Source organism: Malus domestica, chromosome 04 (genome assembly GCF_042453785.1).
Source record: "Malus domestica chromosome 04, GDT2T_hap1".
Taxonomy (NCBI): domain Eukaryota; kingdom Viridiplantae; phylum Streptophyta; class Magnoliopsida; order Rosales; family Rosaceae; genus Malus; species Malus domestica.
This window is the reverse complement of record NC_091664.1, coordinates 18,333,271-18,405,359: the sequence shown is the minus strand read 5'-3', so window position 1 is coordinate 18,405,359 and position 72,089 is coordinate 18,333,271. Positions and strand designations below refer to the sequence as shown.

Here is a 72,089-nt window from a genome sequence, read left to right as displayed (position 1 = left end):
GCACTGTTTCCTTGCTGCACAGCATCGCCGTCGCACCGTCGCAGCATAGCCTTTGCCATTGCACTGTCCACTGCATCTCCACTGCACCATCCCCATTGCTTCTGCACCGCACACTGTTTTGCATCTTCACTGCGCTGTTTCCTTGCTGCACAGCCTTGTCGTCCTCACTGCACAAAGCATTGCACAAAGCATTGCACAAAACCGCACTGCCCTATCTCGCTTGCTGCTGCACCACTGTACCTTTACTGCACCCCCACTGCCTTCCCCGCACTGCTGCTGCATCACCACTGCAAGGGGAGAGACAGATTGACAGCGCTTCCGAAGCTTCTTCGCCACCGTCAACAGCGCCAATCTTCGCTCTCTTAGTTCGGCAAAAGCTTCAGGATCATTTGCGAGTCCAATGACCGAGTCATGAAGATGGAAAGCATGGATCCTGCAGCACCAACCCAAGTCACAACTTCAAGCCGAGTCAGAGACACCAATCTAAGTTACAACCTTCAAGTCCAGTGACTGAACTTGAAGATGGAAAGCATGGATCCTGCAGCACCAACCCAAGTCACAACCTCAGTCTTGCACTTCTTCCTTCTTTCGACTAGCTGTGGGAGACCAACCGAGAGAAGCAGCAGCAGTGATAACACCAGCTACAACAGCAGAATTCCGGTACTTGTCAGTCGATACCTTGGCAGTTGACGCTCCAGAGGAAGAGGCATTTGGTTTGGCATCAGAGACTGAGCCTCCTGAGCTTCCAGCTGATAGATCTGCTCGTTCAGAAAGCGGCAACTGTTAGTCGTTGATCCTGATCGTTGGGTGCGGTAAAAGCACCACCATTCTGGGGCGTCGTCGAAGTCTCCGGGTTCCGATTCGCCGAGTTCGACCCCACGCTCTTCCCAAGCTCCACCCCTTCATTCTCAACCACTGCCATAGCTCTTTCTCTCTCTCTCTCTTCCCTTTTCCGAAAAAAAGAGTTCCTTTTCGGATTGGATTTGGGATCCAACCTCTCTTCTCTGTTGTGAAGATCGGGGGAGGTGTTGACGGGATCCATGCTGTGGACAATGAGGGGACTTGAAGTAGATGTTGAAGTAGATGGTGAAGATGCTGTTTAGCGGTGGTTTCTGTAGACGGGACTGTACATGCAACTCTCGGCATGCTTCACAAGATTCTCAGGACGAGGGAGACGCGTAGCCACGCCAAGGTCATATGCCTTGGCAGCTACATTAGCAGCTACTTGGGCAGAAATCTTTCTGATGTTCGACAATGATGGATAGATCAGCCCCTGTGCAAAATTCTCCTCGAAAACTTGCCCCGCCAAGGCTTCCGAGGCTGCCAGAAGCATGTCATCGTGAACACGGATTGCTCCGGAGATAACCAAACCCAGACCAAATCCAGGAAAAATGTATGCATTGTTGGACTGGCCAGGAACAAAAACTTTGTCCTTGTACTCAACAGGATCAAATGGGCTTCCGCTGGCAAAAATTGCGCGACCCACACTGTAAGTATAAGCTTCTTCAGCGGTACATTCAGATTGTGATGTTGGGTTGGAAAGAGCCAAAATGAGAGGTTTCTCATTGAAGGACGATACTGCTTCAATCACCTCCTTTGTAAATGTTCTTCCAACACCAGATGATCCAATAAGAACTGTTGGTTTAATTGCCTTGACCGCATCTAAAAGATTATCAACAGGCTCATGCTCATGAGCCCAAAGCTGCGTAAAATGTTGAAGAGAATCTTTACGAGAGATAACAATCAATCCTTTTGAATCAACAAGCCAGATCTTCTTACGGGTTTCTTCCACAGGAACTTTTGTCCTTTTCGAGATCTCAAGAGCTATTAGTTCTGCTATACCGGTACCAGCTTCTCCAGCGCCAAGGAACAAAAACCTATGTTCAGACAGGGAACCACCGATTAACTTCAGTGCTGCCACAACTCCTGCAAGAACTACAGATGCCGTCCCCTGTATGTCATCATTGAAGACGAGATGAGATGCTCTATATTTGGCCAGCAGCTCGAAAGCATTGTGGTTTGCAAAATCTTCGAACTGTACAATAACTTTTTCACCATAGTTCTGCTTGGGACTTCTTCAACCTTTTGCAGTTTTTGGCGAGCGACGTCATCCCAGCATCGGTCAACTCACGGCATGCGCGGATCTTCAGGCGCGTGAGGTTACGGCATCGCAGAAATGAGGACGAGCGCCTCGTCGCCGACGCTGACGGATCTGCGGTCGCATTTGAGGGCGAGCTTGGTGACGGCGCGGTGGAGCGAATTGATGGCGGTGAGCCGAGCGGAGTCATCGTCGTCGAAGTTAGAGGATGGGACGGAGGCGGAGGCGGAGGCGGAATCGTCCTTGGGGATGGCGACGGAGAGAAACGCCGCGAGTTACTGCTGTTGGTGATGGAGTCCTTGCATCGTTATCTTGCTGCTGACGCTGCTTCTGCACTAGAAGCATCTCTCATTCTCTCACTCAACTGAGTCGGCTCTGGAACTCTGACTCGGGTTTTCTGATTGGTTTATCCGCAGCTGCGGTTGCTCTGCGCTGTCTCTGTGTCTCTGGACTCAACCTGATCCGTCTTCTGCAGGTGGTGGGACTGGGCCTGTGAATTGAGCTTTCTGCTGCTGGGCCGAGACACAAGTGAGGATGGGCCTGTCATTTTGGCTGCTCTTTTCTGTGGACTTCAACTTGTGTTTATTTGATTTGGCACGGGTCTTAAGTGTAGGAAGACCCACATTAATATGTATACATTTTTTTATTTTTATTTTTTATTAATACATAAAACATATGTATTTTATTTTTTTTCTCTTTTTTTTTGTAAATACATAAAACATGTATCTTTTTTTTTTTTTTTTTTTTTGCATTTGTAAAAACATAATAACATATGTATTCATTTTTTTTCTTTTTTTTTTTTAAAAATAAAATTGACTTTATTTAATAAAACTTTTTTTTTTTTTTTTTTTTTGATGTGACTGAACTCGAAATTTTGAATATTCAAGCTGCCTACGTACCCCTCCAAAGAAGAGATCAAGTCGTAACGTAGTTCAAATACATATTTTTTTGGATTTTTTTTTTTGTGCCGTTTGCAGTTTTAGCTCATGCAGGCAAGGAGTGTTGGTGTCGTTTGCAGTTTCAACTCATGCAGACAATGAGCATTTGGTGCCGTGTTGCAGTTTTAGCTCATGCAGGCAAGGAGCGTTGGTGTTGCCTTTTATGCTCGTGCAGACCAGGAGCTTTGGTGTTGCCTTTTATGCTCGTGCAGACCATGAGCGTTGTGCCATGCAGTTTAGGCTCATGCAGGCGAGGAGCTTCGTGTCCTACAGTTTAGGCTCGTGCGGACAAGGAGCTTTGGTTCATGCAGTTTAGGCTCGTGCGAACAAGGAGCACTGTGAATTTGTCAAACGATCCGGGATAGTTGTTCCTCGCAATTTTCATAGCAAGGAGTCTTGACCGAGTGATTGAAGAAGTCTTCAGGAAAGAAATCACGCATCGTGATGGGGATGGATGATCTATGTGTTGCAATTTCATCATCTTCAACACGTTCACGTTGCTTTGAAGATTGACAAGAGCTGCTTTGCCCCCTTTCTGATTGGTGGACTTGTGGAGGAGACGTATGCTTCTTGTGCAATTTCTTAGGAGTGACTTGAGTCCATCCTTCAATTTTGCTTGTCTTGGAGGATGCCCCCAGCGGTTGAGGTGAAAACTTTGAGTCGGAAGAGCCAGAAGTGAAAGTGGTATAGTTTGACTTCACCACATCGTCAAGATCTAGCTCGATGATTCCTTTCTGAGCCAGCTTCATGATGAGATCTTTCAGCACGAAGCACTTTTCTGTCGGATGACTGATGAAGCGGTGGAATTTACAGTATCTTGGACTGTCGGTACGATTCATCTCTTCTGGCCGTCTGCACTCAGGCAAGCCGATCACCTTCTTTTCCAGCAAGTCTTCTAACATGGCAACCACATCAGAGTCGGGGAATGGATAAGTTTTCTCCTCAAGCTCCTTCAAAGTGCGTCTACGCATCTCTTGATCACGAAAGCCTTCGGCTTGAATCGCCTTGCCTCGTGTGGAGATTTTGACGGGAGCTGTGTTGACCGTCATCGCTTCCTTGGTGGGTTTCCATGTAACCTTTTCCACCTTTGTCCCAAGAACTTTGTCGTTCTTGTAGTCGGCGATCGGTTCTTTCTTCCCATGATGGGCGATGCTCAACTCCATGTCATGGGCGCGAGTGGCCAATTCCTCGAAGGTCCGCGGTTTAATGCCTTGAAGGATGTATTGCAAACCCCATTGTATGCCTTGGATGCACATCTCGATTGAAGAGGTTTCCGAGAGCCTGTCTTTACAGTCGAGGCTTAGAGTGCGCCATCTGTTGATGTAGTCAATGACTGGCTCGTCCTTCCACTGCTTTGTGCTCGTTAATTCTAGCATGCTCACAGTGCGGCGGGTGCTGTAGAAGCGGTTGAGGAATTCCCGCTCTAATTGCTCCCAGCTGTTGATGGACTCGGGCTCTAGGTCCGTGTACCACTCAAAGGCATTTCCTTTCAGCGAGCGCACAAACTGCTTGGCGAGGTAGCCTCCCTCTGTCCCCGCGTTGTTGCAAGTTTCGACGAAATGTGCAACGTGCTGCTTTGGGTTTCCTTTTCCATCAAACTGCATGAACTTTGGTGGTTGATAACCCCTTGGCATCCTTAGGGCGTCGATCTTCTTTGAATACGGCTTTGAGTACAACCCGGAGGTATTTGAGCTCCCTTCGTACTGTGCCTTGATGGTGTTGGTGATCATCTCTTGCAGCTGCTGGATAGAAAGAGATCCCATGAGTGCCGCTGCTTGGTCTGGCTCGGGCTTCGCATCGTTTTTCTCCACCTGAGGCTCATCTTCTGGGTTAGGGTTCTCGTCGTCCTGTGGCTCCAATCGGCTGACGAGTGCAGCGATTTGCAAGTCTTTTTCTTCCACAGTTCGGGTTAGCCTTGCGATTGCTTCATTCATCTGAGCCAGTTGTTCTTCAACGGAGGTAACGCCGATAGTCATGACTTGTGCGACCAATAGACGTGACTTTCCTTTAGACATCCAGGATGCTGATGAAGAACGTCGTTGGCTGCTTTGGGATGTCATCTTGTGTGCCCCAACATCATGCTTTGGTGCCTCCAGCGAGGTCAGGTTGATGACATACTCACACCTTGGATGCTCCCCTTGCTCTTTTAGCGGCACCAATTTTGAAGTGGCATGTTGAGGAGCGGTTGTGGCGCCAATGGATTGTCCGTTTGCGGCAGAAGTGCTTAGGATCCTTCCCTCAGTGGTTGCAAGAACGGCTTGTCCCTTGCTTGATGCCATTGACTTTGAGGTGTGCTTGGATTCCTTGAACGGAGAAAGAGATGAGAGGTAGAGATGGTCCCACTGGGCGTGCCAATTTGTGAACACGGAAAATTCCTGAAACGAAAGAGACAAGAACGACGTGCACAAACAAATATTAAGTATTTGATGATTTTGGGTTACAATCTCTCTTCTATTCGATCCTCTGATTCGATCTCCGTAAGGTGTTGATTGGTGGGTGTTTCGTTGATCCAAGGGCCGTCGAGGCTTGATCTTGGATGAACTGTTGGAAGTTTCTTCAAAGGGCCGTGGGCTTGATCTTTGAAGGTGGATTTGAGTGGATCTTCAAAGGGGCTTTTGGGCTTGATCTTTGAAGAACAGTGACAAACGGATCTCCAAGGGCTTTTTGGGCTTGATCTTGAAGAACAGTGATGAACAGATCTTCAAGGGCTTTTGGGCTTGATCTTGAAGAACGGTTGGATGTGTGGATTTGTCGACGTTGTTGATCCAAATGGCCGTTGGGGCTTGATCTTGGATGAACGGATGATGAACGATGGTGCTTTCTTCAAGGGCCGTCGGGGCTTGATCTTGAATTGGTGGATGGTTGATCCAAGGGCCGTCGGGGCTTGATCTTGGAAGAACGAAGAACGAAGAACACTTTCTTCAAGGGCCGTCGGGGCTTGATCTTGAAGGTGGACGATTGTTGATCCAAGGGCCGTCGGGCTTGATCTTGGAAGAACGATGAACGAAGAACGCTTTCTTGATTCTTCGGGAACCTGGATGCTTGAGAGCTTCGGAGTTTCAGAGCTTCAGAGCTTCAAGAGTTTTGCCTAATGATTTTTTTTTGGTCCCCCAAAATGAATGAATTAGCCTTCTATTTATAGAATTTTCCAAGGCCTAGTTTTGAATATAATATTCCAGATTAAATAAGTTGTTTCTGCCAGGTGTTGACACGTGTCCTATTTGACGACTTTTCCAACTCATTTCAATTTTCGCTGAGTTGCATGCTACGTGTAAAATTTATGTAATACATGAGCGTTGACACTTTAATTTATCGGTCAACATTTATTTACCGAAATTTCGATGTCTACAGTGATATCTCAAATCCACTTGTAGTTAATTAAGTAGAGTTCAAACCTCGACGAAGAAAAGTATATGCATAGGATTGCTTGGTACACATCACCCTTTTTTGCCTCGCTTTTTTTGTTTCCTTACAATAAAGGAATGATGGTAGATAAGTTAGGGTTGGAACAATCCAAGAAGTCTCCGAAGGAAGACCCAAGACAACACATCTACAATTGTCGGTCTTAGACTTTTATTAGGATCCCGACATCTCACCTAAAAGAAATACAACATCTTGGAATAATATATAGGCTAAATTGTAGCAAAAGTCCATAACTCTGTTAATTCCGTCAACTAATTGGAATTCTATCCTAAAGATGAAAAAATAATTTCTTTTTAAACAATACTTGACTACTCAAAGATGAGTAGGAACTCCGACTCAAAAATTTTCAAAATTGTTTGTTGTCAATTTATAGAACTTCGTGTTTATAATCAGAACCATTCATAATATAAATCACCATATAAAGATCGTTTTTGCAAAAAATCAATTAAAATTAAGGTTGTTTAGTCATCAAACTATTATGAATGGTATTAGTAAAAATATTATGAACCGTCTATATATTTGCTATCGATTGCTACCACAGACCTAATATAAAAGTTATTGAGCACCTTTTTTTTAAGGAAACTTTAACAAAAAGCTCTTTGTACTGTTTATTTTAACAAAAAACCATATTTTTACAATAAAAAGTCAATCATGGTACTATTCACTTTACTTTTTATTTTGTTCTTATCTTTAAAACTCAAAGTTTTCAAACATTTTTCATTAGTTTTTTTTTTAATTTTTTAATTTTTTTAAAGCCGGTTTTGGAAGGACAAGTTCAACTTATCTATATGATATTTCTTTTATCAAACGTTTTCAGTTTTAAAAGTCCATTGAGTACTTCGGGTCTATATATCCTAATGACTCCATCATTTAATATACATGGTGATATTTGGGAAAAAAACAAAGAATCAAACACAAAATTTCTCAAGTTTAAACTAAAAAACTTATAATTTTTAAACTAGCCTAATATATAGTTTCAAGTTTCTAAGTCCGGTTAGTTGCTTCGGTATTGAGGTTTCTTTTGCCTATTATCTTCACATTTTAGGTTAGAAAACCCACAAAATGCGTGGAATTTTGACAATATATGCATCACCTATTGTGTTTTAAGCTTCAACTGATCCTACAGCTATAATTTAATAGGACACTGTACCAGATCGGACATTTAGACCTAGTTTGGGAGTGAGGTGCTTAAAAAAAAAGCACCCATGAAAAAAAGCTGTGAGGGTTTTAGGTGTTTGGTAAACTGAAAAAAAAGGGCTTATTTTGGAAGCTGCTGTGAAAATAAGCTGAAATCAAAGGAAAAAGCTGAAGCTGTTATTTGTAGCTTTGGAAAACTAGCTTTTTTTCAAAGCACAGGGAGCTACAGTGCTTCTTTAATGAAAAGACCCACTATTAGACTGCTTTTTTTTCCAAAAGCACTTTTACAAAAAAGTTTACCAAACACTCTGCTGATTTATTTCACAGCCGCTTATTCTCACAGCACAGCCGCTTATTTTCACAGCAGCTTTTTTTCAAAGCACAGCAATACCAAACCAGCCCTTAGTCTAGTGGTATGATTCTTGCTTAGGATGCGAGAGGTCCTGAGTTCAATTCTCGAAATGCTCCTATTTGGGCTGGGCTGGTTTTTACACAATTACCATAAGAAGCTGGGCCACCAAAATGAGGAATTTTTCTCTAACCCATTTGCTTCCCTCTTCCGGTTGCCAATATTCAACACTTTATTTATATCTAACAACATATTCACACTAAGAAGCGAGTAATAAGTTGGCATCTAATTTTTTTATTTATGAGATTGGAATTTAAATTTTATAAATTACAAATAAAGAAATTATGTGTTATTATATCATAGTATTAAGTAATTCTAATATTCAGGTTTCCCTAGCATTACTCTTGATTCATTTTTGGCCTTTCTGGATATGGGTAGAGTTAGTCACCTAAAATCATTCTTCATTATTTTATTTATTTTTGTTGCTTCTAAGAATTTTTATTTCACTTTTTAATTTGGCTACACAAAACAATCCATCTCATTTCTTCAAGACATATTCTTTCCAACCGACAATATTCTCTTCCATACACAAGAGTTTGAAGATTTGAGTCTATTTGAAAATAATAATAAAATTCATGCAAATATTTTGTTAATAATTAAAAAGAGCCCACCAATCAGTAGGGTGTATAATCATTTCCAGCTAAAACAAATATATTTTAGGACCTGTAATTCCAAAACCAGCTAAAGGCATGCATGCATGCATCTTACCCGGCAACTAATTAAACAAATGGGCTTTCTCCTACTTCAGAGGGGTTTTGAATTGAGGAAATTTCAGATTTTATTCCCTTCCCTATATATTTAGATACCATAATTAAAACACCAGTGCCTATATTAGAATGATTTTTTTTTCAAGTATTATGAAAAGGAAATGGGTTAAGTTTATTTTAACAAAAAACTATGCTATAACTTTATTTAATGAAAAAAAAATTAAATATTAATGAAGAACCTTTAAATTTTAGTAAAAATGACAAAAGAACTTAAATTTTAAAGCAAATGACATAATTTTAATATTAAAAAAATTATAAAAAAAAAACCTCCCCCACATCCATCATAGACACTGTTTATGAAACTGAACACTATTTATGAAAATGGTACTACACTATTTATGTGTCTAGTTTCATAAATAGTATATAGTTCTTGGTCATGTTTCATAAATAGTGTTTAGTTATTAGTCTAGTTTCATAAATAGTATATAGTAATAGTACAGTTCCATAAATAGGGTCTCTTTTTTGTCCGGTTTCATAAATAGTGCCTAGTTATTGGTCAATTTTCATAAATAGTGCCTAGTTCTTGGTCATGTGTCATAAATAATGTTTAGTTTTTTATCTAGTTTCATAAATAGTTTCCACTTATTGGTTTAGTTTTAGAAATTATATATTATATATATATATATATATATATATACACTAAAAGAGAAAATGAACTGAAACACCGTTCATAAGCACAGTGTTCTTCCATTTTTGCCCTTGCTTTGATTCTTTTATTTCATTTCTACCCCCGATTTACACGTGTCGTTCAACAGTGTTCTTCCATTCGATCCACGCGTCGATCATCGATGTGCGTCGATTGCCTCGATTTTCTTCTCGACTTTTTCCTTCCGTTTCCACTATTCTTTCTCACAATTCTCTGCTTTTGTTTCTCTCACTCTCCGACCTTGCGATCTCAATCACGAAAATCTGCTTCTATCACACTCCTATTGCCACTGCAGCAGAGGTTCTTCAAATTCTCCCCCTTTCTCATCCTAAACCCTAATTTCCAAACAATTATTTCTTAATTTCACATTTTTTATTTTGTTCAGGCATGAGTACCGCGCGTATTTCTACGAAGTCTTCAAGCTTTACACAAAGCTATGGATCGCAAGACACTCCTCCCTCTGTTCTCTCACGAATCTTCAGCTTTGTCTCTTTCACTCTTGAGGTACCTGCCGCTGTTACCGATCTGTAGGTAAGACTTCAATTTCCATATTAGGGTTCCATTTTTCTTCATTTCTGGAATTTGGTTTTAAAATCAGTAATTTATTTTTATTAAATTTGGTTGTGTGGTTAATTATTTTTGTTCTTAATTTTACTAATATTTTGAGCTCTTTTTTTCTTTACAAATTTCGATTAACTTGCCTGCAGTTGAATTATTTTAAAATTCCCTATATATTTATTATTTGTTTCGAGTAGCAGGTAACCAGGTAGTATATTTTTTAAAAACTCTGATTAATTTTTACATATTCTTCTTTTCTGGTGAGAAGGTTAGGGATAAGTTCGCAGCCAAACTCAAGAGTGAAACAACCTGTTTGCTCTGTTTTTTTTGTGGGACTACAATTCCAGATTCTTATGGCAACATGTCTAAACTGTTCAAGTTGTAAGTGCTGCTTTTGATTCCATCTTTTAGTAAGTTTAAAGGTAAAAGTGTGTGATCTAAGGACTACAATCTCTATTTATTCATACATCAGATTTAAAGCTCCAACTACGGAGGTGTAAATCCAAAAGATTTGTGATTAATCATAGCAACAATAGAGGGAATCATAGTTTTTGTTGGGAAACACATATTTCCAACCATTGTGCAAGGAACATCTTCTGTTTCTTTCTGATGTTGTATCACATTAGGTGATGGTGCTGGTTGTTTGGAATGACAATCGAGAAGTAGCTATTAATATTTAACACAACGAATCATGTCAAGATTGAAAATCTTTTGTGTTTTTGTTGTTTCTTTCAGGAGTTTGAGAAACTGCAACTTGCAAGGGCCTATTCCTGATTTGAGTACGATTCCAAACCTTGGTTATGCAAAGGTTTAAGTTTAATTGTGTAAAAAAAAGGAGAGATTGATCGCCGTTACTCATAGCTGTGTTTCAAGAAACAAGTTTATTTCTTGCCAATTTTGTGTACCCACTTTTTATTCATGATGGTTAGTGCTCGCTTGCAACCTAATTTGCTGCTATAAAGTTTTGTGTTTTACAATCTGTTCATGCTTAAACCTCTTCCAATTTTGCAATTCTATGTAAATCTTGCAAGTCAAGATAGGACACCTATCTGGGCAATGTTGGGATGTCTAGGCTTTCGTGGAGACGTAGACTTATGGAAGAGGTGAAGTAGCTTAGCTCTATCTCTTTAGCTCTTATCTATTCTGTTTAAGCTCATTGGTACTGGCTCTAAGGTTTTTTGGAACTCTCTGCTTTTGAAATCTGAAGCTTAGAATCCCATTCAACCACAAGGAACAAGAATAATTGAAAAAAAAAAATGTTTTGGCGTCCAAAAAGAAGCATGTGCAATCCTCTAATTTTATTAATATAAAAGAAGTGATGCAAATCCAGTAAAGATGTAAATAAGAGCTATTAGTGGAAAAAATAGTTGTATAATTCTAGGCCTTGAAGAAGGCTACAAAATATATGAGAATAACGTATTTCATAGTGTTTATGTTTGTTCATTTCTCCTTTACGGTTTTTTATGCCTGTTAACGCTTGAACAATGATGCAGGTCAATCAAGCAAATAAGATTCAAAAAGAAAACTCCACATTTGTTGCCAGCAATGCTCATGGGGAGAAGTATAGGAAACCAAAGCCTACAAATCTGAAGCCTTTTAGGTTTAGAACGGATGTATGTGAAACCTGTTGTGACCAATTTCTTTAATAAGTATTAATAGCATTGAAGCTTTATATGATATCTTTTGGGTTTTTTTTTAGGAAAGACGGATGTTTAAGGAAGCAACTTTGGAGAAAAAAGCTCATGCACCACTGAAGTAGATCACATTAGTCAGGAATCCAGGAGCAAAGTCAACAAGCAAACATCAGAATGTGATACAGGTATACTTGAGAGCTACAAATGCTTTGTGTGGTTTGAATCTGAGCAATTACATTGTGTATCACTGTCATATAGACAAATTTGTTATGTGTGATGGTGTATTTACGCATGACTGAAATGGACGATCTAATTTTATTCAATTTATAATTTTGGGTTTCTCTAATTTTCTGCTTTTTTTTGTGATTTATTAGATGAAAGTTTCAATCTTCAGGTACATTTTTCATATATGTACTCATCAAATGTCGCGATTACTGTTCCTTTGGTTTTTTGGGCTACAAATTAAATTTTGGGTTTCGTTTGATTGTTTGTGCTAATTGAGCTAATCTTTTGTTCTGTAGCAACAAGGAGAAATGAGTCGGCCGGAGGACTCTGAAAGATGATTGTTGTTGTTGCTGCTATAGATATGCTGGCGGATCCTGTGGAGGGAGAGTTAAGCTTGGATTGAGAAGTGGGATAATCCTCTGCAATGCTATCAATACAGTTCAAACTGGAGTTGTGCCCAAGGTGACCCTGATCCTTTGCTCCTTTTCCAATTTCTCATATTTGTGGTTATTATTGAATGGTATGCATATGGAAGAAATATGGGAACCATTGAAATGTTGAATACTTTGATTTTGTATATTTTTTCAAGGAATGGGAGAACCTTTGAATAAGTATGGTTCCTTAATTGAAGCAATTCATGTTCTGACTGGATCACTGTTTCACCTCTACGAAAACTGCCATTTCTTATAAAAACTGTTCTGTGTACATAACTATGTTCCAACCACCTACGGTATCTCAATGTGGTAGTCGAGCTATTATATCAATGCCACGGAAATCCTTGACAGTCAAAGAGTATACAATTAAGGAAATGCTAATAAGCTGTATATTTTGATTCTATAATCAAAATTTTGTAGTTTTTAGATATTGTGGATCTTAGTAAATTAGGTAGTACGAAGTACTCTTTTGCTTCTTTCATTGAATGTGGGTGAATCATAGTTGCATAAGTAATCTTCTCAAAAAAAATAGTTGCATAAGTAATGATGTAGTTTGCAATTTCGAAAAACATTTGGCTTACTACTCTGTCAGTTGTGCATCTAATCTTCTGTATGTCGGCATTATTCATGCTATCAAAAAAGCTCCATAGTGATCTTCTAGCTATGGATTAGCGGTTTCACTTTATGCATGTCCACGAAATCTGTTGTCAGATAATGCCTGCAACTCGGGCTTTTCCTTTAGTAAAGCTTATGGATACATTGCTAGACTACTAAGAGAACACGTAAAGTTTTATTACACCTCGTGTTTTTTTAGCTTTCATTTGTTTGCAATGAAACTTTTACTATCGTTTTACACTCCTAGAGAATCTCACTATAGCCCTTTTATCTGATTCTGCAGTCAATAAAAAATCTTCACTGAATACATAATGTTTGATGGAGTGACTCATGAAAAGCAACATGCACACCTGCAAGGGAAAAACTAGGGAAATTGCTAGAGACATTTCAAGTGGTGAGTTCTAATCTTTATGTACGTACTTGCAGAATAGGAGGAACTCCAATCCCATTTGTGTGTTTCGTATAATATATATACAAAATAACCTTTGCATTTGTTGTCTCCTTTCCTACAATTCATGAATTAATACCTTTTCATCCAATTGGTATTCTGAGTAAATTCACAACCAGTAATGAAAGCAAAATAATGAGCATTTTTCGTTTCTTAATTATTATTATTTTTTTTTTCAGATCATGGAATGCTTTTCTCTTGCTGAGATTGTAACCCAATCAATAAGCAACTGAAACACAGAAGTTCTTCATCGCATGTTAGTTTTGATCCATTTCTAAAAATCACATGCGTGCACAAGAAAAACATCTCTTTAGCAGCAAAGAAGAAAGAAGAGTGAAATACTGAACAACAATGTGAAAAGTTGGGACATAGAAAACAAGATTTTTTTTTTTTTTTTTGTATTATAACTATATGGATGTAAATAAGATAATTTTTAGGTATGATTTGTTCTTTATAGAACATAGGATGTCAATAGATTTTGATATAGATGTAAATAAATTTTTACGAGTCCCACACATTTAACAAAGTTTCAAAACCCGCGGCATTGCGCGGGCTCTTTAGCTTGTAGTACCTAATTATTGGTTTCGTTTTATAAATAATGTCTACTTAGTGGTCTAGTTTCATAAATAGTGTCTACTATTAATCTAGTTTCATAAATAGTGTCTACTTATTGGTCAAGTTTTATAAATAATGTCTAATTCTTGGTTCAGTTTCATAAGGTTTGAAACATAGACCATGTTTGGTCTTGTAAAAGCACACATTGTGCCGAAAATGATGAATCCATAAGTGATCTTTTAAATCAAAACCTTGAGAAGATTATGTTCTTAGTAATTATATCTTTTGTTTTTGTCGGAACTCAGTAATTATATCTAAAATGTTGTTTTCAATTACCAAATTAAAATACTGGTTATTATGTAAGTGATGGGAAAATTGTCCTTATAGCCGTAACATAAGCGATACACCACGTGTTATTATGTAAGTGGTAGGAAATTTTATTTTTTTATGTTATTTATTGGTGACACAAGAATCTCACCACTTGTATAGAGACATATGGTGTACTATCCCGTGTTCCGAGCACATTGAAAAATCTTTCATCATCTTGATTACTATTGGAAAACAGCACCACAAAAATAAAACTGGGGAATGTCATTCAAGTTGAAGAAAAAAAAATCTAGCTAACAGCGGGAGAAAAAAGAGGAGTGTGGAAGGGGGTGGGTGTACATGTGCCCATAATGCAAATCAAAATGGCAGATATGAAGGTAGTGGCTTGATAAATAAAGTTGCACACGTATTCTTCAGTGTTTCATATGTCCATAATATAGGGATACTTTTAATGCGGTCCTTAATCCTTAACATTCTTTGACTAAAACCTTCATGGTATTCAAAATTTATTCAAAGTCCCTTGACTTTGTACACCTCATTATATTACAATTAATATTTATAATTTTATAATTTTGACATTAATTGTTTGATATTTTATGAGATTTATAATCCTATAAATTTAAAATCCCTCATTATAATACTATTAGAAACGGTTACAATAAAAAAATTCAAACATTTTGATTGAATAAATGGATAAAAACTATGTAAAATAAGAAATAATAAATGGCAAAAGAATGCATCCATAGTGTTAAAAAAAATTGGTACATTTTACAAAATAATTGATACATTTCATATATAACAAAGTGGTACATTAATAAAGAAGAATGGGTACATTATAAATAAATTAGGGTACATATAAAAGATTAAAAAATTATGAGTACAAATGAATTTTTAAAAAATATAGGCGCTAAAAGAAACTAATACATGGGTACAAAATGAAACTAAAAAGAAAATACTACAAATTTTAAAAAAATGTTGCAAATTAAAAGTGGGTACAAACTCAAAATATAAATATATGATACAAAGTTTAGGCATAAAACATAAATATACCATATGTAATTTTTCTATCATTGATAAATATACAATGTCACGTGACGGTATACACATAGGTACAAACACAAACAAAACTTTAAAAAATATGGGCACAAAAAGAAACTAATATATGGGTGCAAATTACAAATGATAAGAAAATTGGTACAAATTAAAAATAGGTACAAACTAAAAATAAAAATATATGATAAAAAATTTAGCCATAAATATAACTATACTAATTTTAACATTTTTAACACTAAGGGAAAATATTTAAAAATAAAAATATTTTATTTTTCAAATAATTAATGATGTTATTAATACCCAAGAAAAATGAATAGGATTTTAATCAATGGAGTAGCAAAAAGAAGGATGTGAACCTAATTTCTCCTAATATATAATACATAATAGGGTATGTATGTGTGTATGTGTGTGAGTGTGTGTGCGCGTGTGTGTATATATATAGAAGCAGCATGCATTTGATAATGATGAACAAAGCAGCGACACCTGGTGTGCGTGTGATAATTTTTTTTCTTCTTTCTCTTGTCCTTATCGTTAAATAAAGTTATTAGATGTCTTTTAATTAAAATTTAAAGTTTTGAAGTCATTTTCATTAATTTTCCTTTTTTTTCCTTTTTTTTTTGGATAAAAACGATAGATTTTCATTTCATAGATAAAAGAGATACAAAAAAGGAGCAAATGCTCAGCCCATTACAAAGATGACATCCTCGAGGAGGACGTCGACTAAAAAACCCGGAGAGGAATCTAACCAAACAAAGGGACTAGCATTTCTAAGTGCATAGCGGGCTAGGCGATGGTAAGCACTGTTGGCTTAACGACGAACGTGGGAGAAGAAGCCTCAGTGATCGATCTCAACACGATTTTAGAGTCCTCAATAACATGACCAATATACGATATGTTAATGACAGGATCCCGCAAAGCTGAGATAATCTGAAGCGAGTCGTTTTCGAAAATAACTCTGTAAGAACCCTTTGTTGACGCCAAAACCAAACCATCTCTAAAGGCTAACGCCTCAGCATGAATGGGGGAGTGAATAAAATCATCTCTCCTAGCAACCCCATTTACAAAAATCCCATTAGAGTCTCGGACAATAACAATACCCCCAAGAAAGAGTTCCTTGTTCCAAGCTTCATCGATATTCACCTTGTAAAACCCCCACATCTGGGTCTTCCATTTGTGATCATCCAAAGAAGAAGACCTGGGTGGGTTGCGAAGTGGTTGTATTGATACGGACAAAGTCGTACCATAAAAGGATGAATCCCACCAGATTATGCACATACTTCAGGTATATGAAAAGGGTTCGGGTCAATCGGTTAACCTAACCAAAAATGAGGTGTGCCTCGGCAGAAATATTAAATCCCCCATCCCCCCGGGTTAAATTTGCTCAGATCATAGGTGTCAATTGTGTTGATCGCCATGAGAAATATCTCGGGGTTCCTACTATCGTGGGCAGAAACTGCAGCCTTCGTTTTGGTTACATTAAAGATCGTCTTAGGAAACGGCTCCATTCATGGAAGAGAAAGCTCATGAGCGCTGCGGGAAAAGACTTATTGGTTCAAACTATCGCCCAGGCAATTCCAATCTATACCATGAGCACTTTCCTTCTACTGAAATTCTTCTACGATGACCTTAACGATATGATTGTCTTTTTCTAATGGAACGGTAATGAAGGAGAAAAGAAATTACACTGGTGCTCGTGGGAAAGATTGTGCAACCCTAAATTGGAGGGTGGCCTTGGGTTTCGCAACTTCTACACTTTCAACCTAGCTTTACTTGCCAAACTAGGATGAAGATTAATCACTGAACCCTCATCCCTTCTGGCAATGACTCTGAAGGCTAAATATTTTCCTAATCAATCTTTCCTCGATGTGCCCGTCAAGCCGAAGGCGTCCTACTACTGGAAAAGCGTCTGTGCAGCGCGAAAGATCATTAAGTTGGGGTGCTTGTGGCAGGTTGTCAACGGTCAATCAACTGATATTTGGAAGGACCCATGGATCCCATCTCAATCTCTATTCTGGCCTTTTTCCCCAAAACCGCTAGATTGTATTATGTCCTGGGTTTGCGATCTCATTGACCCTATCAGCAAGTCATGAAGGACTGATATCCTTTGCTCTACTTTCTCTGCATAGGAAATGGATGCTATTTTATCGATTTAGTTGAGTGTTCGATCCCCACCTGATACTCTGACCTGGTTCTATAAAAAGAATGGTATGCTTTCTATGCGTAAGGCCTACCACCTTGCTAGGTTCGATTCTAAACCTTCCAACAACGGTGCGTCTTCCTCCTTGGTGGTCAACCAAGTTAGTCGATTTTGGGATCGGCCATGGTTGGCAATGGTTCCTCCTATTAGAATCTAGAGAAAGGTTTCATTAAGAGAAAATGTAGAGAGAGAGAGTAAAATAATATTGTGTATTTTCATATCTCAATAAGATTACACTTAGGTATATATATACCAACATTTTCATATAAGAATAACCACTTATCTTGATAACTAAGTAATGTAACTAACTCTTGTACCAAACTCTAACAATATCACTCATTGTTATTTTACAATGCTACCCTTAATATCCCCCTTCAAACTAAACTGAGGTAATCGAAGAGAAAGTTTGTCTCTAATAAGAAGAAACCAGTCCTTGGACAACGCTTGGTGCAAATATCTGCAGTTTGATCCTGTGTACAGATGAAATAAACTGTGACAGAGTTTGCCAAAACCTTTTCCCTGATATAATGATAGTTAATCTCCACATGCTGGGTTCCAGCATGGAAGATTGGGTTCTTGGCTAGAGAAATGGCAGATATGTTGTCACACCATAACTTGGGAGGACATGGAAGAATAAGACCAGATCTAAGTCAATTCAGCAGTTGTGTTGGCCAATGATCTGTATTCTGCTTCCGTTGAGGATCTGACCACAATAAGTTGTTTCTTGACACTCCAACTAATGAGTGAGTCACCCAGAAAAACACAAAACCCACATGTAGATCGGCGATCTAGGGAACAATCTGCCCAGTCTGCATTTGAGAAGCTATTATGCATAGTTGTTGTGAACATTTAGGAAACCAAAGACCAAGGGAAAGAGAACCCTTCAAATATCTGAAAATTCTTTCAACAAGCTGAAAATGAGATTGCCTTGGATTATGCATAAACTAACAGACAAGATTAACTGCAAATGACAGGTCAGGTCGAGTATAAGTTAAGTATTGAAGCCCTCCTACTAATGATCTGTATTCCTCATGATTGGTAAGTAATGAGGAAGAGTAATCTAATTTGGATGTGCTCAATGGAGTAGCACAAGACTTAGCTCTATCCATGTTTGCCTTTTTGAGAAGATCCAGGATATATTTAGTTTTTGAAATAAAGATACCCTTGGAAGACCTTTTGACTTCAATTCCCAGAAAATAGTGAAGTGATCTCAAGTCATTGACAGGAAATAACGCATAGAGTTGAGAAATGACAAGTTTGCAAGCTGCAGAATCTAGTCTTATAACCAGAATATCATCAACATACACTAAGACATACACCACAACAAAAGTGCTAAAAACTTCAGACTTATACTTGAGTGGAAAAAACCAAGAATACTTGGTGAAATCATCAACCAAGATGAGGTAATAGTGATATTCATTAACAGAAGCAATGGGTGCAAGACCTCATACATCAGTGTGTACTAGTTCAAGAGGCATGCTTGTGCTACAAGGAATAGAAGTAAATGATTTTCTAGAGCATTTGCCTATAGCATAACTCGAACACACAAACTTATTTATCCTATCTGAGAGAGAGAGATACTAGTATAAGAGGCTAGTTTATTTAGGATTTTGAATGATGGATGGCCCAAACGTTCCTGAGAAGCTTGAGTACTTGCTACATAAAAAGATTGATTTCCAGCAACAGATGGTGCAAGAAATGGATAGAATCCAGCTTTGACAGGGCCTTTAAAAAGCTCATTCCCTTAAGTAAGATCCTTCACAGTAAAGTGAAAAGGATATAGATGAACAAAACACCAATTATCAAGAGTAAATCGATTTGCAGAAATCAAATCTTGTGTCAGATCAGGAACATGTAACACATTTTGCAAGGCAAATGTATGATTAGATGTAGTAAGTCTAGAAAAACCAGAATGAGTAATAGGCAAACCTTTGCCATCACCAATGTAGACCTGGTCAAGACCATTGTAGGGTTCAGAATTCTGAAGATTAGTAGAGGAATTTGTCATGTGAGAGCTTGTACCAGTATTAAGAAGCCATGTAGGATTTGCAAAAGAGGTACCAGCATGAAGTGCAGTATGAGAATTCTTGTTGCAATAACCAGGATTCATCCAATGAGGGCAATCAATGGCCTTATGATAAAATTGGTGACATATTTGACATGAGTTTCTTCTGTTAAAGTAATTGAAATTTGATCAGGATCCTCGATTGTACCTCTGATTTCCTTGGCGAGAGAAACTCTAAGGAGAATTATTGAAAAATCGAGAATTATTGGGGCAATTATGTGAATTTATAGGGTTTGAGAAACTTCGATCCATGCCATGGCCTTGTGAGGAGTTGGAATTCGAGCCTTGTTGAACATAATACGCCTAAGAATTTAAGTCACCAAGCTGTGTAGGAAGAATACCTGTGGATGAATTGTAAGCTTGAAACGGTATTGATGGTGAAACTTTCTTGGGACTATTTAATCGAATCTTCTTGCTGAGCAATAAACCATGTAATTCATCAATGGTGGTTGAACCGAGATGAAATTGAATAGCATCCACAAAAGAGTCAAATTCAGGCGGTAATCCATGAAGAGTGATAGAGATAAGTTTCGAATCATCAATCGGAGCTCCAGCACTTACGAGAGCGTCCGCGATTACTTCAATCTGTTGAAGATAAGCAGCGGCGGTGGAATTGCCTTTGGTGATTGTTCGGAGACGAGATCGCAGTTCATGAATATGTGAATAAGACGCAAGGCGCGACTCCAATTTTGACCAGAGTTCTCGAGTTGTTGCTACACCAACAGTGTAGGGAATCAGAGAATCCGAGAATGTAGAGTTGATCCAAATTAGAATGTTCTAATCATTTTCAAATCACGCCACATACTGAGTATTGATTGTTGAAGTGGAAATACCTGAAGAATCAAGAAGATACTTAGGCGGCACCACCATTGATCTATCAACAAATCCAGTGAGATTGTACCGACGAAAAATCGGTGCAAATAGAGCACTCTAGGTGAGCCAATTTGTGGTTGTCAATTTCATTGGAACAAGAGATCCAATGTTCTGGATTGTGATCGAAGAACTGACCGAATTAGGGCACAAATTTGGGATTGAAGAATGTGTGGGAAGAGGCTGAAAGGTAAAGTCAGAGGAAGGCAAATGAGGTGCCGCCATTGTTTCTAGCTTAGGGTTTCAGAGAGAAAGATCGTGAAATCGTAGAGAAGCAGGAGAGAATGATCTTCGGAGGTCATTAGAGACCAGCGATTAATACCATGTTAGAATCTTGAGAGAGGTTTCGGTAAGAGAAAATGTAGAGAGATAGAGTAAAATAATATTGTGTATTTTCATATCTCAATAAGATTACACTTAGGTATATATATACCAGCATTTTCATATAAGAATAACCACCTATCTTAATGACTAAGTAATGTAACTAACTCTTGTACCAAACTCTAACAATATCATTCATTGTTATTTTACAATGCTACCTTTAATACCTCCCAAAGTCAAATCTAGTGTTTGGAAAATCCTCAATAACTTTATTCTCACCCAAGCTAATATGGGCCATAGGCATATCACTACCGATTCTTTTTGTGTTCAATGTTCCCATCCTTATGAGACAAGATGCATCTTTTGAAGGACTGCCCATTTGCCAAATGTGTGTGGTTATCGTTTCCATTGGGCATTCCCATTTGTGATTGCAATCCTCCATTTCCTCTATGTTGGGTTATGGATGCCATTGATAACTTCTCCTGGGGACTTGAGATGTTTATTATGATCTATTGGTCTATCTAGGGTGCTCAAAACACAAAATTATGGTCTGGCTCTTGTGATTCTCCTGATGTTAGCACTACTCGGAGTATCTACTGGTGGCAGGAATTCATCTTCGTCCCCAAAGCTATCCCTCTTCCTCTGTGGCATTCTCCACCTCCCTACAAAAGGTTGGCACCTCCATCTGGCAAACTGAAACTGAATGTCGAGGGTGCGTGGGATGTGAATACGAAATTGGGCGGTTATGGTAGCATTGTTTCTGATGATCGCGGCTGTTTTGTAGTGGCTAAATGTGATCATTTTCTGAACGCATGCTCTCTTCTTCTTGCGAAAGCTATGGCTTTCCGCACTCTTTTGGTTTGGTTGTCAGCTAGGGGTTTTCATGATTTATTCATTGAGTCAGATTCCCTCTAGATTGTGGAGGCTTTCATTACCACGAAACCATTTATTAGTGTCGCTATGATAAACAACAAGAAACGTATATTACTATCAGATTTTAAGCAAAATCCGAAAGAAAATGGATGCAATGGTGGATATAATAAGCGACATAATTACCAGTGCCAAGAAATGAATTTTCCGCCAGAAAATACTCTAAAATCGATAGAAATTGTGTCGGATATAACCGACAGAAAATATATTAATAATGAATAATTAAGAACATTCTTTGTCAGATAAAACAGACAGAAAATACTAAAACCAACAGATTTTATGTCGAATATAACCGACAGAGTATTTATTAATAATGAATAAATAAAAGCATTATTGTCGGATAAAATCGACCGAAAATATATTAATAAAAAAATATACTAATACAAGAGTGGGGGAAGGGAGAAAGTAAGTAAATTTGTTTTTAAGCAAAGCAATGAAACAAGTTTCATAGTAGATATTGAGTTTTGCTGTCAAAGCTGTAGGAAAAAGTACGTAAATTTGTTTTGACTTCCTTTGTATTGTAGTTTTTGTTTCCTAAGTAGGGAGAAATCGTAGGTTCATAAAATGGGATTGAGATAATTCTGTCTCTTGCAGGTATACCAGAGTTATCCGATGAAGCAGCTAGAATTTTCATTTGGTGTTTGACCCAACATGCTGATTGCTTTAAGCAGTGGGTGAGATATTCTACTTCTCATTAAGTATTGAAAGCTCCATTGCTGATTGCCTTACCATAATGAGTTTGCCTTTGTTTTTTGGCTTTTTAGCAAGCTTCATTACTGCCACTGTGTTGGCTCCATATGATATTCCCACCTACATGAATCAGAAGAAAGATAGATAAATATATTTGAAAAACAAAACAAAACACAAACCGGAAATTGCTACCACTGTGTTAGACACCCCATGCTTCGTGGCAACATCAAGGTCTTGAACCAGAAAATTTCATGTCTAGCACCTGCATATACATAAGTTAATGAATTATTTCACCTTGTCTTTCCCAAAGACTCTCAGTTGCAAGTGTTGAACTGGAAGTAAAGAGGAGAGAAGAGAAGGAGAAGGAAATGAGGAGAGGAGAATAGGAGGAAGGAAGAGGGAAGGAAGAATGCACCAACGCAAGGAAGAGATAGAGGGGTTTTATTTTGGAAAATTTTCATTACTGACGGTTAAAATCGACATAAACATTTTTTTTTAAATAAAAACCGACAAATTTTTTTTATTACTGTCGATTATAACCGACAGAAAAAAAAATGGTGGCAAAAATCCCCCCAAAATTCCCTCCCAAAATTTTAAATTCCCTCTCCCAAGATTTTAAAATCCCCCCCCCAAGAATTTTGTTACGATTTAAAAAAATAAAATAATAATTGTTTGGTTTAATAAATAAATAATATGTATTCAAATAGAATACGCTTTTAAAAATTAAATAAATAATTGTTTGGTTTAATAGATAATAAGCCATGTAAAATATGCGATAAAGAAACAAAAAGATAATTGTACAATGAAAATGTCATTACACAAACTAAATATTGTCTAATCAATACTTGAAAAACATAAATAAAAATTTAGCACAAATTACTTTTCCTACTTCAAAATTTAAGCAAATTTAACGGAGATATGCATTCTACAAAACTAGTTTCCATGATCTAACCGTCAAATTTGTTTGTAAATACTACAAGATCGCATACGTTAAAAATCGCAAAAAAAAACATTCAGAGATTAGGTAACAGAACAAAAGCTTTCAGTTATAAACGAAAAATCACAATTAAGCGGTTATTTTAGCTCCGGTTTTGATGATTTTTTACAGCTACACTCCTCGACCCTATAAGAATGCAATGAAGGAATTCGATCTTCAATTTAAAATATTTACACTAGTAGATACCACAAAATCTTATTTTATACATAATGGAAGTATAATATTAATTCTAAATGTTTGTTTAATCTACCGTTTTAACGCGATATGCATTCTACGAAACTTTTTTCAATGATCTAACCGTCATACTTGGTTGTACACATTCCGAGATCGCATACGTAAAAAATCACAAAAAACAAACATTCATAGATTAGGTAATAGAACAAAAGTTTTCGACGGTTATAAACGAAAAATCACAATTTAACAGTTATTTTAGCTCTGATTTTAATGATTTTTACAGCTACACTCCTCGACCCTATAAGAATGTAATGAATAAATTTGATCTTCAATTTAAAATATTTACAGTAGTGGATATCACAAAATCTTAATTTATACTTAATAGAAGTATAACAGTTACTCTTAAGTGTTTATTTAATCTACCATTTTGACACGATACGCATTCTACAAAACTTTTTTAAATGATCTAACCGTCAAACTTGTTTGTACTCACTCCGAGATCGCATATGTAAAAAATCACAAAAAATAAACATTCAGAGATTAGGTAATAGAACAAAAGTTTTTTACGATTATAAACAAAAAATCACAATTTAACAATTATTTTAGCTCTGATTTTGATGATTTTTTACAGCTACACTCCTCGACCTTATAAGAATGCATTGAACAAATTCGATCTTCAATTTAAAATATTTACACTAGTGGATACCACAAAATCTTATTTTATACTTGATGGGGAAGTATAACATTAACTCTAAGTGTTTGTTTAATCTACCGTTTTGATACGATACGCATTCTATGAAACGTTTTTCAACGATCCAACCGTCAAACTTCTTTGTACACACTCTGAGATCGCATATGTAAAAAATCGCAAAAAATAAGCATTCAGAGATTAGGTAACAGAACAAAAGTCTTTGATGGTTATAAACAAAAAAAATCACAATTTAACGGTTATTTAGCTCAGATTTTGATGATTTTTTACAGCTACACTACTCGACGCTATAAGAATGCAATGAATGAATTCGATCTTCAATTTAAAATATTTATACTAGTGGATAAATCTTATTTTATACTTAATGGAAGTATAACATTAACTCTTAAGTGTTTGTTAAATCTATCAATTTGATAGGATATGCATTCTATGAAACTAGTTTCAATGATTAAACCGTCAAATATGTTTGTACATACTTTGAGATAACATGTGTAAAAAATCGTAAAAAAAAAAAAAATCTGAGATTAGGTAATGGGACCATGAGTGAAAAAAAAACATTCAAAGATTATCCTGGCGGCCGCCCAAAATTTTGCTTTGTTCGTGTCGGTTATATCCGATAGGGCCATCAGTGAAAAAAATCAATAAATAAATATTTAAACCATGTGTTTATTAGTGTTGCATACCCCTTATCATTCCAAATTAGATAAATTAGGTTCTCATCCTTTCTTTTGCTTAGTACTTCATTGATTAAAATCCTATTCATTTTCAATTTTTGATCAAGGTCCTTGGGTATTAATAACATCATTAATTATTTCAATAATAAAATATTTTTTTATTTCTAAATATATTCATTTAATGTTAAAAATGTTACAATTAGTATATTTATATTTATGACTAAATTTTTTAATATATTTTTTGTTTTAGTTTGTACCCATTTTTAATTTGTAATTCTTTTTTAACTTGTACTGTCACAGCCCGTCCCAGAGTTACTAAATACCGAGGACGTGAAATTACTAAAACGCCCTTAAACGGGATTAAGGTGCGTAAATTTGGTATTTGTTTTACACTAAGATCCTAAACTAGGGTTAGAATTTATTAGTATGTGTTAAATTATCTGTGTTGGACTTTAGGTGGGACCCTACCCCCTAAATCCCTCCCCAAAACCCGTGGGATGTCTCTCTCTCATCTCCCTTCACTCTCTCTCTCTTTCTTCATTTCAGTATCACTCTCTCTCTCTTACTCTCGAACTCTCTCAAGCTCTCGGACAAACACCAAGAACAATCACAATCCTACACCAACGTCCGATCTAAGATCACCACGACACTCCTTAGGACCTCACGAGCACGGGAATACCAGTTTTAGGTAAGTTCTATTTCGAGAACCTTAGTTTTAAAACACCCCGTGTAATGGCACTGTTCACGAACTTAATTTTGGTTGTGTTTTAGGTTAAACAAAGATCACCACGAGTCTTAGGAAGTTCCAAGGAGGCTCGGAGTGCCTCGTTTGAACAAAATGGACGTCGGGATCGTCGGGTTCGAGTTTGGCCGAAATTGAAGAATTTTGAAAGGTTTGATCTTGTTGTTTTTAGGCCTTAAAACCATCCCAACGTGATAGTACATGTTAAATGCTTCATTTTGGTATAAAATGCGAAGAAATTGGTTGAAAAACGAAGGAGAAAAGTCAATTTGAAATTTTTCCAGAAACCGGCGAACAGTCGCCGGCGACCGGCGACTCGCCGGAGAAGACAGGGAATCTTCCGTCAAGTTGGACGGAATATTCCGACGCCGTTAGTTAACTTTAACGGAAACCGTTAGTTTTTAACGGAATATTCCGGGAATATTCCTAACGCCGTTCACTGTAGCCGTCAGTGTGCCTGGCACGTGGCTGCGCGTGGGCCGCGCGTAGGTCCGTGCCACGTCAGGCGCGTGGGGGCGCGTGGAGCATCCAAAAATTATTTTAAAATTATGGGGATGATCCTGAGGTTGTGTAGGTCACTGTGGTATATTCATATACCCAATTTGAGCATCGTATGAAGAATTTATTACCTAGTTTGGTTTAGGTGCGTTAAATGTGCGTTAAATGATTGTTTTAAGTTATTTCACTTCTAGGTGGAACATTTAACGAGGACGAGCACATCCAGGGGCGTCAAGGGGGTTACGACCCGGCGACATACCAGTGAGTGGGCATTGCTTTCTATATATATACCTATATACTCGATTTCCCCAGAAATCAAATTTAAATGAAAAATATATTGAAATGAAATGAAATATGATGTGATTGCCATGCATAGAATGTTATGGATATTATGAACTGTCGTATGATGCATATATGTATGATGGTGCTGTGGACGCACAGGTAAGTATTTAATTACTGTTATGTTGAGGATGATGATATATTGAGCTCATATCCTGCACCATGGTTTAGTGCTTATAGTATTCACCGCATCGCACGCTCGCCTTGGATCCAAGTAGATGCTGGTCGTACAGTCCACGCGGAGTGGGTACGACGGGCCAGTCGTAGAGTGTTAGTGAGATTATGACTGGTGGGTGACCTTAGGTTATTATATACAGATGATTGATGAGAGAAGCACTAGAGCGAATATTACCATGAGTCGTTCAGACTACATTAGGTGGTTCCGACTTATGTGCAGAAGGCCGGACAGGTCACGCGGAGTGACTCCGGCAGAGAGTGAGATTGATAGATGTTGAGCTCTAGGTTCAATCGTTCAAGGCTATTAGAGGGCCTCCGATTGATTATTTCTTTTACCTGATTATATTATGTTAATGCATTCATACTACACTGTTGAAATTGGCATGGTACATTCTTTATTGAATCTGTTATAAGATTGATGATTGAGACAGTTGAGATATATATGCTATATACTATTTTTCTGGGAAAGTATACAGGTTTTCCAAAAAGGGGTTATAAATGTGGATTTATGAAATGATTTGGAAAAGCTTGATTTTCGCCCACTCACGTTTTCTGTTTTTCGCCCCTCCAGGTTCTAGTTGTTAGTTGAGGCGTTGGTGGCCTACGAGGACTGCTTCGGCGTTCTGACAGACTAAATAAATGTAGGATTCACCCGAGGGTGTTGTAAAATAGTTATGGTCCTACTTGACTGCACCTAGACGCTTATGCTCTGTTTATGTGTGTTTAGTACACTCTTATGCACATAGAATGCTAGGTTGTAAATAACTGCAATTAGTGGTTTTCGTTGATTCGTATTTTATTATTAAATCGTTTCCGCTTGCGTTATGGTTACGTCACGCTTACGTGACGGCCAGCATGTCCTAGTCTTCGGGTTAGGGTGTGTCAGTTTGGTATCAGAGCATAGGTTGCAGTCCTGTATAACTAATGAGTTCTTCTATTGATTTTGTTATGTTTTCTGTCAGAATTATGCCGCCTCGTAGAGATCCTCGCCGTGCTGCTGAGCCTAATTTCCCCGATATAACTCAGCTAGGGGCAGCAATGGCTCAAGCTTTTCAGGCTAATATCCGTCCTCCTCAGAGAACGCCCGTAGAGACGATGTATAATCTGAAACTGGAAACTTTTGAGGGAAATGAAGGCTATGAAGGGGCAGAAAAGTGGTTGGATCGGATTGAGCAGACCTTTCAAGTGATGCAAAGTCAGGGAAACCTGCCAGCTAATAGATGGGTGGAGACCACCACCTGGTTTTTGGGCCGTGAGCCAGCTGCGTGGTGGATAAATCAGTCGAGGCACATGGCACCTGAAAGGGCAGCCGAATGGGAGGTATTTAAGGAAAATTTTATGAAGAGATTTGTTCCTCCGGAATATATAGATCGCAAGAAACAGGAATTCACCAGTCTGAAGCAGAGGAATATGTCTGCACATGAGTACTACAGGAAGTTTACTGATTTATCCCGTTATGATTCTGATTTAGCGGGTAATCAAGCAGAAATGCTTCGTCGTTTCAAGTTAGGATCTAAGAAGAAGTACAGAACGTTTGCCAATGCACTTCCCTGTGCCGATTATCATGAGTATTTTGAGATTCTGGTCCGGATGGAAGACTCTGATAATCTTCCGGACAGTGAGGATGAAGAGGATAAGGGTAATGGTCAGAAGAAAAATGAGAAAGGTAAAGGTGTTTCCATTCCAGGACCTCGTCAGACGCAGAATTTCAAGAAAAGTGGAATGAGTTCTAGTTCTTCCAGTGGTGGATTTAGTGCCACAGGTCCGAGGAGAGGAGGTGGTAGGTTTGGTAATGGACCTAGATTTTCTGGTCAGAGAGGCTTTGGTGGTACTGGTAGTTCGGGTTCTCCGTTATGTCGCCATTGTAATTTCCGACATTATGGGGAATGTAGGAGAATCAGTGGTGCATGCTTTACATGTGGTCAGACAGGACATAGAGCTATGAATTGTCCCCAGAATCAGCAGAGGCCCCAGCAGCCTGTTAGGCCAACACCAGCACCGACTCAACAGAACTTTAATTCAGGCAGTTATGGCCAGGGTGGTCGTGGTGGTGCTTATCACTATCAGGGTGATGCTACTCCTTATGCTCCGGGACAGTATCACTATTCCCAGGATCCTTATTTTCAGAGTGGATATTCTCAGGATCAAGGAGGTTATACTTCATATCCGTCTATGCCAGCTAGCGGATCTCAGTGGTATCAGGGGGGTCAGCCCCAACAGAGCGGAGTTGCTGCTAGTAGTACAGGGTCGTTTAGGCCGCCTGCCCAGACAGGTCAAGGACGTACTCATCAGGGACGAGGTAACCAGAGTGGCAGAGGTCGTGGAGGACGACAGCCAGCTCAGGGACGTGTTAACCACATCTCGCTGCAAGATGCTCAGAACCATCCAGACTTGATTATGGGTACGTTGAATGTTCTTGGTCATTTTGCTAGAGTCTTGATTGATTGTGGTGCTACACACTCTGTGATTTCTCATACATTTGCTCAAATAACGCAACCTCATCCTTCACCTCTAGGGTTTGATTTAGAGTTTGCTATGCCTAGAGGGGATAAATGTTATGTTGATAGTTTTTACTCTGGGTGTCCAGTGATGGTAGATAATGTCATTATGCCTGCTAATCTTATCCCGTTAGACATCGTGGATTTTGATGTGATTTTAGGGGCGGATTGGTTGCATTATAATCGCGCCCATATAGATTGTTACGGGAAATCAGTTACTTTTCTTCGTCCTGGACTACCCGAGGTTACATTTGTGGGTGAAAGAAGTGGGGTGAGGCATGGTGTTATTTCCGCCATAAGGGCAAAGAAGTTGTTATCCAAGGGTTGTCAGGGATACTTGGCACATGTGGTGTTAAATGATGTTGATTCCGGTAGTGTGGAGGAAGTCGGAGTAGTCAGACACTATCCTGATGTATTTCCAGATGATTTACCTGGGTTGCCTCCAGATAGAGATGTGGAATTTTCGATTGATTTGCTTCCAGGTACGAACCCTATCTCTTTGACTCCTTATAGAATGGCACCATCGGAATTAAGAGAGTTGAAAATTCAATTGCAAGAGTTAATTGATAAAGGTTTCATTCAGCCTAGTTCTTCACCTTGGGGAGCTCCAGTGTTGTTTGTAAGAAAGAAAGATGGAACTTTGAGATTGTGCATTGATTACAGGCAATTGAATCGGGTGACGATTAAAAACCGTTATCCCTTGCCTCGTATAGATGATTTGTTTGATCAGCTCAAGGGTGCCTGTGTGTTTTCTAAGATCGATTTGAGGTCTGGGTATTATCAATTAAAGATTAAAGATGAGGATGTTCATAAAACAGCTTTCAGGACTCGTTATGGGCATTATGAATTTTTGGTTATGCCATTTGGACTGACTAATGCCCCTGCAGCTTTCATGAGATTGATGAATGAAGTATTCCAGGAATATCTTGACAGATTTGTTATTGTTTTTATTGATGACATCCTGGTATATTCTAAGTCGAAATCAGACCATATTCGACATCTTAACTTGGTGTTAAGGAAATTGAGGGAACACCGATTATATGCCAAATTTAGTAAATGTGAATTTTGGCTGGATCAAGTGGCATTTTTGGGACATGTGGTATCAGCTCAGGGAATTCAAGTGGATCCTCAAAAGATAGCAGCAGTGGAAAATTGGGAACAACCTCGAACGGTCACTGAGGTGCGGAGTTTTCTTGGTTTGGCAGGTTATTATAGACGGTTTGTTCAAGACTTTTCTATGATTGCCTTGCCATTAACGAAGTTAACCAGGAAGGATGTTAAGTTTGAGTGGGATGAAAGTTGTGAGCAAAGTTTCCAACAGTTGAAGTATTGCCTTACTCATGCACCTGTGTTAGTACTTCCTGATGATAATGGTAACTTCGAGATCTATAGTGATGCTTCTTTGAATGGTTTGGGTTGTGTTTTGATGCAGCATAGTAGAGTGATTGCCTATGCTTCTAGGCAGTTGAAGACTCATGAAAGAAACTATCCGACTCACGATCTTGAGTTGGCAGCTATTGTGTTTGCTTTGAAGATTTGGAGACATTATCTCTATGGCGAGAAATGTAAGATCTTTACCGATCATAAAAGCCTTCAGTACCTTTTCACTCAGCATGATCTTAATCTTCGTCAGAGAAGATGGTTGGAATTGTTAAGTGATTATGATTGCACGATTGAGTACCATCCGGGTCGTGCAAATGTGGTAGCTGATGCTCTGAGTAGGAAGCCTCAAGGGCGACTTAATGCTTTGTATGCCAGTCGTGTTCCTCTTCTGGCAGAGTTGAGATCTACTGGAGTAGAGTTAGAATGGGAAGAGCAAAGTGAAGCTTTTCTTGCCAATTTTCAAGTCAAGCCAATTTTAATTGATCGGGTGCTTGCAGCTCAATCGTTGGATGAAGAAATTCAAGAATTGATCAGTTTAAGAAAGGAAGGGAAGAAGAAAGATCTCAAGATCCGAGAATCTGATAGTATGCTTATGCAAGAGAACAGGATGTATGTGCCTAACAATGAAGAACTGAAGAAAGAAATCTTGGATGAAGCACATTGTTCGGCTTATGCTATGCACCCAGGAGGAACTAAAATGTATCATACCATTCGACCATTCTACTATTGGCCGGGTATGAAGAGAGAGATTGCGGAGTATGTGAGTAGGTGTATTGTCTGCCAGCAGGTTAAGGCTGAAAGAAAGAAGCCGTTTGGGAGATTGCAACCACTTCCCGTTCCCCAGTGGAAATGGGAGAATATAACGATGGATTTTGTGTATAAGTTGCCACGTACACAAAATGGTTTTGATGGCATTTGGGTGGTTGTAGATCGACTTACCAAATCAGCACATTTTATTCCAGTAAGGGAGAAGTACTCTTTAAATAAGTTGGCTCAGTTATTCATATCGAAGGTTGTAAAGTATCATGGTGTCCCAGTGAATATTATTTCTGATCGAGATCCAAGATTTACTTCTAAGTTTTGGATAGCTTTTCAAGAAGCTTTGGGTACTAGATTGCTTTACAGTACAGCTTATCATCCACAGACAGATGGTCAGTCAGAGAGAACTATTCAGACACTCGAGGATATGTTGAGATCCTCTGTGATGCAATTTGGTGATTCTTGGCATGATCGTTTGGATTTGATGGAGTTTGCCTATAATAATAGTTTTCATTCGAGTATTGGAATGTCTCCATTTGAAGCACTTTATGGTAAAGCTTGCCGTACGCCATTATGTTGGTCAGAGGTTGGTGAAAGAATACTTGAGGGCCCAGAGATTGTGGATGAGACTACTCAGAATATTCAGGTAATTAAGTCTAACCTGAAAGTGGCCCAGGATAGACAAAAGAGCCTAGCGGATCGACATACCACGGACAGAATGTATAATGTGGGCGACTATGTTTTTCTGAAATTATCGCCTTGGAGAGGTGTGGTTCGCTTTGGAAAGAAAGGAAAGCTAAGTCCCAGGTACATTGGACCTTATGAGATCACTGAGAGGATTGGTGAAGTTGCTTACAGGTTGGAGCTACCTCCAGAGTTGTCTAAGGTACATAATGTGTTCCATGTCTCGATGCTTCGGCATTATGTGTCAGATCCTTCACATGTGATTCCTCCTCAACCATTGGAAATTAATCCGGATTTGACATATGATGAGGAACCAGTGACTATACTGGATTGGAAAGATAAGACTTTGAGGAATAAGACCGTGAGCTTGGTAAAAGTATTGTGGAGAAACCATTCAGCTGAAGAAGCTACTTGGGAGACAGAAGATCGGATGAGAGATATGTATCCGAGGTTATTCTATGACTTTTGATGTTCTGGTTAGTGATTGGAATTTCGGGGACGAAATTCTATAAGGAGGGGAGATTGTCACAGCCCGTCCCAGAGTTACTAAATACCGAGGACGTGAAATTACTAAAACGCCCTTAAACGGGATTAAGGTGCGTAAATTTGGTATTTGTTTTACACTAAGATCCTAAACTAGGGTTAGAATTTATTAGTATGTGTTAAATTATCTGTGTTGGACTTTAGGTGGGACCCTACCCCCTAAATCCCTCCCCAAAACCCGTGGGATGTCTCTCTCTCATCTCCCTTCACTCTCTCTCTCTTTCTTCATTTCAGTATCACTCTCTCTCTCTTACTCTCGAACTCTCTCAAGCTCTCGGACAAACACCAAGAACAATCACAATCCTACACCAACGTCCGATCTAAGATCACCACGACACTCCTTAGGACCTCACGAGCACGGGAATACCAGTTTTAGGTAAGTTCTATTTCGAGAACCTTAGTTTTAAAACACCCCGTGTAATGGCACTGTTCACGAACTTAATTTTGGTTGTGTTTTAGGTTAAACAAAGATCACCACGAGTCTTAGGAAGTTCCAAGGAGGCTCGGAGTGCCTCGTTTGAACAAAATGGACGTCGGGATCGTCGGGTTCGAGTTTGGCCGAAATTGAAGAATTTTGAAAGGTTTGATCTTGTTGTTTTTAGGCCTTAAAACCATCCCAACGTGATAGTACATGTTAAATGCTTCATTTTGGTATAAAATGCGAAGAAATTGGTTGAAAAACGAAGGAGAAAAGTCAATTTGAAATTTTTCCAGAAACCGGCGAACAGTCGCCGGCGACCGGCGACTCGCCGGAGAAGACAGGGAATCTTCCGTCAAGTTGGACGGAATATTCCGACGCCGTTAGTTAACTTTAACGGAAACCGTTAGTTTTTAACGGAATATTCCGGGAATATTCCTAACGCCGTTCACTGTAGCCGTCAGTGTGCCTGGCACGTGGCTGCGCGTGGGCCGCGCGTAGGTCCGTGCCACGTCAGGCGCGTGGGGGCGCGTGGAGCATCCAAAAATTATTTTAAAATTATGGGGATGATCCTGAGGTTGTGTAGGTCACTGTGGTATATTCATATACCCAATTTGAGCATCGTATGAAGAATTTATTACCTAGTTTGGTTTAGGTGCGTTAAATGTGCGTTAAATGATTGTTTTAAGTTATTTCACTTCTAGGTGGAACATTTAACGAGGACGAGCACATCCAGGGGCGTCAAGGGGGTTACGACCCGGCGACATACCAGTGAGTGGGCATTGCTTTCTATATATATACCTATATACTCGATTTCCCCAGAAATCAAATTTAAATGAAAAATATATTGAAATGAAATGAAATATGATGTGATTGCCATGCATAGAATGTTATGGATATTATGAACTGTCGTATGATGCATATATGTATGATGGTGCTGTGGACGCACAGGTAAGTATTTAATTACTGTTATGTTGAGGATGATGATATATTGAGCTCATATCCTGCACCATGGTTTAGTGCTTATAGTATTCACCGCATCGCACGCTCGCCTTGGATCCAAGTAGATGCTGGTCGTACAGTCCACGCGGAGTGGGTACGACGGGCCAGTCGTAGAGTGTTAGTGAGATTATGACTGGTGGGTGACCTTAGGTTATTATATACAGATGATTGATGAGAGAAGCACTAGAGCGAATATTACCATGAGTCGTTCAGACTACATTAGGTGGTTCCGACTTATGTGCAGAAGGCCGGACAGGTCACGCGGAGTGACTCCGGCAGAGAGTGAGATTGATAGATGTTGAGCTCTAGGTTCAATCGTTCAAGGCTATTAGAGGGCCTCCGATTGATTATTTCTTTTACCTGATTATATTATGTTAATGCATTCATACTACACTGTTGAAATTGGCATGGTACATTCTTTATTGAATCTGTTATAAGATTGATGATTGAGACAGTTGAGATATATATGCTATATACTATTTTTCTGGGAAAGTATACAGGTTTTCCAAAAAGGGGTTATAAATGTGGATTTATGAAATGATTTGGAAAAGCTTGATTTTCGCCCACTCACGTTTTCTGTTTTTCGCCCCTCCAGGTTCTAGTTGTTAGTTGAGGCGTTGGTGGCCTACGAGGACTGCTTCGGCGTTCTGACAGACTAAATAAATGTAGGATTCACCCGAGGGTGTTGTAAAATAGTTATGGTCCTACTTGACTGCACCTAGACGCTTATGCTCTGTTTATGTGTGTTTAGTACACTCTTATGCACATAGAATGCTAGGTTGTAAATAACTGCAATTAGTGGTTTTCGTTGATTCGTATTTTATTATTAAATCGTTTCCGCTTGCGTTATGGTTACGTCACGCTTACGTGACGGCCAGCATGTCCTAGTCTTCGGGTTAGGGTGTGTCATGTACCAATTTTCTTTTCAGTTTTAAGTTGAACCCATATATTAATTTCTTTTTGTACCCATATTTTTTAAAGTTTATTTGTATTTGTACACATATATTTTTTTTTATTTGTACTTTTCATTTTGCTAAATGTACACATGCTAATTATATGTACCCATTCATGTAAAACTTTTTAATCTTAAAATGTAATCATTCTTAAATATACCAATTTGTTATATGTAAAATGTACCTTTATATATATATATATAAAATCTATTCAATTTTTTTCTAATCCATTTTTAAACTTATATGGGTACATTCGTTTTTGGGTAAATTACACTTTCAAACCTCAGGTTTGGGTTCTATTTCAATTCCTTACAACATCTTTAAAACATTTCACTTTCATATCTTAAGTACTATTTTATTTCAAAATAATACATCCGTTACATTTTCCATCCATTGATCCGTTAAATGCTGACGTAGCTGCCACATATATGCCACGTGGTTGCCAAATGTCTGCCACGTGGCAAACAAAATAATTTTTTAATTTTTTTTTAAAACTTGAATTTGTACAAAAAAAAACAAAAAAAAAAAACTAAAACCCAACAACCTACATCTGCAAGAAGAAGAAGAAGAAGAGGGAGGAAGAAAGAAAGAAAAAAAATCACCCTAGCGACCAACTCAAAGTAATTTCAAAGCTCACCCACATTGAAAATCTCACCAGATCGTAGAGGGAGGAGGGTTGCACGGGGAGAAGGGGAAGCTGGGTTTCCGCCTAGGGGGAATGGGAGGAGGGTCGTGGGCCGGGGGGGGGGGGTTGGTTTTTTTTCTTTTCTTCCTCCCTCCTCTTCCTCTTCTTCTTCCTGCTGAAAATCACTAGATCGAGGAGGGAGGACGGTCGCGCGGGGAGAGGGGGGAGCTGGGTCTCCGGCGGGGGGAGGGGGGATGGGAGGAGGGTCATGGGGGGGGGGGGTTGGTTTTTTTTTTCTTTTCTTCCTCCTTCCTCTTCCTCTTCTTCTTCTTGTTGCAGATTTCTTCTTCTTGGGGTTTCAATTTTTATTTTTTTTTGTAAAAATTCAGGTTTTTTTAAAAAATAATTAAAAAATTATTTTGTTTGCCACGTGGCAAACATTTGGCAACCATGTGACATATATGTGGCAGTCACGTCAGCATTTAATGGATCAACGGATGGAAAATGTAACGAATGTATTATTTTGAAATAAAATAATATTTCAGGTATGAAAGTGAAATGTTTTAAAGATGTTGTAAATAATTGAAATAGAGCCCAAACCTGAGGTATGAAAGTGTAATTTACCCTTATTTTTTCTTTGATTTTAAAATGTATCCATGTCAAGTTTTAATCGAAGAAATTTACTAATGTTATTAAGCCTAATATCTTTTTTTTTTTTTTTTGTGATTTTGAAGAATGTACCCATGTTTTGATACAATAAATTTTTTGGTTAATTTTGATGAATGTACCCATATTTATACACACACACACAATAGTATATTTATATTTTAATATTTTTAATCCCACAAATTATGTTTTTATTTATTTAAAATCTCATTTATATAAACAACTAAAATTTATAATTTATAATTTAAAAAATATAGTAACGTACATAGAAATAAATTATCACATTAATTTCAGAGACCTCAATCAAAAATTAAAAATCAATAAGATTTCAATCAAATAATATACATAATTAAAGACCGCATCCAAGTCTCCCTTCCAAATTTAAACCAAAGGTGAAAAGCTGCATAATTGAAGTGAAAAAGATCATGATCTATCAATCAACCAAATGAAAAAGATTACCAACTTTTATGCGAAGTCACCTTCCTGCCATCTTTAATCATAACAATTCCAGAGGAAGGAGTGCTTGAAAGTAGTTCCACTTTTCCCAGTTTATAAATTTCAAAATTGAAATATTATGTGTGGTCGGATAGAAAGTATTCGATCTTTTATCGCAATAATTCATCCAAAGTGTAATTTTCATTTTCTTACTTTCTTTTCTTCCCCAAACACTGCAATTAATTACAGTACGCTTGAACAAAAAGTGCTGCCAACGAAAAAAGAAAAGAAGAGAAAAAATATTGTACGTGGCTAATAAGAGAGTACAATGGTCATGCATGGCTAGAACATTGAGAAACGAACAGTACGTTAAGAAATGTACAAAAAGCATAAACCATGCCACATATCTAATCTCATGATCATAAATTAAGAGGGTTGTGTGAGAATCATCTCTCTTTTGATATTAAAGCCATGTGTTTATTTATTTATAATCAATATAACATTTTAAAATAATAAAATAGTCAATTTATGTCGATTATAACCGCCACCATTAACCTAAAAATCGCCGAAATAAGTTAAAAATATATATTTTTTAAATTTAAAAATACTGGCGGTTATAATAATTTTATGGTGGTTGCATCCAACACTAAATATCTATTAGGAATTTATGCCGGATATAACCAACAAGATTTCATTGTTATCCGACACTAACTGAATGATGTGTCGGATATCTTTTATCCGATATAATGACTTATTAAACCACCACCATTATCCAACACCTAAAGCTAATATTGTAATGGTGTTTGAAGGATCCTTCCCCCAATCTGTCCTTAATCGGTCAGGTTGTTAAGGATACGAAGGCCCTTCTCCCCTCAATCACTGGAGCTTTGGCTGATCACCCCCTACTGTAATCATTGATTTACTTGTTGCGGATTCTGTACTGCCTTAATTGGCTCCTGTAACCCTTTTATAAGCTTATCAATCTACTATCGTTTCACTAAAAAAAAATATAAAAAATATCCTGCCATAAGGAGGTGATACGAGACACAAGGAGGTCCTGCCATATTAGAATGAATTAATCATATATATATATGGTGATTTGCAATCTGTTACTGTAATAAAATCTACCCCGGAAAGTTAAGTTAAAAAGAACTATTAGCAAGAATGATCATTTTTTGACAATTTGTTAAGATAAAAAAAAATCATTGTGTGATTGTTATGTCATCATTAAGTAATTAATATATAATCAATAAGTCGTCGTTTCGAAAAACCGATCATTCTGCAAGCAAATTTAAAAAATGAATCATTCCTACTAATTGCCAATTAAAAATTAAGTTTATTAAATACCCAATGTGTCAGTGAGTCATGTAAAAGAAAGAATTTCCTTATAGTTAATCTCCAAATCATCGACTTTCAGTGAGATCACTGAGATGGCTGCACCCAAAGCGTCGAACATGGATTTGGATCCTGGCCGGATTCCCTCCCTGGGATCATAAGGATCAATGAACACAGACTGTTGATAAAAAATCATGCGGTCTCAATTAAATGCTTTTTATATTTTAAAAAGTAAAGTAGCATCGTTTTGCATGAAAAATATAAAAAAGGAAAAAATTGTGGCCGCACGATTTTTTATCAATGGTCCGTGTTTGTTGATCCCTAGGATCCCCAGGGAGGGGATCCGGCGAGGATCCAAATCTGTCAAACATCAAAGAAATTGTGGCGTATGAAATCGTTTAACAGTGTTTCATTGACATGTTCAAAAGCGTTTTGGGGACGCAAGGTAAATTTTCATTTATTTCACAGCTTTTTAACTAAAATGTTTTCTGAGATTGACATAATTCCTCACTTTGGTCTCTGAAATTTGAAATCATTAGAAGTGGTCCCTGAGGTTATCCACCATCAATCATTTTGGTTATTCTGTAAAAAAAAAAAAAAATCTTCATTAAATAAGGATAAAATTGACACACCCCGATTGAGATCGAGACATGCTAGCCGTCACGTGAGGGTGACGTAGCCATGTGCACAGTGCTGAAGAAAATAAGATAAGAAATATACGAATAAATAAAAACCAAAAGCTATTAATGAGCACTAATAACAAGAAGTGCTAAGAGTGACATACAAGTGTAAACACTCCTAATCAGAGTATAGAAAGTTTAGGTGCAGTCCAGTAGGACGAGTACTAGTTATACAGTACCAGAAGATGTCTTACAATTAATTTATTATGTCAGAACCGCCAAAGTCCTCAAGGCCACCAACAGCAAGCTTACCTAAAACCTGGAGGGGCTCAAAACAGAAAACGTGAGTGGGCAAAAACAAATGTTTTACAAAACCATTTCATTTCTCAAAGTTCTAACCCCTCGCAGTAAAACATGTATAATTTTCCCAGAAATAGAATATAAACATATGCATATATATATATATATGTATATATATATATATATATGTAAATATATTAATTCAAATCATGCTTCACATATTCATAATCATAAATATGCCATGCCAAGATATAATAGAGTAAGTAATTCGGGTGAGAATAAATTCATGGAAAATAACATATTAGCCGGAACCTCTGTGGAAGTATGTACGGCTGAATTCATAGCTCAATAGTCAATCTAGCTGGAGTCACTACAATGACCTATACGACACTATACTACACACAAGTTGGAACCAATGAAAAGGTTTGTACGACAAGACTGGGTGTAATATAGTTATGCTCAATACTACTCTTTCATAATAGTTGTGCGATAAATCGCTAGTCACTTACGAGTCGGAACCACCTATAATGGTATGTACGACAAGGCTGTGCACCTAAATTAGATCCAATGTGAACATAGGGTGCCGGAGGTGACATTATATACAGGCTTGTGCCATATCTCTGGCTAAGTCACAATCACCCTAGGTGCAATTTTGTGAGCTCAACACTATTTAATCACATGCCATTAATCATTAATTCACATAACAAAACATAACTCACCTGATACTTACCTGAGTGTCCACAGCACCATAATTATGCATATATGCAAACAATTCAACTCATATACAAAATATAAATTTATATGCATGGCATTCAAGCCATACTTTCAGTTAAACGCATTTTCTGGAAAAATATCAAGTATATAAATATATACTGAAAAACAAAAGCCCACTCACTGGTATGTCGAAGGGTCGTAGTCCCCGAGTCGCCCTTGACTGCGCTCGTCCTTGGGATAAATCTCACCTATATGCGAAATAACTGAATAAACGTTAATTTAAAGCACCTAACCAACACTAGCTAATAACTTCTCATACATTGCTCAAATGAGATGTTTGAATATACCAACGTGATCTACAAAACCTCACGAACATCCCCATATTTTTAGAAAAATTTTCCTACCACCCACGCGCCGACCTAGGCACAGCCAGAGGCGCCGCCCACGCATAGGCACATGCCAGGCACACTGACGGTAACAGTAACGGTATTAGGGAATGTTCCGTCCAAAAACAAGCATATACCGTTAATTATTAATGGCGTCATCCAACGCCATTAACATTTCCATCAAAACAGACAGAATATACCTTCACCTTCTCCGACGAGTTGCCGGACGCCGGTGACTTCGCGGTTTCTGGGTTAAATTTCAAAACCTTATATCTTCTTCATTTCTTAACCAAATTCTATTAAACTTGTCTCATTTTAAAGATCTCACCAAGATGAACAAAACCATACCGTAGTCGAGCCCTGAAACCACTAGAAACGCGCAGGAAAAAGCCTCGATATTCTAGCAAATTTTAAAACTCGTCGTTCTCGCTATTCCGACGTCCAAAATCTTCCAACAAACCACTCTCAGCCTCGTGATGACCTCCTTAAGCTACCTATAAGCTTGAAATCCCTAAAAATATGAGATTTTACGTTTGCATGAATAGTACCTAAATCGGAGTTCGAGAGAAACTAGGGTTTTCGAAGGAGTTCTTACCTAAAAATGGTATCATTTAACTCGTATGAACCTCAGGAACATGATGGTGTCTTTTAAACCCTCGATCTGCAAACTTTCCACTAGATTTGTTGTTGGTCCATACGTGAGGGAAGGAGAGAGAGTGAGTCCGAGGGAGAGAGAGCACGGGAGAGAAGAGAGATGAAGGGTTTGTGTGTGTGTGAGTGGTCCTCGTGGTCACTAACCAAACCCACAAAACAAATTTCCAATTTTGTTCCAAAAATTAAGGAAAATGCAAGTTTGGACCACCATTTACATGTATAACACACCACAACGCTCACATCCAAGGGTAAACTAGTCAACTCATGTCATCGATAATTTATTTCGGGACGGGCTGTGACAATTTACCCCCTTATAAAATTTCATCCTCGAAATTACACATAACCAATACATCCACTAATAGTCATAAAACAAGCATGGATACATCTCTCTCATTCGATCCTCTGTCTCCCAAGTAGCTTCTTCCACTGAGTGATTTCTCCATAATACTTTCACCAAACGCACTATCTTGTTCCTCAGCTTCTTATCTTTCCAATCCAAAATAGTCACTGGTTCCTCATCATAAGTCAAATTCGAATTAATTTCCAAAGGTTGAGGAGGAATCACATGTGAAGGATCTGAGATATAATGTCGAAGCATCGAAACATGAAACACATCATGCACTTTGGACAACTCTAGAGGCAACTTAAGCCTGTAAGCAACCTCACCGACTCGCTCGGTGATCATATATGGTCCAATGTACCTAGGATTCAACTTGCCTTTCTTTTCAAATCGTACAACACCTTTCCAAGGTGATAGCTTCAGAAATACCCAATCACCTACATTATACTTCCAGTTAATGGCATGCTTGTTTGCTAAGCTCTTTTGTCGATCCTGGGCCATTTTCAGGTTAGACTTAATTACCTAAACATTTTGAGCAGTCTCGTCCACAATCTCAGTGCCCACTAAAACTCTTTTGCCACCCTCTAACCAACATAATAGCATTCGACAAGACTTGCCATAAAGCGCTTCAAAAGGTGCCATACCAATACTCAAATGGTAACTATTGTTGTAGGCGAAATCCATTAAATCCAAACAATCATGCCAACCATCGCCAAACTGAAGCATTGAAGATCTCAGCATATCTTCTAATGTCTGAATAGTCCTCTCAGATTGCCCATCTGTCTAAGGATGATATGCCGTACTATAAAGTAATCTCGTATCAAGAGCTTCCTGGAATGCTATCCAGAACTTAGAAGTGAATCTAGGGTCCCGATCCGAGATAATATTAATTGGAATGCCATGGTACTTCACAATCTTCGTTATGAATAACTTAGCTAATCAGCTTAACGAATATTTTTCCCTTGCTGGAATAAAGTGTGCTGGCTTAGTAAGCCGATCAACTATCACCCAAATGCCGTCATAACCATCTCGTGTATGAGGAAGCTTGTACACAAAATCCATAATAATATTTTCCCATTTCCATTGTGGAATGGGAAGTGGCTGCATCAACCTAAATGGCTTCTTCCTTTCAGCTTTAACCTGTTGGCAAATGGCACATCTACTCACATATTCGGCAATTTCCCTTTTCATACCCGGCCAATAATAAAATGATCGAATGGTATGATACATCTTAGTGTCTCCTGGATGCATCGCATATGCCGAAATATGTGATTCATCAAGGATTTCCTTCTTTAATTCTGCATTATTCGGCACATACACTCTGCTTTCCTGCATAAGCATACCATCAGTTTCTCGAATCCTGAAATCTTTCTTTTTCCCCTCATTCCTTGCTTGAATTATTTCCTGGGTCTCTTCATCATTCATCTAGGCCTCGAGCACACGATCAATTAAAATTGGCCTACCTTGGAAATTTGCAAGCAAGGCTTCCTCTTGATCTTCCACTCCTAACTCCACTCCAGTGGACCTCAAATCCGCAAGAAGAGGAACATGACAATCATAGATGGTATTGAGTCTAGCTGGAGTCTTCCTACTAAGTGCATCCGCCACTGCATTTGCACGACCAGGATGATACTCAATCGTGCAATCATAATCACTAAGTAGCTCAATCCACCTCTGCTGCCGAAGATTAAGATCTCTCTGAGTAAAAAGATACTGAAGACTCTTATGATTTGTGAAGATCTTACATTTCTCACCATAAAGATAATGTTTCCAAATCTTCAAAGCAAAAATGATAGCCGCTAACTAAAAATCATGAGTAGGCTAATTCTTCTCATAAGGTTTCAACTGTCTCGAAGCATAAGCAATCACCCTACCATGTTGCATCAATACACAACCCATACCATTCAAAGAAGCATCACCGTAGACCTCGAAATTACCACTATCATTTGGGAGTGCTAAAACAAGTGCAAGAGTGAGATAATACTTCAACTGCTGAAAACTTTGCTCACAATTATCATCCCACTCAAACTTAACATCCTTCCGGGTCAACCTCGTCAATGGCAAAGAAATCACTAAAAAATCCTTAACGAACAATCTATAATAGCCTGTTAAGCCAAGAAAACTCCGTACCTCGGTGACGGTTCAAAGTTGTTCCCAATTTTCCACAGCTGCAACTTTTTTAGAGTCCACTTGAATGCCTTGTGCAGAAATGACACGTCCCAAAAAATGCCACTTGATCTAACCAGAATTGGCATTTGCTAAACTTAGCATATGATTGGTGTTCCTTCAAACGTTACACCAATTTAAGATGTCTAGCATGCTCAACCTTAGACTTAGAGTATACCAGAATATCGTCAATGAAGACAATAACAAACCTGTCCAAATATGGCTGGAATACTTGATTCATTAAATCCATAAAAGCTGCTGGTGTATTAGTTAACCCGAATGGCATCATAAGAAACTCATAGTGACCATATCGAGTCATGAATGCGATCTTAGGGACATCTTCATTCTTAATCTTCAACTGGTAGTAACCCAACCTCAAGTCAATCTTAGAAAATACACAGGCACCTCGAAGTTGATCAAGCAAATCATCAATACGAGGTAACGGATAACGTTTCTTAATTGTTACCCGATTCAATTGCTTGTAATCAATGCACAGCCTTAAAGTTCCATCTTTCTTCTTCACAAATAAGATTGGAGCTCCCCAAGGTGAAGTACTAGGTTGAATAAATCCTTTATCAACCAATTCCTACAACTGAACTTTCAATTCCCTCAACTCAGCAGGAGCCATTCTATAAAGAGTCAAAGATATAGGATTCGTACATGGAAACAGATCAATAACAAACTCTACATCTCTATCTGGCAGCAATCCAAGCAGATCCTCTGGGAATACATCCGGAAAATACCTAACCACACGCACATCCTCCACGCTACTAGGAGCATTATCATTCAACACCACATGAGCCAAATATCCCTTACAACCTTTCGACAACAATCTTTTGGCTTTCATTGCAGAAATAACATCATGCCTCACCCCACTCGGTTCTCCTACAAATTTAACTTAAGGTAATCCAAGGCAATGAAAACTGACTGTCTTTCCATAACAATCTATCTTGGCACAATTATAGTGCAGCCAATCAATGCCCAAAATCACATCAAAATCCATAATATCCAACGACATAAGATTAGCTGGCATAACAACACCTCCAACATCATTGGACATCCCGAATATAACTGATCCACAAAACATCTATCCCCTCTAGGCATAGAAAACTCTAAATCATATCCTAGGGGTGTAGGATGAGGTTGCGTCATTTGAGCAAATGTATGAGAAATAACAGAATGCGTAGCACCATAATCAATCAATACTCTAGCAAAATGACCAAGAATATTTAACGTACTCATGATTAAATCAGGATTGTTCTGAGCATCTTGCAGTGTCATGTTATGGATACGTCCCTGATTCTGCTATCATCCCCTACGATCTATGTTAGCATGAACACCACGTCCTTGTCTTGGCTAACCAGACTGCCTCGAGGATCCTGCACTGCTAGTAACAATCTCTACCTACTGGGCTGTCCCCCTTGGTACCACTGGGATCCACCGGCTGAATATGGTTGATATGGCATAGAACCTCCCTGATACTGAGGGTAACCACCCTAATAATGAGGATCCTGTGAGTACTGATATTGCCTTGAAGTATAAGGAGTGGCGTCACCCTGATAATGATAGGCACCTCCACGACCAGTCTGAGCATAACCACTAGATCCTGAAGCTTGCTGGGTCGGCACAGGTGGTGGTAAGGAAGGCTTTTGGGGCCTCTGCTGATTATGAAGGCAATGAGCAGCTATATGCCCCATTTGTCCACAAGTATAGCATGCACTGCTGGCTCTCCTACACTCCTTAAAATGCCTATTATTAGACATGCAGCATAGAGGAGTACTTGAACCAGATGAACCACCAAAGTCCCTATGTCTCTGAAATCTCGAGCCTCCAAAAAATCTACCACCTCTCCTCTGAACTCAAACCTTCACTAGAAGAGCCGGAACTGCCACCGCTTCTCTTAAAACTTTGAGTCTGACGAGGTTCTTGAGATGTTTGCCCTTTACCTTTATCATCTCGCCTCTGGTTCACATTCTTTTCTTCCTCATCCTCACTTTCACTGGGCATGTTCTTTGAGTCCTTAATCCACAGTAAAACCTCATAAAACTCATGGTAAATGGCACATGGAGTCGATGTCGATATAAAACACCATTTCTTCTTAGTACCCAACCTGAAGCAACGGAGCATCTTGACTGGATTAGCAGCAACCTCCGAATCATATCGCGACAAATCAGTGAAGCTCCTGTAATACTCATTCACCGACATCTTCCCTTGTCTCAGATGCGTAAACTCTTACTTTTTGCTATTAATATACTCAAAGGGAATAAACCTTTTCTGAAACAATTGCTTAAATACTTCCCAGTCCGCAATCTCCGCTGGGGTCAACTGGTAATACTCCTGTCTCCACCAAGATGCAGGCTACTCCCCTAAAAACCGGGTAGTCGTCTCTACCCACCTATCAGGAAGAGGGTTCCCCTGACTTTGCATCACAAGGAAAGTCTTCTCGATATGATTAAACCACTTCTCTACTCCCTCATGTCCTTCATTTCCTATGAAGTGATTCAACTTCAGATTAAACACAGTCTCAAGAGGTGTCCTTTGGGGAAGACGGAGCGAAGATTGAATGACATTAGCTATAGCTTCCCTTAATTGAGCAATATCAAGGAAACTAGTTTCAGCTGAGTGACGAGGCTCTTTACGAGGCGACATGGTTTTGACAGAAGACATCATAAGGATTAGAATATTCATAAACTATACAGGACTGCTAAACCTAAGCTTTGATACCATTTGTCACATCCCGGCCCGGGGCGGACCACTTCCCGGGCCCGTTCCACCACCGTAGCACGATATTGTCCGCTTTGGGACCCTGACCACGCCCTCACGGTTTTATTTCTGGGAACTCATGAGCAACTTCCCAGTGGGTCACCCATCATAGGAGTGCTCTAGCCACCTTCTCACTTAACTTCGGAGTTCCAACAGAACCTGAAACTAGTAAGCTCCCAAAAGGCCTCGTGCTAGGTAGGGATGGGAATATACATTTAAGGATCACTCCTTTGTGCGATGTGGGATGTTACAATTGTTTGGTATCAGAGTTAATCCCTGGCCGGAAGTGTGCCGACGAGGACGTCGGACCCCTCAGGGTGGTGGATTGTAACATCCCACATCACCTAGGGGAGTGATCCTTAAATGTATATTCTCATCCTTATCTAGCACGAGGCATTTTGGGAGCTCACTGGCTTCGGGTTCTGTCGGAACTCCGAAGTTAAGCGAGAAGATGGCCAAAGCATTCCCATGATGGGTGACCCACTGAGAAGTTGCTTGTGAGTTCCCAGAAACAAAACCATGAGGGCGTGGTCGGGGCCCACAACGGACAATATCGTGCTACGGTGGTGGAACGGGCCTGGGAAGTGGTCCGTTCTGGGCTGGGATGTGACAAAAATGATGAAAATACCCTCAAATTTTATCAAATTATTTTGGCCCATTGTTTTTTAAATTGAAGGGTATTTTTATTATTTTGGTTCTTATTTAACAAAATTTTTCATGGAATGACTACAATGATTGATGGTGGACAAATTTAGGAACCACTTTTATCAATTTCAAGTCTCAGAGACCAAAATAAGGAGTTATATTAATCTCAGAAACCTTTTTAGCTAAAAAGCATTTATTTCACATATATATAAAGGATCAAAATTCACTTACGCACACAAATAATTTTGGAGTAACTGCATTTTACATCACAAGTTTGGGGATCATTTACAAAATGAGCCACGACATGTAAATTTTTTTTCATTTTACACCACGTGATTTATGAATTGTACGAATTTAACTTTTCCGTCAATTTTATTGTCTAATTAGACAGGTGTTAATGTGACGTATACTAGGCTTACATTTTAAGTACATGTTGACTGTCAATTTCATAAAATAGTAATTAACGAAAACTGATCGTACGATTTACGATAAACGGTCAGGATGTGAGGATCCCTAACAAGGGCAAAGGCACTATAAGGCCACCATAGGCCTAGGCCGACCCTCGCTCTTTCACCCTTTGTAAATAATTTAGTATTATATATATATTATTTGTAATAAACTTAGTATCATACTTCTTTTAATTTACACAAAACTCTTAATTTGTATTCACCAATAGTTAGAATTAGAGGTCTCTTTTTCTTTTCAATCCCAACAACACTCATCCTAAATTTAACATTTTATTTTGTAAACAAATCAGTAACTCTTAGAGCATCGCCTAATGATACGTCAAATTCAAAACATCAAATTTCAATTAGATGGCTAACATGGCAATTTGACATATTATTAATATTTTCTTCCACCCGATATGTCAAAATCTATTGCTTCATTTATGTTTTTTTCTAAACAAAAATATAAAAGTTGGGTTGTTGTTGGTTTAAAAATAATAAATTAATACTTAAATATGCTAGCATTTAAGGTAAGGCAAGTGGAATGCCTTTGGAAATAGCAAAATCAAACTTGAAGGCAACTTCAAATTTGATATCTCTTTGTCCATGTCAACTTAGCCTTTTTTTCATGTCATCTTTCACACTTCGGTTGGAGTAAATGATACATCATTTGTTACTTTTATATGTCTATGTGGCATTTTTGACATCTCTTTGGAGATAGTCTTAAAATCTAAAGTCTAGTTTAGATTTATCAAAAATATTCTTTTACACTGCCAACCGAAGAATAATAAACTTCGATTTTTTTCCACCTCCTTTCTTGAACTTTCATATATTTTGTCCTTCCAATTCCCGGTTCCCAACAATATTAAGGTTTGTAAATTTCTCTATTCCATTTAACATTTTAATAAATTTTTAAAATTTCATATATTTTGTTCTCCAGATTCCTAATTCATTCATCTCGTGCACTCAGTTTATTCTATATTGACTTGGGATGATGATAGAGACACCATCTACTTTAGACTTTGGCCATATTTTGAGACCACATGATTATATAGCAATTAATGATTGGAATACTTCTTTAAATCATTAAAAAAGAAATTTAATCATCAACAGACCCATCATGTAGTCTCCAAAATGTGGTTTAAAAAATGCTATCTCTAGCATTTTTCATTGACTTGATATTGGAAGGTTAATTTCTTTTAATCCTCTTTAATTTTTTTATTGATTATTGGCTTGATATTGGAAGGTTAACTTCAACATAGAAAAAACATTTAGAGCTAAAAATACTTAATTAGCTCACAACTCCAACTATGTACAACTATGAATTATACTCTCTTTTAAATACTATCTATTTATTTATTTTTTTAACGTTTATGTGAGACCCCTCCTCACCTAAAATCCTAACTCCACCACTGATCCTTAGAATCCCCACAAGATGGTCAGAAGAGGACCCTCATCCTGATTTCTTCACCCCCATTGTTGCTTTTATTTAAAAAAGCAGTAATGTAAGTTCCAGGCTCTAAAATACACTTTTTTTCCTAATAGGAGTGTAATTAACGTGTACTTTGTCAATTTCATAAATGGTACGTATTTTCAAGAGATTGTCAAAGGTGCTTCATAATATGCATTGCATTGGTCGCCATATAATTAAACAAAAAATGCTTTTCCGACTTGCAACACGTTTTATAATGGATAGCAGTTGGAGAGTAGGAATACCCTTAACACCAGGCCAAATCACATCGGAGGAGGATGATTCTTTATCCTCCTATTTCTCTCCGTTCCACTTCTTTCTTGTTGTGTACCGTATGTTGAGAGTAGTTGAACAATTTGACAAGAACGATGATGACGTAATCCAAGAATTTCCTCAAACTTCCCGACAGTTCTAAGACCTTCGAGATAGTTATCAAACTCTGCTATGGCGTCAAGATGGACCTAAAAAATTATTCATGGCTGGTCTATAGAAGAATAAGGATAAATAGTGGCGTGGACATGAATGGAGAAAAAGTTGATGAACAAAAGCAATAAAAAATAAAATGAAACTCATTATGTAAGTGACAATTTTAACCCATTAAATATTTTCATTTAAGAGGAAGGGAGAGAAATCAAGTACAATTAATCAATGATGAGCCAATCATATTGACATTTATATAGGGCAAATATTTTAGGGATCTTCAAATTGTGTTTGTCATCCTATATTGTGCAACTAATTTTCGTCAAGTACTATTTATATTTAATTTTAAATAAACGTATTTAAAATGATTTATGTCAGAACTATATACGATGAATATATACAATTTAAGAATTATCGTGATCCTCACAAAAAATCCGGAAAGGATCCTTATTCCAAATATAATACACATATTATGACGGTCTTGAAAATAACAGTTGGGTACAGCGACCCGAGGCTGTGATCAAAGTTGTGAAAAGAATAACTTCTTTTTTATTTGTTGAACAAGATAACTATGATTATTGATAAAATAAAAAATTATTTAAATTATTTTTTTACTATCGCAGGGTTACTTTCATTGAAATTGTGGCCACTTTTTGGATTTAGGTTTATACTCTATACTAGACTGGGTAGTGCGCTAACGGATGTAATATTCACATATTCTTTTTTATTTTTTATATATCTTTTTAATATTTGACCGTTAGATGAAATGAATTAAAAAAGATCAAATGACAGAAATTAAAAATGAATGTATGAGAAGTAAAAAGAAATGTGTGGATAGCACACCCCATGTGCCAATGGGCATGACACAGTCAGCCGTAGACTTCACTTTGTTTTGAATGTCTCGTTAGTTGTTACGGAATTGGATCCCCTCCTGAGCAAATGGTGGGGATCCTCATGACCACACAACACGGACCGTTGGATTTGATCCAACGGCTACAATTATCATAACTTTAGAGAGACCCCCCTATTTGTAACTGTTGGATCAAAATCTAACGGTCCGTGTTGTATGATCATGAGGATCCCCACCATTTGCTCAGGAGGGGATCCAATTCCAGTTGTTACCACTCATCTTGTTTCCTCTAAGCAAACGTTTTGTAGCTCATAATTTACTTCAATTTTTTTCAATTCTATTTTTCCAAATTTGGTCATCTACTTACATTTTTAGTTGATATCGTGTTTATAATCAAAAGGAGGACGAACAATGTTTGGGTTAGTCATCTCCACGCAAGTGAGTTGAGGTCGAGCGATAGCATTAGTAACACATTTTTACCATTATGGTAAAGGGTCACTTGCAAGTTGAGTTAACATGTATTGATGCAAGTAAGAAATTGTTCACTCATTTGTAGATGGTTGTCGTCCCTAACAAATTCCAAATTGACTACACCATTGTAGACTTTGTTGATTATCTTTTATTACTTAAAACCCTAAATTCTAAATCCAATCTGAACTTGTCTTAACACAGTGAATTTATCTTTGTAAAAGAAATCTATGAAAACCAGAAAACCTAAGAGGAAGAAGCTTGAAGAGAAAGCTAGAGAGAAGCTTTGTATATTTGATAACTGTTTTGTGTATTACAACCGACTTATACAAATACAAGGAGGGAAAACTACTTTTATATTATATTTCATCAAATACAATGACTTTTTTTTTTTTGGGCAAAGTCAAATACAATGACTTAGGACTTGAATAAGGATCCTATCTGGATCATCTTTGTGAGGATCCCGAGAATCCTCTAATCATATCCATTTATCGTACATTGTGAGGCCAGTTTTTGTCAGGTACTGTTTATATTCAATTTTAAATAAAATAAAATTTAAAATGATTTCTAACCGCACGATATACAATAAATGGACGTGATTGGAGGATCCCGGGATCCTCACAAAGAGGATCTGGAGAGGATCTCATTCTTAGGACTTTAGCTACTATTGCCTAGGTGGCATTGTGACATGGCATATAACATGTGTATCCAATAGCTAGTTCGTCAGACTAACTGATATAACTTTGAATCTTAAAACATCATTAGTTTGTTGTGGGAAAAAAGACATCCCTAGTTTGCTCATATATAAGCACATTATTAAATAACACAACATGCATGCAGATGTAAGGCATCACGATATATTCCGTAGAGCAGAGGCATCTTCTTATTCTGAATAATGTCTCACTGGAGTAATTCCAACTTAAGAAATAATAGAGACTATATTGCTACGCCACTTGCCTATACTATATGTTAAATTCCATCCTGGAATAAACATTATCTAGTCAGCATTCTTTGTCTTTTAATTATCACATGGACATTGATAGGAGTTGAAAATTATTAATATAGACAATATATAACCTACATTTTTCATCTAGAACTGGCCCCCATCCCCTGTGGATTTTGCAAGCAGATCAAAAGCCATGGTTGTAAACCGGCATATATATATATAAAGAATTACAAGTTGCATGGTTCTGCAGATATATTTTAATTAAGGGCTCAACAGAATACGATTATGATGCATTTATATTCACATGAAGAAGAAAACTTTGTTTGCAACAACAAAGAACCTTAATATAAGGTATTAAGAACAACCATGTGTTTAGGGGTTACAACCATGTGTTTCGAGACTTTATGACGCATCGTGTTTCGAGTGAATAACTTTTTGATGCATTGAGAACAACGCAAAATGATGTAATAATTACTTAAATTATAACACGTTTATTTGTTATTTATCAATATAATTTGAAAATAAGACATATTAAACTTGTCGTCCAACAATATGAGAACACGTGAAAATTACAGTACGTTGCAACTTGCAAGTGTTCTCCGTCCAGACAAAATTTCTCTACCAGCTACGTTAACAGCCTTATTTGTACCTGGTCAAAGAATATCTTCTTGGAGTCAAATACAATATGCTTACGGATATATCAATATATAAGTGAGTGAAACCCATCTCATTCTCCATCTCCACGACTAAACTCTTCCAAGTTCCAATCCAGGGTCTACTCTTTACAGTATTCTTTGTCCATGTTCGTTAATACACGGTCAAAGTCTATAGTCCTCCACAACTTATAACGCAGCACCCCAGTTGAAGTTTGAAATGCCAAGTCTTCTCCTTTTGGCTCTCTCTTTGAAAATCGTGATGTCTATATAAACTTATCTCTTCGCTTACTACCTAGCTAGCTATCTAAATAAAAGGTCATAAATACCTTTGTTAATTTCTTAGCGCAATAGCATTATTTGGTAGTAAGGAAAATTTGGGTTTCAATTAAAGGATGGCAGGAGGAAAAGAAGGAAGATCTTTGGAGCAAACACCAACTTGGGCAGTTGCCGTTGTTTGTTTCGTTTTGGTTTTGATTTCGATCCTCATCGAATATTTCATTCATTTAATTGCAAAGGTCGTACCTAATTACTTAATTGGATCTTATGAAGCTACTTTTGGGTTTATTATGAGTGTGAAATGAGGTATATTGATTAAATTTTAATTGCACGTACTCTCTGCAGTGGTTAACAAAGAGAAACAAAAAAGCTCTCTATGAAGCTCTTGAGAAGATCAAAGCGGAGCTTATGCTATTAGGGTTCCTATCTTTGCTTCTGACAGTAGGACAAGGCCCCATTTCAAATATTTGTATATCGAAGGCTGTTGGAGCAACTTGGCATCCATGCAGTAAGAAGCACGAGGTCAAATCAGACAAGGGCGAAGAGAATAGTAGTGATTCAGATAACAACGCCCACAGAAGGCTTCTCTCAGCCTTGGATTCCAATGGGGGTGGACGACGTGTTTTAGCAGCCGGCGGATATGACAAATGTGCAGCCAAGGTAACACTAAATTTTCCATGCTTTTAGTTTTCCCTTCTAAACGGAAAATTCTATTCCAATCCTTATCTAAAATTACTTTTTAAATAAAATCTTGTCTAAGATTAAAAACTAATTCTAATCCTTGGTATATAATTGTGATTTTTGAATATTAAATAAGTTGTAATAATTATTGAGTTTTTTGTTTGTAGGTTATATATTGATTCCCATAAATAATAAAAATGTTATTTATCATTGATAGTTATTAAGTTCTCAAAATAAGAAAAGTCATATATTATCATATATTTTTTATTGTGTGTGAATGTATGTGCATATTACTTACATATGTATATTTAGATACTATAGTTACGTACCAATAATTTGTACCGATACCACATTCATACCGAAAGTTATGTACTGATACATTCGTACCAAAGTTTACATACCAATACTTCGGTACCTGTGAATAAAATAAGGTACCTAAAGTTATGTACCGATACATTCATACCGAAAACTTATGTACCGATACTTTCGTACCTATTAATAAAATAAGGTACCGAAAGTTATGTACTGATATAAATTGTTTTTGTTTTATTGTTGAATTTTTTAATAATAAGAATTTGAATTTTGAATAAATTTTTATCTATTAATATATTGGAGCACAAAAAAAAAAACATTAATTATAGATGGCTAAAGAATTTTAAATGGTAAGTTTCAAAATAATAAATGTGCTACAAATACTTAAATATGGTAAATTTTAAAAAATAGGGACTTATATTAGATTTTGAAAACCATTCAGATTAAAATCTAAAAACAATCTTCTTGAAGTCATAAAATCTAAAAGCCCATTTTTCTAAAGAGTGCTGCCAAACCCACCCCATTATCCTATTTTCCCACCCACAGTATAATTTCACCCATCATAAAAAGTTTTAATTTGTAGCAGAATAAATATTAGCTGATAAGCCCAGCGACTTTGTTTTGCAAACCCAATGAAAGACACGAAGAGCTTCCTCCCCGCGATCTTGTTTTGCAAACCCAATGATGATGTTGGTCCATGAGACAGTGCTTATTCTTGGCATCTGCTTGAATAACTTATAGGCGTCATCAATTAAACCGCAGCTGGCATATATGTGTATGAGTACCCCAACTCACAACACTCCTGTCATGCATACCATCAAACACACCACCACCCCACCCTTCACTCGTTGCATACAAAATTAACCGAACTCGTCTGAACAAACAAGGTGGACCCAAACCCTCCTGTGCACATGTTCCCCTTCTCTCACCAACCTCAACCTTGCACTAATACATACGAATAGGTAGTGTGGCCTATGATCATCTGGTTCCACACATTAGTACCGGGTTTTCAACATTTTCAAAAACTTTGAGGGCATGATCGAGACACCTAGAAGCAATGTAGAATGATAAAATCCGAACAAGAATGTAGCTTTTTTGTGTGAGTCCATGAATTGTTATTTTTGGTGTGAATTAAGAGTGTACTTGCAAATCAATGGAAGCAAGTACTTTTTGGTTTTAGTCCTTATATGTCATTTTATAAGACGGTAAAAAGGGCATCAAAATTTTTATTAAAATGTGAGTGGGGAGATAAGATAGTGGGGTGGAATTATCAGCTCTCTTTCTAAAATATGACAAAGTTGTTATACATATATATAGAAAACTGACATCAATCTCTTGGCAGATTGTGTTGCTAAATAGTTTTTCACGTTTCAAATTAAAATAAAGTTTTTCATGTTATTCTGTCAAACTGTCAATTTGGAACAACACTCATTCGAATGCGTGATTTAGAATATTATGACAAGATGCTCACGCAAAGATATTAGTTGAACAAATAATTTATAGGGTGTAGAATAACTAAAACTAGAGTTGGCATGAAGATGTCAATATATGACCAAGTAAGCGTATCTTTTATTTCGTGCAAATTAAGCATGAAGTTAGTCTATGGCAATTTTTTGTTTTTCTTTTATCTCAACAAAGTATGTCGTAATTTTTCTGCAGAACAAAGTTCCATTTGTGTCATTTTATGGAGTCCACCAGCTTCACATACTCATCTTCGTGCTAGCCGTCTTTCACGTGCTTTACTGCATAACAACCCTAGTGTTGGGCAGAGCAAAGGTATCAATCTCTCCCTCTCTCTCCTTTTTTTTTTTTTTTTAATTCGCTGTCTCAATATTAATAATTTCAAATTTTTGGGGATGGGATGCAGATGAGAAGATGGAAAATATGGGAACTGGAAACACAAACAGCTGACTACCAATTCTCACATGGTTTGCTACCTTCAGTTTTCACACGTAATCTGATATTTTGAAGTTTGACCAGATACCAGGAATCCAATTATTTCTGACCATAATTTTACTACTTTATTAGTTAATTGTATTAATTACTAATTTTTGTTTAATATATTACTTTATTTTTGCTGTAGACCCGGAAAGATTCAGATTTGCCAGAGACACATCCTTTGGAAGAAGACACTTGAGCTTTTGGAGCCGCTCGCCCATTAGCTTATGGATTGTAAGTGTTTTCCATAGTCTATTTGTAATTTGCACGATAAATAATACGCAAATAAATCTGCGTACAAACTTTTAATCAAAACTGAAATTCGAAGAACACTAGGACGTTAACGTAAATACAAAAGGTCGGTTTAACGTCCTTCAAGTTCTATTTTTTATCCGTTTATATTTGTGCGTATAGAATCTCTTAATTTTATGTCAAGTACTAACTTTAAATTGCAGGTTTGCTTCTTCAGGCAGTTCTTTAGATCTGTGCCCAAAGTTGATTACCTAACTCTGCGCCATGGGTTTATTGCTGTAAGTCTCTTACTACAAAATTTGGAGCTGAAAAATTGTGATTCATTATTTACTTCTGCATGAAATTAAACTAAATTTTCTGCTCATGGTTTGCAGGCACATTTGGCTCCTCAAAGTCAAACTAAGTTTGACTTCCAGAAGTACATTAACAGGTCACTTGAAGAGGATTTCAAGGTTGTCGTAGGGATCAGGTGGGGGTACTTGGCATTTCAATCCAATACATTAGTCACCTGACTATGAGGAATATTCTAGGGTGATTTCGTAGAGAACACTTCTGCTCAACTCATTAAATATTTTGTTGAGAATTACAACAAACTTTATAAAGTAAAATCAAAAGATTCAATGAAAAAACGCGCAACGTTTTGTTTTTTGAAGGACCGAAGGGCTTATAGTTGTTTAAAAATGCTTTTAACTCTTTTAAAAACACTACGAAACATGCCCTTTAGAATATTAGGATGCTTTATGTTACCATAATAGTATAATATGCAAGACTAATACTTCAGCTTTCAAAAATATCATCTGAGATTAACAATTGCTTTTCACACTTGCAGCCCAACTCTTTGGTTATTTTCTGTATTATTCCTCATGTCTAATACCCACGGTAAGTTTCACTTTATCAGTAAACCTTTTTGCTTTTTCAAAATTAAAGGAAAAGCTACAATACAGAAAAATAGTCTAGTTCCTAACTACACCGAGACTTTTAAAATTATTGATAATGGCCAACATTGTTACATTATGCTTCTCAATATAAAAAAAATGACTCCCTATGATATTCTTAATAGTGTTTTTTTGTTGCTTGCAGGCTCACGTTCATATCTGTGGCTCCCATTTGTTCCCCTAGTTGTAAGCACCAATCACCACCGTCCGATCCCTTTCCCCAAAGTCCAAGGTCCCACCAACTTGGATATTGTTTATATCTGATCATTGATATGGCTTTGATTGTGCAGATGATCCTAATGGTAGGGACAAAGCTGCAAGTTATAATAACGAAGATGGGACTGAAATTATCAGAAAGAGGTGAAGTGGTTAAGGGGACCCCGCTGGTTGAGCCTGGTGACCATCTCTTCTGGTTCAACAACCCTCGCCTGCTTCTTTACATCATCCACTTTGTTCTCTTCCAGGTAATTCACCTTTTTCCCATTTGAATTTACTAGTGATTTTAACGCTCCGCTTTTGGCCTTTGCACTTTTTCCATCCCTGACTTAAGAAAAATGCTCAACTTGGCGTGTGAAGCTGAAAAAGAGTGTGAAAACCGCTTCTCAAAGCATATTTGTTGCGTTTGTGCTTCTCATCAATTTTGCTAACACTCTTATGTTTTATCTCATTATGTCTTGTAGAATGCTTTTGCGCTTGCTTTCTTTGCATGGACTTGGGTACGTAAAACTGTAAAACCCATATTTACTTTCACGAATCGCTTGTCATTTGGGAACATGTTTTACTTTGTACCTCACAAAATCCCACAGTTAAGATTCCATCTTTCTTCTTGTTTGCAGTATGAATTTGGGTTGAAGTCTTGCTTCCATGAGAAGTTAGAAGATGTCGTTTTAAGAATATCAATGGGGTGAGTTTTATTTCTGTATTTATTTTTCACTCAAATCTTGCAGAAAAACTTATTTACCGTGACAATTTAACTTACCAAATCCATTCATTCGGGTTATTTACTGCAGGGTCGTTATACAAATCCTGTGCAGCTATGTAACTCTTCCACTTTATGCGTTGGTAACACAGGTAAATTAAGTGCCCGTGGTGCAAAATTAGATGCTAAACTAAGAATTATGGACTAATTAAGTTTTAACTATAAATTTCTTTGTACATACAAACAGATGGGTTCAACTATGAAGCCTGTAATCTTCAACGACCGAGTGGCGACCGCACTCAAAAAATGGCACATCGCAGCGAAGAAGCACATAAAACACAACAAGAATGCAAGTCCAGCTGGTGCACCAGGCACTCCCTCGCATGCCATGTCCCCTGTTCATCTACTACGCAACTATCAATCCGAACAGGACACTGAAAGCTTTCGAACGTTACCAAGAATGTCTTATTTTGATAACGAAGGTTCAGACTCACCGTTCCATCACCAAGACGATTTGACTTGGTCTCAGCAAGGTACAAACCGGCAGGGTCAGGAGGAAGAGATTAGTGCTCATGGGCGTAACTCGGAGAGCAATGCTTTAGGCGGTTATGGTTCGATAATTCAACATGAGATTCAAGTTCAATCGGCGAAATTGACATTTGAAAAATCAGATAGGAGTTGAGAAATTAGGAAGTGAACGGTATGGGACTTGGAACATTACAATCAAACCTAAAGCCTGATCTCATAAGCTTCCCAATGAATCACTGTACATGAGACACTCGGTGCTAGACATCATTAGTCGTACAATTGTAACGTAAATTTCGATATTCATGAAAATAAAACTTCACCTTGACGATGTTGAGGCAGTGTAGATATCTCCATATATGTAATCACTTTCACGTACGGTAAGAAGTTGATATGGCAATATACTTGCACCAGTGAAGAACAATTAGTACGAATTCTGTTTGTACCATACTTGACCAATCCCGAAACTACTGAGCACCGGTCAACGTTATACCGTTAAGGACCCAGAAGAGTTTCCCTCCAACTAGGAGGCCAATCACAGCGCGACACGTGTCGACATCATAAGCCAATCATAGCGCGACACGTGTCAACATCAGAAGTCAATCATAGCGCGACACGTGTCAACATCATAAGCCTAATGTCATTTGTACTAAATCATTCTTGTACTCACTAAAGAAGAGCTTGAACTTATGTACTTGTGTAAACCCTTTATAATTAATGAGAACTCCTCTACTACGTGGACGTAGCCCATCTAGATGACCCACGTACATCTTGTGTTTGCTTTCCTATCTCTATTCATTTACATACTTATCCACACTAATGACCGGAGCAATCTAGCGAAGGTCACAAACTTAACACTTTCTGTTGTACCAAAGACCTTCGGTTTTGTGTATCAACATTTGGCGCTGTCTGTGGGAACGACATTTATTCCCACTGTCTTCAGCTTTGCCAAGTTGGTTTCCACCATTCGTACATTCTCTTTTGACCAGGCATCCCTCTCCAACATGGGGAGTGAAGGAAGCCACAGCACACAGAATGACACCTCTCTTGCACCTAGTGCGAAGCAACGAAAGAAGGAAGGAAAGAAGGTTGCTCTTCAAGCTAAACTCGATGAGCTAGAAGCTCAGAACAACAAGATAACAATGAAGAATGAGGTCATCCATGAGTAGTATGAGAAGCTTTTTGAGACGTTCCACGAAACTAGGCGTACTCAAACACGCGAGCTCTTTACCCCTGTGGACATCAACCATCATCTGGGTGCCCCTTAACACGGAGGGTCACCTTCCTTCGACATGGGTATCCCTGATGAGGAGCGAGCTAATCATTAAAACATTGATTAATATGAGACTTCTCGCAACGCAGATGCTTCGACCCAAAGTAGAAGAAGTGGAAGGATCGAAAGCTGTTTATCGTGACTGCCGAGACTTCCTACAACAACGTCGAGAGAATCCCCTCCACATATGCTCGAAGATCAATGACCCAAGGGTTTCTAAAAGACTCGGTCCCCTCCTACGACCCAGGCCAGCTGCCAATCTAAGGAATGAATAATAGGTCCTAGAGGAACATGAAGGTATGGGGAACTCTAAGGTATTCCGACAGACTCGCCCTAGAAGTCAGTATGGCGAGTCCAAGAAAAAACCACACGCCCTTGCTCAAACTTTCCTACTTCCAAAAGGCGATGGAGACTTACGAAAGAAAATTCCAGTGGTACATGACTCCACTCAAGACCCTCTTGTCCAACAGCTCATTGAGGAAGTAAACAAGTTGAAGGCCGAAAGTCAGTCCGATATACCTGACTGGAACCAACCCAGGCTTGGCCCTCTCATAAGAAGGATCGTCGACACCCTAATTCGAGCGAAGACAAAACAAAAGCTTGGTTTACAACTCTATACTGGAAGGGAGGACCCAATTGAACACTTTAACCTCTTTAAGTCCACCATGGCATATTGGATGCACACCGACGAAGAGCGATGTCTTCTCTTCCTCTCTACCCTCTCTGGCTGAGCTCTAAACTGGTATTGCCGTCTTCCACATGAGACAGTAGACTCATTTGAGGAATTGAGGAAACTATTTGTCTCTCAACACATCTTCCAGACCGATCACTTGCATTCTGCAAATAACTTGTACACTATTCGCCAGAAGCTGGACGAGTCACTACGAGAGTATGTTGGTCACTTCAGCCATGAGTATTCTTGCTGTGCTAAGGTAGATGACAAGACCGCCCTCAATGCCATCATGGCAGGCCTACGTGATTGTTTCTTTAAGTACATGATCAATGCCAACACTTGGAAGACTTACTCTGAGGTGATGGCACAGGCTTACAACCACGCCTCCGCAGAAGCAAGGACATACCAAGGGAACCCCCATATGGTTAACCCCTATCAACAAATGGGAAGTGGAAGTCAAGTTCTACCAAGTGAGGAGATATTGGCCATTTAGACACCCATTGCATCATCTCCTGCTTCATTTAGCTACTCGCTAAGTCACTAAACGTATCTGTCTCTTAGTAAGAGGAACGATTTTTACTCTCAGCAAGCCCATTACAACAAGAGGGATAAAAATTCGTATCAAGACAACCAGGGATAAATGTACCGTCAACTATTATGACTATGGGGCCAAGCCTCATTCTTTCAAAGTGAAGGACTAGGCACTGAAGGAAATGCTGTTATAAGAAGGCATACACATTACAAATGTTTTGACTTTCAACCGCTTGAGATCTTTTGTCACACAAGCCATTCAGCAAATATTTAAAGAAGAGGGAATTTAGACAACTTCTTCTAAGTCTTTTGCGTTCCTAGCATTGGAACACTTGGTCTACGCTGACCTACCCTTATACTCCAACTCAGAGCTTCAACATGCGTACTTTGACACAAAGTATGTGATACTAAGAGTTACAACCAACATGGTTCACATATCAAAAGCATGGGTCCCTTCATGCATAGCAAAACATTCATAAGCATCACTCATATCAATCAACATAAACATTATACATTCCAACACATTCATACATAAACATCATACATTCTAACACATTCATATATAAACATCATACATTCCAACACATCCATACATAAGCCAACTGTGCTTCGAAAGGGTTCAACATACTTTGTGTCTTTGACACTTGCTACAATGTGCCTCGACACCTTGCCCTTATTCTCACCAACCAGGTGATGAAATGTGAAGAATAAACTCATCTTTATGCCATCAACCAGGTGATGAAATGTACAACCCATACTCTAATATCATTTGGCAACTCACCATTCATGCCACCAACCAGGTGAAGAAGAAACTCATCTTCATGCCACCAACTAGGTGATGAAATGTACAACCCGTACTCTAATATCATTTGGCAACTTACCACTCATGCTACCAACCAGGTGAAGAAGGAACTCATCTTCGTGCCACCAACCAGTTGATGAAATGTACAACCCGTACTCTAATATCATTTGGCAACTTGCCACTCATGCCACCAACCAGGTGAAGAAGGAACTCATCTTCATGCCACCAACCAGGTGATGAAATGTACAACCAGTACTCCAATATCATTTAGCAACTTGCCACTCATGCCACCAACCAGGTGAAGAATGAACTCATCTTCATGCCACCAACCAGGTGATGAAATGTACAACCTGTACTCTCCTTCTTGCCACCAACCAGGTGATGAAATGTACAACCCGTACTTTAATATCATTTTGCAACTTGCCATTCATGCCACCAACCAGGTAAAGAAGGAACTCATCCTTGTGCCACCAACCAGGTGATAAAATGTGATGAAATGTGATGAAAGAACTCACCTTCGTACCACCAACCAAGTGATGAAAGCAACTCACCATTCATTCCACCTACCAGAAGACAAGTGGTACAACTAGTACATGTGAACTCCTAGCATTCACAAATAATCAAAAACCCTTAAGCTTGACGACTCAATTAGGGGAGCACTTATGCCCAACAAGAGTTATAGTCACCAACAAAGTCTTATTACAAGCCAACAACAACTTCAGTGCATGGCATACGAAGATCAAGCTATTTAGCCCTCTTGCATCTGCTTCAAACATTTCCCTTCTGTAACAATGCAAACACTACAACTCGTAGAAAGCTTCACACACTCTTGATCAAGACAGTGTGAAGCAAAACAAATTTATGGTGCCAATAAGAGCTTCATCAAAGGAGTTTAACCACAATTCTCAAAAACTTCACACACTCTTAATCAAGACAGTGTGAAGCAAAACCAATTTATAGTGCCAACAAGAGCTTCATCAATGGAGGGCAACCACAATTCTCAAAAGCTTCATACACTATTGATCAAGACAGTGTGAAGCAAAACCAATTTATGGTGCCAACAAAAACTTCATCAAAGGAGTTCAACCACAATTTTCAAAAGCTTCACACGCTCTTGATCAAGACAGTGTGAAGCAAAACCAATTTATGGTGTCAACAAGAGCTTCATCAATGGAGCGCAACCACAATTCTCAAAAGCTTCACACACTCTTGATCAAGACATTGTGAAGCAAAACCAATTTATGGTGCCAACAAGAGCTTCATCAAAGGAGTTCAACCACAATTCTTAAAAGTTTCAGACACTCTTGATCAAGACAGTGTGAAGCAAAGCCAATTTATGGTGCCAACAAGATCTTCATCAATGGAGGGCAACCACAATTCTCAAAAGCTTCACACACTCTTGATCAAAACAGTGTGAAGCAAAACCAATTTATGGTGCCAACAAAAGCTTCATCAAATGAGTTCAACCACAATTCTCAAAAGCTTACACTCTTGATCAAGACAGTTTGAAGCAAAACCAATTTATGGTGCTAACAAAAGCTTCATCAATGAAGGGCAACTACAATTCTCAAACCTTCGAAGCAAATTCAAAACTGTTCGAAGCAAATTCAATTTATATGGTTCATCCAAACCTTTGACTACTACAAAATGTGGCTTGCATCACAATCTCTTGCTCAACAGTGTGGAAGCAAAATTTGTATATGTTGTCTCTCCTACATTTTCAAATTTCTAGTTTCCAAAAAAAAAAAAAAAAAGGGAAAATTAACAAAGCTTCATCAATGGAGGACAACTACAAATTCTCAAAAGCTTCACACTATCTTGATCAAGATAGTGTGAAGCAAAATCAATTCATGGTACCCAACAAAGCTTCACCACAAAAGCTTCACCAACAAAAGCTTCATCAATGGAGGACAACTTCATACTATCTTGATCAAGATATTGTGAAGCAAAATCAATTCATAGTACCCAACAAAAGCTTCACCCATGAAAGCTTCACCAACAAAAGCTTCAACTCCAAAGCTTCAACTCCAAAGCTTCACCAACAAAAGCTTCATCAATGGAGGACAACTACAAATTCTCAAAAGCTTCACACTATCTTAATCAAGATAATGTGAAGCAAATCAAGTCATGGTATCCAACAAAAGCTTCAACTCCAAAGCTTCACCTATAAAGCTTCAACACAAAAGCTTAACCAACAAAAGCTTCATCAATGGAAGACAACTAAAAATTCTCAAAAGCTTCAACTCCAACGCTTCACCTACAAAAGCTTGACCTATAAAAGCTTCACCCACAAAAGCTTGACCCATAAAAGCTTGACCCATAAAAGCTTGACCCACAAAAGCTTCACCTACAAAAGCTTCACCCACAAAAGCTTCACCTACAAAAGCTTGACCCACAAAAGTTTCACCTACAAAAGCTTGACCCACAAAAGCCTGACCCATAAAAGCTTCACCCACAAAAGCTTCACCTACAAAGCTTCCACACAAAAGCTTCACCTACAAAAGCTTCGCACTATCTTGATCAAGATAGTGTGAAGCAAAATCAATTCATGGTGCCCAACAAAGCTTCAACCTCAAAGCTTCACCTACAAAGCTTTAACACCAAAGTTTCACCAACAAAGCTTCACCTACAAAGCTTTAAATATATACATATATTTTTTTTCTTCAGCAATTCGAAAATTCGAAAGAAAAAAATTGCCTAGGCCTCCTTTTCTTTGGGCCTAACAACTTTCATAACAAATATATATGAAGGAATTTTGGGCCACTACTTAAAAAGGAAATGCCTCATTCATCAACTCCCTCCACCGGAGACTTGGGGGACTCCTACCATATGCTATTGCACCTTGATACTCGGAAGTCTCACGACCACTCAGTGACTTAGATTTTTCAAGTCTCCAAACGAGAAATTTTCCTCACTCGGGAAATTAAGGGAGCACTACCTCAACCTACATGCTTCCCTCACAAAGCTTCAACATATAAGCTTTAACAAAAGGAAAAATTTAAAGAACTTAGTGAAGAAGGCCTTGGTGTATTTAACACAATACATTGAAATGAAGCAAAGCTTGTTTATTGATATCTCCGATAAGTTACAAATATGTACATATACATGAATCAAAATAAACAAACAAGAGGGAGCCTTCACAAAGGTTGCTCAGAAGAAGTCTCAGCAGTCGGTAGAGCCCTAGAAAGAGGAGGCACCAGAGGGTGATTATTCGGAGCCTCAGTACTAGGCAGAACCCCAGAAGGAGAAGGCACCGAAGGTTGATCATTTGGAGCTTCATTACACGATACAGCCCCAGAAGACGAAGGCAATAAATGCCTTTGGAACAAACCCACAAACCTCTGATGATCAAGTAAAATCTGACCATCAGATGCCTGCCGCTGGTCGAGCTTCCTCTTCATGTTTGTAGCATAGTCATGTGCGAGCTTGTGCAACTGTTTATTCTCATGCTTGAGCCCTCTGATCTCCTGTTTGAGACTTATCATTTCAGGCGCCAATGATTCAACTTGGCGGGTTCGAGCAAATAGACGTTGGGCCATATTAGACACAGAACTTGCACACTGAACATTGAGAGCCAGAGAATCCTTAACAGCCAACTCATCAGACCGTTTGGAAAGTAGTCTGTTATCTTTGGGAGTGAGAATGTTCCTGCCCACCACCGCAACGGTCATATCATTCTTCATCACAGAGTCCCCAATTGTAAGAGGACAAGTAGGGGATAAAAAGGATGGGCGCCATATGTTGTCTTGAGAAGGCATGACTGCCTCTTCACCAAAGTTCAAGTCAAAACGACGGTCGGATGGGCCAGACATTCTCAGAAATGATGAAGGAGAAATGAGGTGCAATAAATCTCTGAAGTAAAGGGAAAATTCATACAAGCAATAATCTCTGAATGTACTTCTTGCACCCAATTGGTGCCCTTATAAAAGAAAGGGCAACAAGGCCATTGGTTCAAAAGAGGCATCACTCTCCGGATTTCGAAGTGGCACCACTTTCCACATGCAACATCAGCTCCTCGGGTACCATAGATAATTTTGCCAAAGATCTCTGACAAATTAAGACACATAAATTTTGAAGGTCCAGTAACCCTACTAGTACCCACAAGGGTAAAGAAACAGTGCCACTGCTTGATAACTAGAAAGTCCCAATGTGTGTCAACCTCCGTGCTTCGTGGCAAGGCAGACTAGCAAAAATGCCCAACCTTTACTCACATTAGAGAAAACACTCCCAACAAGATTGCTTGCTCAAAAATCGAAAAGGCACCATTCTCCAAATCTCGAGAGCCAGACTTCTAATAGGATTACTTTCTCAAAAATCAAAGAGACACTGCTATCCGAATCTCAAGAGTCAGACTCCCAACAGGATTGCTTTCTCAAAAATTGAAGAGGCACCATTATCTGAATCTCAAGAGCCAGATCCCCGACAGGATTGCTTGTTCGAAAACTGAAAAGGCACCGCTCTTCGAACTTCGAGAGCCAGATTTCCTTGGATAAAGTTTGTCTGCAATCTTCACGCGCAACATCAGCTTTCCAGATACCACAGACCATTTTTTCAAAGCGCTCTGACAAAGTTAAAACATGTGAAGCTTGCAGCTACCACTACATTGCTATGACCAAGAAGGGTAAAGGAATAACATTATTACTTGCTCAAAAATGAAAGAGGCACCGCTCTCCGAATCTCAAGAGCTAGACTCCCAACAAGATTGCTTTCTCAAAAATCGAAGAGGCACCATTCTCCGAATCTCAAGAGCTAGATCCCTGACATGATTGCTTGTTCGAAAACCGAAGAGGCATCGCTCTCCGAACTTCGAGAGCCAGATTTCCTTGGATAAAGCTTGTCTGCAATCTTCACACGCAACATCAGCTTTCCAGATACCACATACCACTTTTTAAAAGTGCTCTGACAAAGTTAAAACACATGAAGTTTGCAAATCCCACTACATTGCTACGACCAAGAAGGGTAAAGGAATAACATTACTACTTGTTGTTAGGAAGACTCCTATATATGTCGACCTCTATCCTCCACGGACAGGCAGACCTGCAAAAATGCTCAACCCTTCCTCATATCTGAGAGGGCACTCCCAACGATGCTTCTCGAAATACTCAGCTTTCTTCCCCCCCAATAATACCTATGTAAACCAGCCACACCAGAGCAAGAGTATCTCATATCATCAGGGTCAAAAGTAAGAGTATCCTATATCATGCTTTTTCCCTGTCTTTTCCTTTGCCCTTGTTCTTACCTGCAAGACAATGAGAAAGAGAGCAATCAATAAGCACTTGGAATCAAGCTTCCAGTCAGGAACTGACTGCCTAGAACCTCTTGCCTGATTACTTACCTGGCATTGCTCTCGAGTACTCATCTTCAACATCTTATGCTTCCAGAAAAGATACCACATCTGTCTGAGGAGCGGATAGGGCAAGTGAGAATGATACAAGGAAGCATGTGGAGACAAACGCAACAGAACACGTGCCGATTCATCTATTACTTCGTCAATAACAAAAGTATCTTATATCATCAAGGTCGAACGCACTCTTGATTTGATGGACTTGTTTTGACCCTCAAATTCTTGAGTCAGCCTTATACTCTAGATGAAACCAGAAAACCCTCCAGCCCAGTTCAAGAATAAGCCTGTGGAAAGTTACTTCTTCAAAAGAAAAAGTATCTCATATCATCTCTTCTCCATTTGTTTCTCCTTATCCTTGTTGCTATTTACGAAACAAAGAAAATGAGAACAATCAACTGAAAGCCGAAGTCGAACCTCTGATCCAGGTTGCTTGCTTGGAAGTCTGATTGCGTACCTTGTCTGTTACCTTTTTCGGCAAATCTCCTAGCTCGGCAACTTGGGGGACTCCTACTATAGGGTTTTGTATTGCACTTGACCAAGCCCGAAACTACAAGTAAGCTTCAAGTGAAATTGATACATTACCATCGGTTAAAGATACCACCCCTGGATGAAGGAAAAGTACTTCCAGAGAAGATGCCACATCTACGTATGAGACATATAAGGCAAGTGAAAATGATACCGCACTTTGGTACTTAGAAGTTTCGTGATTACTCAATGGCTTGGATCTTGCAAGTCCCCAACCGAGGAGCTTCCCTCACTCGGGAACTTAGGGGAGCACTGTTTGTACCATACTTGACCAATCTTGAAACTACTGAACACTGGTCAATGTTATACCGTCAAGGACCCAGAAGAGTTTCCCTCTAACCAGGAGGCCAATCACAGCGCGACACGTGTCGACATCAGAAGCCAATCATAGCGCGACACGTGTCAACATAAAAAGCCAATCACAACATGACACATGTCAATGTCAAAATGAAACTAGAAACTCTTTTTCTATAAATAGAGATCATTCTCTCACAATATTTCCTAATGTCATTTGTACTAAATCATTCACTAGTACTCACTAAAGGAGAGCTTGAACCTATGTACTTGTGTAAATCCTTCACAATTAATGAGAACTTCTCTACTCTGTGGACGTAGCCCATTTGGGTGAATGACGTATATCTTATGTTTGCTTCCCTATCTCTATTCATTTACATACCTATCCACACTAATGACTGGAGCAATCTAGCGAAGGTCACAAACTTAACACTTTCTGTTGTACCAAAGACCTCCGGTTTTGTGCATCAACAAATTCAATGCCTTCAGAGGGCAAGCATGGCAATCGGAGGCTACAACCTTGTTAACCTGTGTTTTATTTAAAGAGGAAAAAAATTTCACCCACAATGAAACATAATCAACGACAATCAAGGTTGGGACAGAGACACCTGCAATTTCAAAAATAGTGGAAGTATCGAGTTGGTTGGTTCAATCTAGTAAAAAACATCACCACTTGTGTTCAAGTTATAAAAGTAATGCCGAGTAGAAAATATGTAATACATGGTTAGCTCAACCATACTACTTCATTCTGTAGTGCTGTCATGCTCGGGATAAATCGTATGCATTTATAGATGGAATTCAGTAAACCTAATTTGAACATTTCAATTACTATCCACCCCCTTTCACCAAAATATGAAATTAGCCACACATAAAAACTATCTATTACATAGCAAGGCAAAATGTAAGCTTTTTTTATTTTGATAGCTCATTGAACCAATAACCTCATGCAGGAAAGAACAATGTAATTTGATAACGTTTAGGACAATGTAATTTTATTAATCTATGTATTGTATTGTATTTTGTATTGTAATGTAATTTTGTTAATCTATGTTTGGAACAATGTAATGCATTCATTTTAGAACTATGTGAGAATGGTAATCTGAGATTTGTTAATCTATGTTTCATTCAACGTCAAGAACAATGTGATTTTGATAACGTTTGGAACAAAACCTCTTCAGATACACAATGCAATATCATGAAAGCGTTGAGTTCATAGGTTAAACCCAGCTAAGAGATATTAGTACTCATGCTTGAACTGCTAAAGTAATTACCACCATTACAGATAGAAAAGAAGTTATCTCAACATACCGATGCATTCTACAAGGCTATATTCAGAAAAATTGACATGCATTCATTCACTGTAGCAAAGTGTTGAGAAAATGGAAGAATCGATGGAAATCCAAGTGACAAGCAGGGCTTCTTGAGAGGGCAAACCATCATAGACATGATGAAAGTACTAAGCATATATCATTTTTAAAAGAAAATACTAACCTTGTACGTGAAACCATGTCACAAAATCTCCCTAAACAGCCTGCCACGGCAATAGAAGGAACTTGATTTGCCAGATTTTAGCATGAATGAATTATACCATAAAGGGCGAAGTCAATCGTTCGCTTCAACTGGTTTGCTTCGAGATGAGAAGATCGCCAATGTTCATGAGCAATTCACTCACAAACAATAGCCTCATCAGAAGACAAGTTATAGGCATGGTTCACCAGTTCATGGTTCTCCAAGTAGAACACTTCCAGACCACATTGAAAAAAGGTGGAAATCAATGAGAGAGACAGTTATATCGAGAACTATAGCACAAGTGAACAGAAACAAGTACGCCTAAGAAAAAGAGAACTCAGACAAGCAACCCTTATGAATGGAGGCCTTGTTTGGTTTCCAGGATTGGATTGAAATGGATAATCCCAAAACTTAAAGGTATATTGAAGGTAGAAGGGAATGATTTGTCATTTGGAGGGGATTAGAAGAGAATTAAACATGAAGGAAATGTTGGTATTTCAAAGTTTACTAACTCAACACCAAAAATATGTGAGTGATAAGTTTTCTAACTTTATCACACCTCTCACTATCACTCTCAATAAAATTGGACAAACGAAAGGAAAGAAGTAGCAAGCTTGTTGATAACAACACACTTTGAAATATTACAAGAGTTTATAACTCTTAAAGGTTACAAGCTGAAAATGAGAATGGGAATTACAAAGAGCCTTACGGGAAGGCTTTCTTATACTTGTAAAAACAAAAGAACCACACAAGTGGTTTTTTTTTAATAAACAAAATTACACACACACATGCAATCAATGATGGTGTTTACCATCTTTACACCCTTTCACACATGCACCACCTTTTGATGCACACACACATGCAGCTTTTCTAAAAATAGTTTCACCACTTTCTGAAAAGTATTCCAACAATTTCTCAAAAGTGTTCCACTACTTTCGGCTACTCTATTTGATTTGAACTTCCAACACGCCCCCTCAAATCAAAATACCTTCATGCCTAGCATTTCACACAGCAATCGAAATGATTCAACTGGCAGTGGCTTTGTAAAGATGTCAGCTACTTGTTCATTCGTGTGACAATAGACAAGTTCAATTGTCTTTTGCTTCACGTGGTCCCTCAGAAAATGGAACCTGGTATCAACATGCTTGCTCCTTCCATGTTGGACTGGATTCCTAGCAAGCTTGATAGCTGAGATGTTATCCACATGAATCACAGTCGATTCCACTTGTGAATGACACACTGACTTCAACAGATTTCTTAACCAAATTGCCTCACACACAGTTGAGGCTACAACAACGTATTCGGATTCACACGATGACAAAGTAATAATTGATTGCTTCTTTGAAGTCCATGAGAAAGTTGTTGATCCTAGAAAAAACACATAGCCAATTGTGTTTTTCCTTTCATCTTGGTCACCTCCCCAACCACTATCTGAATAACCAAATAATTTTGCATCTTCACCAAAATTATAAAACAGACCATAGTTTAGAGTACCCCTTATGTACCTCAAAATTCTCTTAACGGCCAGCCAATGAGACTCCCTTGGTGTTTCCATGTACCGACTCACGAGTCCAACGTCATAAACTATATCAGGTCTTGTGATTGTAAGGTACCTTAGGCTTCCAACCAAGCTTTTGTACACGGTTGAGTTTACAAACTCACCTTCTCTTTCCTTGGACAGCTTCAATCCAGTTGCAACTGGAGTGTTGACAATATTGCACTTGTCCATATTGAATTTCTCCAATATATCTCTCATGTACTTTTGTTGAGATATGTAGATACCATCACTTTCTTGCTTCACCTCTATGCCAAGAAAGTATGACATTAATCCATTGTCAGTCATCTCAAATTCACTAAACATGGATTGCTTGAACTCACGAAACATTGCTTCATTGTTTCCTGTAAACAACAAGTCATCTACATAGAGACAAATAATTAAGAACTCCCCTTTTGTACCATTTTTCATGTAAACTGAATGCTCATATGGACATTTCTGAAATCCATTTTGGTGAAGGTAGTTATCAATCCTTGAGTTCCAAGCTTGTGGTGCTTGCTTGAGGCCATACAAAGCCTTCTTTAAACGATACACATTTTCTTTTTTCTCCTTGTACTTGGAAGCCTTCTGGTTGTTCCACGTACACTTCTTCCTCAAGTACTCCATTAAGGAAGGCTGACTTGACATCTAGTTGATAAATTTTCCATTTATGATGAGCGGTAAGAGAGATTAGCAATCTTACAGTGTCAAGTCTTACAACTGGAGGATAGACTTCATCATAGTCCACTCCATACTTCTGTTTGTAGCCCTTCGCATTTGTACCGATCCACACTCCCATCCGCAGTGCGTTTGATCTTAGACACCCACTTGACACCAATAACCTTCTGATTTGGTGGGAGCTTTGTCAACTCCCAAGTGTCATTCTTCTCGATGGCATGGATTTCTTTCTCCATGGCTATTCATCAACAATCTTCTTCCACAGCTTCATTGAATGAGAGAGGCTCATGGTCTGCATACAAGCAAAAAAGGTTGGTTTCTTCTTATTCTTCTTGTCCATATATCTCAGTGAGACTTCTTAGCCTCACTGGAGTTGAGTAGCTGTTTTTTTTTTTCACTGGAAGTAGGACCACTCCTTGTAATTCTGTGCAATGGAGTTATTATGATTGATTAGCAGGCTGTTGCCCAACAAGTGGTACAACTTTTGGTTCTTCAAAATCAATGGAAACAATCTTCTCTTTACTGACTTATTTGTTGTTCCACTTCCATGCCTCTTCCTCACTAAAGATGACATCTCTACTAACCACTAATTTGCCAGTTAGTGGGTTGTAGAGCTTATATGCCCTGGACTCTTCATTATAGCCCACAAACACACACTTTTCACCTCGATCATCAAGCTTCCTTTTCTTGGCTTCTGGAACTTGAGCATATGCAACACACCCAAAAACTCTTAGGTGTGCAACATTCGGCTTGTATCCACACTGTTTGTACCATACTTGACCAATCCCGAAACTACTGAGCACCGGTCAACGTTATACCGTCAAGGACCCAGAAGAATTTCCCTTTAACCAGGAGGCCAATCACAGCACGACACGTGTCGACATCAGAAGCCAATCATAGCGCGACACGTGTCAACATCAGAAGCCAATCACAACACGACACATGTCAATGTCAAAATGAAACTAGAAACTCTCTTCTATAAATAGAGATCATTCTCTCACAATATTTCCTAATGTTATTTGTACTAAATCATTCACTAGTACTCATTAAAGGAGAGCTTAAACCTATGTACTTGTGTAAACCATTCACAATTAATGAGAACTCCTCTATTCCGTGGACGTAGCCAATCTGGGTGAACCACGTACATCTTGTGTTTGCTTCCCTATCCCTATCCATTTACTTACTTATCCACAGTAGTGACCGGAGCAATCTAGCGAATGTCACAAACTTAACACTTTCTGTTGTACCAAACTCCTCGCTGATTTTGTGCATCAACATTTGGCGCCGTCTGT

The 72,089-nt window shown here is 38.3% G+C and overlaps 3 protein-coding genes and 3 long non-coding RNA genes across 11 annotated transcripts; 4 read left to right on the top strand and 2 right to left on the bottom strand.

The window, feature by feature from the left end:
- Positions 1–1,084: 1,084 nt before the first annotated feature.
- LOC103433316 (NADP-dependent malic enzyme-like) lies at positions 1,085–2,077 on the bottom strand (the record flags this gene model as incomplete). The annotated part of the gene is made up of 1 exon (XM_008371560.4): positions 1,085–2,077. A coding segment is annotated over one exon (978 nt), but the record flags the coding sequence as incomplete, so codon positions are not given.
- A 7,502-nt stretch (positions 2,078–9,579) lies between these two features.
- On the top strand, positions 9,580–13,892 carry LOC103433310 (uncharacterized). 5 transcript variants are annotated; one of them, XR_001789752.3, is made up of 11 exons: positions 9,580–9,718; positions 9,804–9,949; positions 10,245–10,357; positions 10,712–10,755; positions 11,008–11,079; positions 11,470–11,589; positions 11,676–11,795; positions 11,985–12,004; positions 12,132–12,297; positions 13,168–13,278; positions 13,512–13,892. It is a non-coding gene; the product is annotated as an uncharacterized lncRNA (long non-coding RNA). The 5 variants fall into 5 exon arrangements; XR_011580070.1 differs by having other exon boundaries at positions 10,712–10,900; positions 11,013–11,079; positions 11,681–11,795; XR_001789751.3 differs by having other exon boundaries at positions 10,712–10,900; positions 11,013–11,079.
- Positions 13,893–26,326: 12,434 nt separating this feature from the next.
- Positions 26,327–27,438, top strand: LOC139195164 (uncharacterized). The gene is made up of 2 exons (XR_011579798.1): positions 26,327–26,395; positions 27,222–27,438. It is a non-coding gene; the product is annotated as an uncharacterized lncRNA (long non-coding RNA).
- Positions 27,439–33,633: 6,195 nt separating this feature from the next.
- On the top strand, positions 33,634–34,749 carry LOC139195163 (uncharacterized). The gene is made up of 2 exons (XR_011579797.1): positions 33,634–33,706; positions 34,533–34,749. It is a non-coding gene; the product is annotated as an uncharacterized lncRNA (long non-coding RNA).
- A 6,231-nt stretch (positions 34,750–40,980) lies between these two features.
- Positions 40,981–41,466, bottom strand: LOC139195034 (uncharacterized). The gene has a single exon (XM_070820213.1). It carries the CDS (start codon positions 41,464–41,466, stop codon positions 40,981–40,983), a length of 486 nt encoding a protein of 161 aa, XP_070676314.1.
- Positions 41,467–51,892: 10,426 nt separating this feature from the next.
- On the top strand, positions 51,893–57,965 carry LOC103433309 (MLO-like protein 6). Of its 2 annotated transcripts, none has more exons than XM_008371557.4 (14): positions 51,893–52,311; positions 52,418–52,732; positions 54,725–54,841; positions 54,933–54,993; positions 55,149–55,237; positions 55,459–55,533; positions 55,630–55,724; positions 56,085–56,134; positions 56,336–56,376; positions 56,481–56,654; positions 56,871–56,906; positions 57,027–57,094; positions 57,201–57,261; positions 57,357–57,965. In XM_008371557.4, the coding sequence occupies exons 1-14, from the start codon at positions 52,189–52,191 to the stop codon at positions 57,789–57,791; spliced, it is 1,740 nt and encodes a 579-aa protein (XP_008369779.1). In that variant the 5' UTR covers positions 51,893–52,188; the 3' UTR covers positions 57,792–57,965. The 2 variants fall into 2 exon arrangements, with proteins under 2 accessions (XP_008369779.1, XP_008369778.1); XM_008371556.4 differs by having other exon boundaries at positions 54,933–55,017.
- Positions 57,966–72,089: the final 14,124 nt, after the last annotated feature.

Coding starts and splice junctions, on each gene's coding strand:
- LOC139195034 (XM_070820213.1), bottom strand. CDS start 41,466: ATGGCCCAGGATCGACAAAAGAGCTTAGCAAACAAGCATGCCATTAAC.
- LOC103433309 (XM_008371556.4), top strand. CDS start 52,189: ATGGCAGGAGGAAAAGAAGGAAGATCTTTGGAGCAAACACCAACTTGG. Junction 56,907..57,026: donor CTTTCTTTGCATGGACTTGG/GTACGTAAAACT, acceptor TCTTGTTTGCAG/TATGAATTTGGGTTGAAGTC. Junction 57,262..57,356: donor TTTATGCGTTGGTAACACAG/GTAAATTAAGTG, acceptor ACATACAAACAG/ATGGGTTCAACTATGAAGCC.